Source organism: Aythya marila, assembly GCF_965140915.1.
Source record: "Aythya marila genome assembly, chromosome: 7".
In the NCBI taxonomy this organism is placed as follows: Eukaryota; Metazoa; Chordata; class Aves; order Anseriformes; family Anatidae; genus Aythya; species Aythya marila.
This window is the reverse complement of record NC_139048.1, coordinates 18,280,318-18,352,406: the sequence shown is the minus strand read 5'-3', so window position 1 is coordinate 18,352,406 and position 72,089 is coordinate 18,280,318. Positions and strand designations below refer to the sequence as shown.

Genomic DNA, 72,089 nt, shown 5'->3' with positions numbered 1-72,089 from the left:
ATACTCTGTCCTGTCCACTCACCAAAGACTGCTGTCTTTGAAACAGCTTCTGAGCTGCTTCTGTACACATCTGTAAACCTTTTGGAGGAACCAGATGGGAACTTGGTGGCTGTGGGCCTGCCTCATGTGTAGAACATCACTGGTTGCAGCATCCTCCATAGGAGGGAGCTGGTGGGCAGCTGGAAATGGACACGGTGTGCAACCTCTGACTCCCATCCACCTGCACAGCAATTTTGAGCTCCCAAGGCTCTAAACCCTGTTTGAAAACATCACTTGGGGGCTGCTTGTTGCCAGGGTTGTACCAACTGGAAATCAGTCTTGGGTTCTACTCTGAGAGTGTAAAAAAAAGGCTGGAAATGCAGCATCTCACAAAACGTACTGTTGTGAGTCAGAAAGACTTACTACAATAATAACTATAAATGATATTTGGAAGCAGGAGATTATTATATTCTGGGAGAAATAATCCTAGGAGACCTCAGGACATCTCAGAAGTGATATGGATGTATTATGATTTGCTGACCCATTTTCCACCAGAAAAACAGAAAGCAAAATTTTGCATAATTGTACAGTACCAACTGAAAATAAAATAAGTCAACTACTTTCATTTCACAAGCTAGGCAATTACCAAGCCAACCTGTGTGAAATTCCCAGGGTAATGCGTAAATGTAAATAGGTTCACTCAGGAACAGTGGATTTCTATAGAGTCTTGAGAATTTAGAAATGGTTTTGCATTGCCATAATCTTAAAAGAAAAGTGGGGTTTGTTTATTTTTTTGTTTGTTTTTAACAAGACAAAATCTTCGTAAGAAAATAAGCAGAGAAACTCTGTCAAAACCCAGTGTTAAAACTAAATACCACATTTAGGAAATGTAAAGTTACTCGGGATGGGAAGCAACAAGCACCACGCAGAGTTCAAGAAATGCAAAGTCTTGCACCTGAGAGGGAACAAATGACTCCTTTCACGCTACCTGGAAGACACGGAACAGAACCCATACTGACTTGCAGCTATAGTCACTGGTTTTACACTGCCTGACGATTCTGTCTAACCTGATAGTTCAAAGTTAACCACGCATGATTTCTGTGAGCGGGTTTGAACCAATATACTGGGACTTATGCCATAACACTGCTTTGTGTTATGAGGCCTGGATTTACAGCATCACCAAATCACAGTTTCAGTTAAAGGTCAATCAGTTCTCAGAAACAGGTCATTTTCCCACTTAGACACAAAGCTTTTGTTTTCAACAACTAAAACAGGCTGTGATCTAGCTCTGAATTAGGGCAGTTAATATCTGCATGAATCTATAACTGCACGCATCCTTGTGACAAGAAGTTAGCAGTCCTTCTTGTTCTCTGAATAGCTTCTAGCAATAAAGCCAGTAAGAAGAAAGAAAACATTCAATTAGCTGCTTTAAGGCACAATTGTCTCATTCACAACAGGTCATTTCACACCTGCTAACTACTCTTGAAGGTGAGCTACACTCAACACCAGAAGGGGAGAAATGTCCTAGGTGTGACATATTTTTCTTCAAAGCCATTGAAATGCTTCCCTTGGAAGTGGCAATGTTCTCAAATTAGCCCTGAGCACCCCACCTCACTTACAGATAAGTAGCACCATCCTGGTTCATGAACCAGGAGGAAGGCTGCCTCCGTGCAAACTGGAGTGCAATATACACATGGGTGTGTATAAAAAGGAATCCACATGTGAAGTATTTGCATGTATGTATTTGCAGACGGTGCACATGGGATCTTAAAGCAGCTGGAGCTGGACTGGAGATGGTCTGGAGCGTTCAGTACCTGTGGGAAAGCCCAGGCACCCAGCTCTGCTCCTCTCCTTTCAGGAGACAAGCTCCAGGACTATGAACCATGTACTACTTCTGGAGATCTTTTAAGTAAAACACCTAAATGTCACTTTTCCTACAAGGAGAATGGGCCCATAGTAAACTCCCCAGGTAAAGCAGAGACAACTCAGCACACTCCTAACTGGGTGCCTCATATCATTTTAAAGGCCCGCAGAGCAGAGGCCTAGCAGCTGCTTACAGCACCCCTGTGCTCCAGTTTCCTCAGGCCTGGCACAGTTCAGTTATCTGAAAACAAATCACAAAGGAAACCATTCCTGACCAGTTCCTCCAGGCCAATCCCTTCTGCATCACAGCCACAGGACACCCCCAGCATAGCATACCTCTTCCTTGCTTCAGTGCCAAGAAGCACCTTCCTCTATTCCTCATGACAAGAGCACCACAGAAATCCCACTTGTAGAACCACTTGATCTACAGTGCACCACAGAAATCTGATCTCTTACAGATTTCTGCTCTTTACCATTAGCTCGCCCCCAGAATACACCCAGATCCTGCTTAACATCCCATCGCAGAGGTGATTGGGCTGGGTTTGGTGCCCTCCCCACCCCATACAGTAATGAACGTGACTGTGTGCACCTCACTCACCTGGACCTCTTCAGTTCCAAACCTGGGCCATCCTCTGTCTCATGGCATCAAGTGTAACCCTGCAGCTTTAGCATGCGGTTGCATTTTCTTCCTAGCCATCATCTCAGAAATGGATCTCATAGTCTCTTTCTGCCTCTGAAATCCTGCTTTCCATGTGCCTGGGGGAGTAGAACATAAGTTGTGTTATTTACCAGAGGAGAATCACACTGATGTTGTGCAACTGAGAGGATACAGATGCCCATGGCCTGACAGAGACCTAAGCCAGCAAACCTCAAGCTGTAGAGCCGGATACACGACCAGAATGGCAAAATGGGGACCCTGCTTCCAGCCACCAGCTGAACCAGCGCAGACAGCCCTACGTGTGCTGTCACCGTGGCTTTGGTGAGGCCTGGAGTTGGTGGCAGTGGAGATGCTGCAAGGATCTCACTCCTTCATTGCAGGGCTCTCCTCTGCATCTCTCTGAATTTGGTTGTCTGAGGTGTATCACCCTGCATATAAAACCTGCAGTCATTCTGTTTTGTTTCAGCTCTCTACAAGGTGAGCTTGTCAGGGCCAGATATGCTCCTCATCAGTACTGGTACAGTGTTTATCAGAGAATTTGCTCCCAATCTTGCTGTCTCTTGGTGCTGCTGTGATGGAATGCGAAGTAACAACACAATCTGTGCCACCAGTCCTGCTTCAGACAGTCCATTCTGAAGACTAGCTACACTCCCTTCAAACCCCTAGCTGTTGCTTTTTGGCACACCACCTAAACATGCCATGTTCTGCTTGTTACATTTCTTTTCTGGAATTCTTATTTATTTCTGTTGACCAATATCAAGAAAATGCATCCTTATTCATAAATAAATAAATAAATAAATAAATAAATAAATAAATAAATAAATATTTTTTTTAAAAAAGCAGCAGAATACTTATGCTTAATTGTTATTCTAATTACCAGTTCCGGTGCAGTGTAAATTTTTTCCCCTGGCATTATTATGAACCTCATTTCCTTACAAAGTCCAGGATAAACAATTCCAATATATTTTGTTTTAATTATCAGGGTTTAATGGGGCATAATGAGACTATGTTGAGTGGCGCAGAAAAAAATAATAATTTAATGTGTGCAAAACTACTGAGCTCTCCTAGCTTGACTGTGCATATTTAACCTATTGTGGTGCAGCACTGTGTTAACTAATATTCAGTGTGGCCATCATTTCCTTATTAATTTTACCTGTGTTTCAATGGAAAATTTGCCTTTTTTTTTTTTTCCTGGCATCTAAAACACAAAGAAACCCATTAAGATATCCTGGAAAAAAATGGATAATTCTCTGAGATGGCCAGTGAAAGATGCAGCTGCTATGCAGCTTATGGTTCTATAAACATTTGTCACGTTACGGAATGCCGAAGCTGTCCCAGCCAGTCTGTTCCAAATACAGCCGTTCTCCCACTGTTATTTTGCAGTGAAAACTGCTGGCCTTAGTTCCCAGGGTCTCTACTAAAATGAGCGAAGATTACATCAGCTGAAGTCACCATTCAGAAACGCCTTTGTCTAGACTCTCACTACAGGTGTATTTTCCCACTCCCAAGGTGTAGTTCTTAAAAACTTAAAATGCCACAGATACTTTTGTGGTTAAAGGGAAGTAATGCAAAAGATCAACCTAAAAAAACAAACCAGTAAATCGAGCTTATTACCCTTTTCTCTTTCCAAGGTGCCTTTGCCAGTGACACTGAATCCAATGCCTAGAAGTGGCTAATGCAGCAGGTACCACCAGCCTGATATCAGACTTTTATTCCACTTTACTAGGCTGACTATAATTTAAAAACAAATGAACCAATAAACAAATCTTAACTAGGAAGATTCTGGCTATTTCTCTAGGAATTCTGAACATACAATATGGTCAGCGTGGGAATGGCAATGAGAGGTTGCTCTGCAGAAAGCATAAACACGTTTGTTCGGTCATGCTAGGCACACACAGCCCATTTGAAACCTTCAGATCCAGTGGACTCCCTGTACCTACACCATACAGCTCACACAGGCACAGCACAGTTCATCCCATAGTCTGCTGGAGGGAAACACAGAAATCCCATCATCACAGCTTATTTCCCTTGCCTTGCGGGAATCAAGCCTTTTATCCCCAACAGAAATGAGCTTCCTGAATGCTTCACTGCCTGTTCTATTCTGGGCTGAGCACATTCGCCTTAACTGCTGTTCTCAGAGCAGTTCTGCTCTAGGTTACTCTCAGAGCTGTTCTGACATCAGTATCTAAGCTCTGCTGGTCACTTACAACAGCCTCTGCGATCTTTTATTAACAGCAGTAACTAGGCAGGAGAAAACCCTTCTCTCCACACTGACTCATGCATGCCATCCTTTCTAAATTCTTGTCTCGCTCAGGGCTCCCTATCCCACTCATTCCAGGCTATAGTTCTGGTAAGTACATGCCTAGTCTACACATACTGGGTACAGCCTTCACATACATATATTATAATCTGTGAATTTATTTCATCTTAGCTTTCTAACTTACTGAAATGTTAATAAAGGCATCACAAGGTATCACAACATACCCACAAATAAGGTCTTACAGACCAAGAAAATTGAAAGCATCTGAAGGTATGAAGGTCAAGACCTGCTTAAGGCACACCGCATGTGAAGAACCCTGAAGAGCTTTAATCTCTGCACCTAACTAAAGTGAAAATTACAAGAAGCTCCAACACAAATTTCTCTTCAGAAATAACTACTGGATCCTGCCTGAAGCAAAATGCTTCCATTCTGCTTATTCGTTCTGCTCCTGACATGGAGACCGAAGTCTTCATTCAGTGTCCATTGAGGCCGCTGAGAACATCCTCTCTTCTGGCAAAGTATTTGATTCATAACTTTGGGAAGGTGGTTCAAATACAGCATAGACACACACACACAAATGCAATGTTACACTGCATAATTTTATTTGAAAATTAATGTTTTGTATTACAGATTAAGTTAATATACACCAAGTATTTTTTTTAATAAAATAATTTTCTTAATTACAGACATCAGTATTTACAGAAAGAAAAAACACTTACATAAATATTTTTTATGTTATTATTTTTTTAACATGTACCACATTGGAGTAAAAATATTCTCCATGAAGTTTCTATCCAAGTTCTGTGAGATGTTGGCCTCCATCAAGGATTAATAGAGACAAGAAGCTTGAACAGGCATAAGTTACAACTCAATGAGTTGACTGAAGAACTGCAACAGGCTGCTTGTTTGCCTGCATTAAGTAGTAGCAAGACTTGAAGATCTCAGGGAACCCCTTCTAAGCCTGTGTCCTATGCTCTAAGGAAGAATGGAAGGGAATCAGCTGAGTATGTTCCATCAAACTTGCCTTTGGCACAGGACCAGGGCAGCACCCAGCATGTTCTCAGACCTCCAAAGTTTGGTCTTTTTTTTTTTTTTCCATCCAACTGAACTAGGGCAGTTCCAGCCCAAGCTTAGGACCCCATTGTACAGCCACTCACTGTACAACGCACACTCAAGGGCAGCCTCTGCTGCCAGAGAGCCTAACAGCCACAGCAAACCATGGTGGAAGAATTTTGACTCAGAATGGGACTGGCCGACCCTCCATCATACAGAGCTGCAGCACTGAGTCAGAAGCCAAGTTTGCTGATGCCCAGATATATACTGACCTGTTTCCCTTGGATTACCTAGCACTAGCAAGTCCCAGAAGGATTTACAAGGAGGTCCCTGCAGTTGGCAGAACTGCAGATGGAAAAGGGGGAAGAAGTGCATTACCATCTGTAGTTTATACATTACTCAGAAAAGGCCTCTGAGGTTAGCTCTGGGCAAACACTTATCCTCAAAGTTCTGTGCAGGAACATACATCTCCACTGGATCATGAACAGCCAAAGCTAAATACGGTTGTGTTACTAAGAGACTTGCACCTCCACAGTGGATTGAGGCAGGCTAACATACCTACTACTTCTTAGGATATTCAGGGCCTCAACATATAGAACAGGATCTTAACTTGAATACTCTCTTAATGTGTTTGGACTCTTTCACATAGCAATTTTTTGTTTCTAATAGTTCCCTCTGGTTTACAGGCACAGAGCTTTCCCTGCAGGTCAGCATACTCACTGGAAGCTGATAGCTCTTGGAAAGCCAGTATTAAACTCCTTTCTGCACTGCCACGGAGAGAGAAGGAGGGTTTGAAGCACTTGTGAGCTTCCGGCTCTCACGACCCATAATCTGAAACACCATTTACCTTGGTATCTTCAGTGGCAAATGGGACACTGAATCCAAGTGCATGCCAAATATGTAACAAAAAAAGTTCTGTTAATGACAACCACACCTTGTCGCCACCATGTCTTTGTAATTTTTAAGGACCACATTCTCTTTGTCATCAAAGTAGAGGAGATTGAGGGATTTCAGTTCATCCGGAACACAGCAAGGTGTGCTGACATCTTGAGACAGTTTAAGTGTATGGACTATGGACTGCACAGTGGCATGGTTTGTTGCATTTTGACTTTCCCCCAAAGGGAAAAGACAAGATCCTCTGCAGTAAAATGCATTGTATCCACTTGGGTAAATAATCCATCCTGACCAGCCAATAGCATGGAAGTCAACGTAGAGTTCCCTTCGATGACATGCTGTTACATGGCTTTTGGTGGAAGACACTGCTGCAGCCCGAGGTCCCCTGCTCCTGCTTGCATTGCTGTTTCCAATGATCTGAGATTCATGAGGCACACCTAACAAAGCGTCATCTTTGGCAGGGTTCAGCTCTGGTTCAGAAAGGAAGTTGTGTGTTAATCTTTTTCACAGTAAGTTCATTTATTGTTTAAGCACAGCATTCTGCAAGAAAATCTATTTCAGAAATTTACATCAAGGTCTTCAGAGCAGATTTTAAAATGATACCAATTGTGAAAGCACTGGAAGATGTGTGTATTCAATTGCCACTTCAGACACATTTCAGAAACTGCCGAATCTTTGTTCCTTTTGTGGCCTAAAAGGCCTCAATTCAACAGAAACATAAAAGCTTACTGAAGTTTATATTCTCTAAACTCCACAGGCCCCTTTCAGGGCTATCTGTGGTCAGAATGGCATTAATGGCCTTTGTATGGCTACTCCTACATCACACGTGGTTAGAAGTGATAACAAAGGGTGGAGATCACAGGTGTTTTCTCTCTCTGGTGTTCTCCCAGTAACTACCCACACACTTGCAAAACACTGCTTTTCTGTAAGGCAGTATTTTTGAAAATCTTTTTTCTTCCAATTTCAGATCTGAAAAAATAAAACTAGGCTTACAGAACTCTGCTAGAGAATGTAGCTCCATGACAACTGGTTTGCTTTCTTAAGGTATCTTCTGAGAACCCCTGATAAATATTCATGGTGACCTCAAGACCCATAAACACAGGCTGAAAACCACTGACATATAGGCTGCTAGAACAAATCTTTGTAGATGCACTGATCACAAACAACAGGTAGGTTTACAGAGTTTTCTCACTGAAAAATAGTAATCGGTTTTTCGATTCTGGCATAGTAGCACATACAACAGAGGGTGATATTGATTACATTGGGATTTAGAATTGCACTACAATAATTTCCTGTTGAAAACAAAAAAGAACAGGCCAGCCTATTTCTTTTTGGTATCTGTTTCACCATCTAGTTCTTAATGTTGACACAAGTCCTACCTACTTTCTTTTTGATGAGCAAATGTGATGATTTACCAAACAGACCCTCCAAACCCAAAACAGAATAGTTTTTTTCCTCCTCCTTCCAGCTTTTGCTCCTCGCATTTATCTCAGACTATAAAACACAGCCTTAGATGGTTTTACTAGAAGACCAGCGGGAGAGGTAAGACTAGTGTTTTGTAATTGAAGGGATGAGGGTGTTGTCTTTGATGAAAAAAAGCCCTTAGTCACAATGCTAATTAGTCAATGAAGTTAAATAGGTGCTTAAAAACCAAGCCAAGGACAGAAAGGTTTAAATTGCTTACCTAACAACCTCTTCTATCCTTGAAAACTGCACTTAATAACTGTCTAACAGTTGCTTTACCAGCATTTTCACAGTTTTCCAGGTCAATGAGTTTTTTCAGCCTAAGCTAAAAACTACAATTTTCGTGCAAACTTCACCACAAAGGTAAAATAAATAATGATTATAAAAGAGCAAGAACTCCCACTTCTCTACAAACAAAATAAACCAAGCTCCCTCTAGGCTTTGAGTATTTCCTGAAAACACAACTTCTTTGAGTAGAGTTGACTTAAAAGTTATGTCAGGTGAACTACAAGCAAGAACTATCAAAGCAAACTCTGATCAGTGATAAACTTCCACCAGGCTCAACCCTGAGCATAAATACTGAGATGTGGTATACATGAGGCAACAGAAGGTAACAGTCGATAACAGCTCATATACTGAAACAGAGTGAACTTACTTGTGGAAGAGGGTACAAAGCTGGAGGACCTTCGTTTATTACTGTTGGTGAAGAGGACAAGGAGAGCATTTCTGCTCTCCTGCAAATTGCCCTGGCTCTTTGCAAATGTAACCAGGTTGTGCTCAATTTTATTGCTGAATGTATGCGTTGCAGTTATCAAAAAGCCATGGTTGGAGTTTCTGTTTCCGACCCACTTGGAAACCTGGTAATGAAAACAAAATGAGAAAATATTGTTTCAATAATCTTACTACCGCATTATGATTAAGGATCATTTGTATTAAGAAAAGGGAACAGGCTATGGGAGTTTAAGAACATATATTATCATGTAAGTGAGGTAACTGTATAGTAAAGGCTGAATCGAGTTAAATATTTAAACCAATAATTCAGCATTTAAAAATACCATATACATTCTCCATAGCTGCATTTATATGAAAATAATTAATTTTAGGGAAATTTACTACTGAATAGATGAGTCTAGGAGTTAAAATTAACATTGAAATAAATCCTCTGACTTTAGCCAGAACCTTATTTTCCCTAGTAATCTTAATAACAGAATAATATGAACTCTCCAGACTTTTCATACAATTAAAACTCATTTAAATCTTAACACAAACATGGCATTTGAAGAAATCAAGCAAATTAACTTCATCTAATTCATCTAAATGTTACAGTTACAGCCTAATAGATAAGGCCAGGCCATTCTCAAGAAAAGCTATTACGAAGTAAGATGCAACTCAAATGAATCATCCTAGCATGCTGTTCAGTCTGATTATAAAGCTTAGGCAACTAAAACCATGGTCAGAGTACAGAATTAAACCTGAGAAACTGTTTTAAACCTTGTTTGTGTTTTTTGCTATGGAAAAGCATTTAAATATTGATATAGCTTAAGGATATATATAAATCTTCAAACTAGCAATTACTGAATTCTTCAGAAAAAGTTAAAACAAAAACATAAAAGCATGGTAAATTCCAGAAATACAATGTTAAAGTACACTGCACTTCTGCTCTACAATAATTTGACAAGGATTAAAAAAAAAAAAAAAAGAAAAGAAAAGAAATTAAAACCTACTCTTACCCCACAATCAATGCCATCTCTGACAGCCTAAGGACTAAGATGCTTTAATCACACTGACACGTGTTTGGCCTGATGTCCCTCCTATTGACCAGGTTTGGGTTACTCAATTCTCATCATGTCTGTGGTGCTAGCAGCAAATGAACACTTCTTTAATCCAGGCAGCACCACATGTGCTTTTGAGTGTAGACAGAAAGAAAGCATCCCCCCTGCTGCTGTCCTTCAGTTTGAATTGAGCACAGAACCCAGCACTGAAGGCAATGCTGGAGTTATGAGCTGACTGCTGCTGTAGCAGATGATTTAGAACTAAAAATGGATGACAGAAATCTCTGCTTACTGTCTGCGTGACGTTGAATACTTCCCAGCCTTCTGTGTACAGAGACAATAATCTTGATGCAATGAGATGTTTTTTTTGTGGCTGACTTCCACCCTCCAAGAGTTCATACAATTCCACCTTGAAAAGAACAATAAAATATTACAATAAGAGGTGACAGTAGTTGTTTTTACAGCAAATCAAGAAGGATCAAGATTACACGTTTTTTGTCACACCATACCAAAAAGTTCTCGTTAGACAATTCAACAGAAAAACAAGTATCAGTGGATGCACATACTTTGAGGTGTGTACAGAGGCAGGACACTGGACTGTTTAAAGCAATTACTGGAATGTTTGACACTACAGAAGAAGAACCTGATTATCCCATTTCTCTTTTGAACATCTGATACTGTAAAATCTTCCCTTACTCTGCACCTTGGCCCTCAGGTTTGCAGAACGTCTGAATTTGCCCTTTGCCAAAGGTACAGATACACTCACTGTCAGAGTCCTCTATAAAACCCTATCTTCCCATGAGTCTTATACTGCTCTGAGTAGTAGCAGTATTATAAAAGGCAAGCAGTCAAATTTCCATGTGAATTTCAAAATACCTAATCCCAGAAAAGCATGGTGTGGTTTGAGATAGGTCTGACAACGGCATCTTTAGGGATAGCTGACTGCCACAGGGACAAAAGGCCAGAACAGCGCCAAGCCAAACCCCTGTAGCTACTTCTTCACATGCTTGAGGCAAAGAGAAAGCATCAATGTGGACTGAAGACAATAATCTAATAAAAATAAATTAGGTTTATGCACTAAGTGGTTTCGCTCGCCGTCCCTTTCTCGTTTTCTTCCAGTACCATTAACGACAAAAACCCATGTGAACGCATAACCGGCTGGTCGCCTCCACACTTACTTTGCAGAAGTGCTGCCCCTCGGACCTGGCCACCCGCTTCCTCTTCAGCTTGAACACTCGGAACTCGGCCTTCAGCATCTGCTCGCCCCTCTCGATGGCGCTGATGTCGAAGTAGAAGCGCTGCTGGTGCAGCCGCACCTCGCTAGACCCTTCCCAGGGCGCCCCTCGGGCCACGGCCCCGCCGCCCCCCGGTGCCCCCGGCCCCCCTCGGTCCTCGAAACTCCGCACCACGTCGCCCTCCAGCAGGCCGGGGGCGCGGGTGATGCCGTTGGCGTCGGCCACCTTGTTGAAGAGATCCACCATGAACTGCGGCGGCTTCTTGCGGGGCAGCACGTCGGGGGGCAGCTCCTCGATGTCGAAGACCTCCCGCAGCCGCTGCAGCGCCGCCGCCAGCACCTCGTCCCGCGGGCCGGCGCCCAGGGGCAGGGCGCTCGCCGTCGCCAAGCCCAGCAGCCAGGCCAAGCCCAGCCACGGCCGAGGGCCCGCCATGGCCGGCGGACGGGCCCCACGCCTCGCCCGGGCCGTCGAGGCCCCGAACGGCTCCGCGGGGCACGGCCCCGGGGGCGGTAGCGGCGGAGGGCCGCCCGCCCGCAGCGCTGCTTCCCCCCCGCCCTCGGCACGGGCAGCCCGAGCCCGCCCAGCGCCCGCCCCGGGGCGATTTTACCTCGCTGAGGGCTCGCCCTGCGCTGCCGGTCCTGGTTGAGCCGCCAGGGCCATTGCTCCCCTTCCAGGCAGAAAGGAGAAGAAGGGCATGGGGCAGGTGGAGAGGCCCGGCCTCCCCTGCTTAGGCTACGTGGGACGGGAGTGCTGGCACTGAGCAAGCATCTGGGCCCACGGGGGAAGGAGGTGTCAAAGAGGCCGTAGCTGCGCTAATTGGGCTCCCCACCCACTCCCGAATTACCCAGTTAAAATAATAATAATAAAAGAGTTACAGCCTGGACTGTTCAAACAGCTCTGCTACGCTCGGCTTTTGGTGCTCTGAAGCTCCTGAGCCACTTCGTGGTGTGGCTCTTAAGCTCCGGCCTCCTTCCTGCTGTCACTCCTTCCAGTCTCCAGCTATTGCTGCATCCAAATGTTTGGAAAAAAAAAATGGATAGTTATTGTTGCTATGCTTTATTTATTTATTTATTTATTTATTTTCTACCAGGAGACCAGCTTGCTGGTCCAGTTCACCACATGAAGTGCAGAGGGCTGACAGCAGAAAATGAGAAGCTGCAGTGGGTTAATCAGACCAGTTTAAAGAGTGCTGTTGCTGCACGAAAAGCTACGGCCAACTTCCATCCTCAGAACTCTCCAGTTGTCTTCTGTGGTCTGTAGGTATCTCGGCTCATGGGTAACAGCAGGGGTGGTTGAAATTGCAGCTACTTGCCTGAGAGCACGGAAAAAAGACTAGAAATCATCACTAGACCGTTTTTCAGTCATCCTAATAGTTGAGCTTCCACTCCACTGCTTCTTTACATGCTCATCCTCACAAACCCTACCCTGCCCTTGGGCCTCTTCATTTACTCCTAGTATCCTCCCTAGGCATGTACCTCCATTTCTACTCCCGTGGTGCTGCTTCTAGACATTAATGCCTGGAAACGCATAGCTAGGGTTCCCAAACAACCTTAACTCTGCCCTAGAGGCAAAGATTTATGAAAAAATTCTCTCTGTTTAATATAAGCTGGGACCACAAACAATGAAATGCCTCAATCATAGTAGTGCAACTGCAGAAATTCCAGCCTACTGTTAGCCAAAGATAACCCACTGAGTGCTGTGTTCTTTTATTTTCACATTTCTGATTAGGCAAACAACATAATGAAAGCCTCGCTCCCTATTCTTTCGTAAGACTGTGTGACTCACCACTTATGTAAGCCTTATAGAGGAGTTGGTCATAGCTCCACTGATGATACTACATACTAGTTTGCAATTAGTGCAAGGCTTCAACCTCCCTATACTGTATCATAAAAATAGTACGTTCTCTCAGCTTACATGTTGTGAGCAGTGTGGCTCTGGGAGCCTGGGAAAAGTGGGGAATCTGTGGGGAACTATGATAGATAGTTGATGACAAAATTATAGGTGGATTCTCTAAAGATTTCAGCATTGGCATTGTTTTGCCTTCTCCCTCTCTCAAGTGACTGGATAAACAGCTTGGAGGGTCTGCAGAGTTCAAAATTGTCTGACTTTCAGGCACAGTTTATGGGTAAGAGCAGTGGGATTTGTTATGTGGCCTGTTGTTTCATCTTTGATGACATTACAATTAATATGGGACGTCAGTACTGAAACAGCATGGTTATCCTGTGTATTGTTAGTGGGCAGAGCAAAGTTTTCTCAGAAGTCTTCATTGCATATTTCAGAGCCTTAGCAAGTTTGGATTTAAATGCAAGTCCAACCCTGCCATCCAGAAATGAAGAACTCAGCTCTGAATATACTCCCTCCTCCCACTCAAGCTACCAGTATTTAATTTTCATAACTAGTGGATAGAACAGCTTGAAAGTTGTATTTTTCTCAGCACAGCTGCCTGACACTTCTCTGTCCACGTTCTTTAGTTCCTGGTTTAGTGACTCACAATAATCTCTTCTTTCTGGATAAAAAGGGTAATTTTCCATTCCCTGAGCATAGCGTAATGCACTGCAGTCCTCCTTGTGGCTTTTGCAGGCAGGGAGCAGGAACGCCAAGGTGTTTTACTTGCTTCATAGCAGCTGCTTTAGACCCATTTTGAAAAGAAAAGGGGAATGACCTTTGTGTGAATGGGTTTAGACTCCCCTTTACTTCTGATCTTAGCGGAGGAGCAAAACCAGGACCACCAACCAAAGTTTAGGATTACTAAGGAAAACTTCATCTTCTCAGTGTCAGCTAAGGAACGGAACTGTACCACATCAGCGATACCGTGTGAAGTAGGAGCGCTGACGTCACCTCAGAGCCTAGAATAGCAGTCCCTTGAGGAATGGATAGATGGAGAGAGCCACTGAGTCAGTAAGTGTGCATTCAGCATTTAGCTTGAATGTTGGAACGGGGAAATTATAAATGGACCTAAGTAGCAGAGAGGTTTTGCCATGTATCTAATATATAAATACCTCTCCCAAGGGGGAGAAAAGCTCCCAAGTGCGGACTTGCCAGCACATCCTGACTCCAAGGCATGTGTCCTACTCAAGCCCTCCAAAAACTGTACTGTCAGCATTTTGTATGATAGTTTTGTGTAAACTGCAGTTGCTGAATTCATGATCCAGACAATAAGATGCCATATTACCTTTGTTATTCCAGCTAGGACTTCTTTGTACTCTGTGACCATTTCCTGAAGCATTTCCAAAGCACGTGAAAAATGTCTTGCCTTCCCCTAAAGACTGCATCAATCAGATGAAGCCAATGCAGCAGGCAGTAAAATATCTCATCCAAAGTCACTTGGCAGTTTATAGCGGTAGAATCCAGATCTCCTGCTCCTACAAAACCAGATTACGCCACATTTTAAACCATCTTAGTGACTATGCTACCAAACTTTATTCCTTCCTAGATTTTCCTGATGGTTGAAGTAATTTCTTGGCGGGAGTAAGCCAAGTTTGGATAAAGTTTCTACAGGGTCTCTTAACACCTCATCTTTTCACCATCATTACATATCATCTGAGAAAGCACAGCTTCAATCAGCATGAGAAACTGCATCATGCTAGATGTTGGAGCAAAGTGTTACCATTTTGAAAAAATGTAAGTTGCTGTTTTCTGAAAGACTTGTGAAATTAATTGCACAAATGCTGTTTCCTGTGACAGCTTTCCCTGAAGGACACAACGTGTAACAATAACTTTCACACTGCTTTTTCTACTTGTATGATGCCTGCCTGGACATTTTTTTTTCTCCACTGAGAAAGTGTGATTTATTTTTTTTAAAGATACCAATAAAAAGATCTCATATAAAAGGATCTCAGTGTGTAGTATTTTAAAATACATTGGAAAATTCCCTACCTCTCCACCAATGCTGTTACTAGGATTCCTTTCTTGTTTTCAGTTTTACAACAGTATAATGGTTTACTGAACAGATCTTATGTCTGCGCAATCTTAGCAAATGCCAAACATTCTCCCTCCTAAAGTTTTATTTTTTTACCTTACATACTAATAATGGGGAATTATTGATCCTGGCAGTATTCATTCACCATCAGAGTTAACAGGTAAATAACACACACACACACACACCCTGCTTCAACTGCAGACGAACATCAGTATGACCAAGAGTACTTCCTACTTAGCTTTAACTATGCTGCAATTACCAAGAATAGGAAACCAAGACATGAAAGTGCCTTCAAATGGCTACCAAAATCAATGCCATCACCTATCTTTTTTTTTTTTTTTTTTTTTTTTGAAAAACATCAAACACTGCAAACTGTATCTGGAGTTCAGCCAAAAATGGAGTCTCTGTGATTATTCTTCCTGAAAACAAACAAACAAAAAAACTTGTGCAACAGGCTCTCTTTCCAGGAACACAACTCACCTGTAATTGTCCTTTCCATGCAGCAGTATCCATGAGCACACAGAAATTAGAGAAAAATTAACAATGATCGTTTCAATCATGTATCCACTTTACTTGCGAGGATAACATCTATTAGCTGTAGTAGACTCAGTCCTCTACATGGTGTAGCCTTCCAAGAAGAGGCTGAGAGAGCACTAAGTTAAGTATTTAAAAATACTCTCCTTCATTTTTAATTACCATTTTTATCCTCCTATGCATTTGGCATCTCGCTAACATTTCTGTTGGCAATTTTGCTAACTAATTTCTGTTGGCAAAAATTGCTAACATTTCTGTGGGGCATTTTTGTACATAAGTCAACCACCTATAATCTTCAGTAGAATCACCAGGTCAGAATTTAATTCTTACACCAAGAATTCTTACACCAAGAAAGAACGGTCAACCCACTCAACTGTTCAGCAAAAGGATGAAAAAATGAGAATAAATGCTTGAAAGAAAGGTAAGCAAAACATCATAAAAAAACACTAGAGCTCACCTACCTTACAAATACTTTTGGCTTAAAATACGAAGGAGAATAATTAAAGGTTTAACTTTTGTTGTTGAGATACCGATGTGGAATATTTTATCCAGGAAATTGTGTACACAGTCCCCACAACTGCTTATGGAACAATCCAAGTTTTTGCTATTTAGCTTTCTAGCTTTTTATTTATTTTTCCCCTGCTGAGCTGTGTGGGTAGTAAGTCACATTATCTACATTGGCATGACATGTCATGCATGCAAATGCATGACAATTTTGGAGTACCATGGTGCATAGCGGCTTTTAGTGTCTTTACAGGAAATAAATTTTCAGTAGTTCCTCGTAGCGTAGCTTTTTTTGTTCGTTTGTTTGTTTCTGAAGATTATGCTGTTGCATGCTGAAATGGCTTTCCTTAAAAAGATTTAATGATTTCAACTTCATTCCTAAATTAATGTCTGTATTTTGATCTTTATCTCGTTTTTGTTGAGGTAAGAAAAATTGTAACACAAAGTAAAAACTACTGAGTGCAGCATTGAATAAGTGGAAACTGAAAAGGTTGAAATACAAGCTTTTGAAAATATTCCATATTTATAAACTATTTGATGGTAAATGCATTGACTACATCATCATTAGTCAGGACCTGCTTCAGATCTTCTTTAAAGGTATGAAGGGAATTCATGTTACGCAGGTAAATTAAAGAAATAACAACAAAAGAGATAAAACATCTATTCTGGAATAAAAGGAGGATTATTCAAAATAACTCTTCTACTGTAAATGTGTCTCAGCTATTGCAGAACAACTTTCACCTAAAAATCAGTCTGTAGACCTTTAATCTTACACTTTTTTTTTTTTTAAGGAATCACTTAAAAATACACATATTGAGTATTATAACAATATTAATTCATTCTTTTAAATATCAACTAGTACTGGAAAAATCTAGTTGCTAGGATGCATAATTTGAAGTTGTATGAAAAATGGAATTGTACTTAAAGATAATTAGAATCATTTAGTCACAGAGCCACACTGCAGGAAAAGATGTCTCCCCCACTCCATCCTCCCCACATACACACGAAGACTTCTGGAACAGATTTTTGCTTTTGCTTTTTTTTAATAAGTCCATAAAAGCCAAAGGATTTATAAAAGCACATGCAAGTCCATTTACATCAACAGATCAGTAACAAGTTCCAAACTCTCCTTAGTACAGAAACTGTCTTTAAGACTGAAAGTAGTAAATAAAACAGGACACCAGAACTGACAACTAAGGTGACAACAGCAGCTTTGTCAGCAGAATTCCTGGATTGTTCCTGGGACATGGATAAGGATGCGTGTGTGTGTGGAGGAATGTTACACAAATCCAACTGGAATCCCCCAACTGTAGCTTTGGAGAGAACAGCAAGAATGGGTTGGTTTTACTCTTTTACTAATCCATTTTAAGTCATGGATCTCAAAGATATACAATTTTCTAAGCATTTTCTGTTTTGTGATTGCAACCTAGATTCTTGGTTTCATCTTTCCCTGAAAGAAATAATATAAATAAATATAAATGGAAACAGAAAAAGATGTCAGGAAAAGGTGCAAGTCCTACTTTCAAATACCATGAGGAAAAAAAGCAGACTCTTCTACCATCTGTCCTCTCCAATCCCAATCTATGAAAAGATAACCAACAGTGAAACAGTGAGGGGCCACTTTTTTTTTTTTTTTTTTTTTTTTACAAATATTCACAGAACCTTTAACACAGAGTAAAAAGAAGAAAAGCCATTGAAGTATCTTAAAGACCGCCTTTCTTTAGTACAAAAGAACCCAATTTGTACTCCTGCTTCACCGTTCACTTTTCAATATTTGTACTTGAAATAAACAAGATAATTTCATACTGTACAAAATAAAATAAAGGTTACTCAGGTTTGCCTTTTCTCAATAGTTTAGGGACAGGAAGGACATTAGGCACATTTAACTGTTGCTAGTTTAAATCATACAGTAGTTTAATGTTGCTGCAAAAATAAGACCATTTTGCTCTCATATTTTTTTTTTTCCCCTCAAGATTTTTTCACCTAGCACACCAGCACTCTGAAGACAGACCCAGCATAGTCCTTGGGTTTGCCACAAGTAATCCACTTTTTTCTTCCTTGGAAAAAAACAGGCACTGACTTAGAGCTTGTCTGACTGGCAGGAAGACCAAGATTTTTCCCTATCTACAGAAAGGTATGACCTGTGACTTCTGTGTACACTACTATTATGACTCTGTCTAACCACAAGTGATTATGTGCAGCAAAATATAGTGAAATCATTCCCTCTCTGACCAAATAACATTTCACAATCTTGTACTTCGATAAAGACTAAGTGCTAACAGAGAATTTGAAAATTTTCAGTGTCAATTACAATGAGACCTGCAAACATTTCATGGCATCTCAATTATTAGTCCACAACCCCTGACAAACACAATAGTTACTGTTACCCCACTGGTAAGAATTATTGTACTGAGCAACTGTTAACTGTGTACAGGACTGTGACCAAATCAATGACTATGGGATAAATGAGTTTTCCATAATCTAATCAGTTTTCCATAATTAGCAACTTTCAGTGATCTCAATATCTTTCTAGACTTTCAATTTTTGTGATTAAACCTCTGTGGCAAAAAAAAAAATATTTTCCAAGTTAATTAGTGATATAAGTTACACACATTAGTTAGATGCTGGCAACAATGAAAGCAGCAACATTAAGAGCAAATTTTCACTAGGAATGAAAGCTTCTTAGTGATTTAGATAACTTTGTCAGTACAAGTGAATCTCTCATGCTGACCACTATTTATTTATTTAATTTGGATGGTACAGTATGTGCCTAATGACTACTCAAGTAATATATAGAAAATTGAGAAAGCAGTTCTTGGAATTTCACAGAAATCAAATAAAAGTCTTATAGCCCATGGCAACATCCATGGTTTTTATTGCAGTAAAATATCAGTAGGTGTTCTTCATCCTATTTATATTAAGATTTCTTTTAAAGAAAAGGTGCTGATATTTTGTATCATTTCACCTATGAGGTAGGTGGCACTTTCATATAAACAGCTTAAATCAGAAATGAAGCCAGCTTTAAGCCTGCAACGAATGCTGGTTCGCTGTCTGTTCAAGTCAACTATTAAATCACAAACATGAAAGAATTCCTCATCTCAAGAGACAAACACCAAGTCTCTGAAAGCAGAGTGTTGGCCAAGCGCAGACAGGTGCCTTTCTCTTGACAGAGGTCAGCGGAATTCTGGCTTCAGTCTCCAGACACCCTCACCGTTAGGGCTTCTATGGAAGGTGCAGAGATTGCGGAGAAGTTCTCTAAAGACGCAAGACTGTGCTGCAGGCAGTTTGGAGTCAAATTCCTGCAGTATTTCCTGAGTACTAGCCTCACCATCCACACGGGCCTGGAATGCTATGAAGTTCCGCACATCCACCAGCAATTCATCGTATTCTGTTGAAACTGCAGCTGGAGTGGGTGCTTGATGAAGATTCTCATCTCCCTCACTCTCTGTCCTCTGTGGTAAAATAAGGTGGTTTCTTGCCCTCATCTTAGCTAATAAGGATGAAGACTCTAATGCACTGGATGATGATTCTCCTGTTTCTGATTTGCCATCGAAGTGTGCACTGGAACTACTACTCTTTACATTTTCTTTCTTTATTGTATCCGCATCCTGCAAATAAAAATACAGACTATGGATTTTGAGATACACTGAATCTGTTGAGCAAAAATCTGCCTGCAATTTAGACTTAAACAACACCTGAGCACACAGAAACTACACATCCGAAATACACAACAAAGAGTATGTTCTCATCTCAGAGCATGCTGCAGTTTGCTGTACTTGATTAGACTTTATCAAGATGCTATATTAAAAAATGAAAAATCACATTCTTGAGAGACTAAAAATTCTAGAACTACATAATCATGTGACAAATAGGTATGTGGCACACACCTACATTATGAATCAGATTTGTTTCATGAATCAGAACTTCACATATATCAGCTATCAGAAGAGGAATACTAGCTTGAGTCTCTTACCTTATTCTTTCTCCCAGGTGATACACAAGTAGAACGCGAAGAAAGCAGCATAAGGTTTCTTTTTTGACCAAACCGACTCCTAAACATGCAAAAGAATTAACTCCATAAACATCTCTCTAAAAATGATTCAGATTCTTTTGCCAAAGACACCGATTGGGTTTGCATTATAGGGTTCTTAAGAGTGTTATGCCAACCTTTCTCCCCTCTTACCATGCAAGAGGAATGTTTTCTTTGTACTTTAGAATGGACATCCTAGCTTTGTAATATGTCATTCTGTTTTTATTAAACATAAAAATGAAACTCCACGTTGATGCATGGTACTACAAATACAAGGTGCAAAAAAAAAATATATTTTTTTAAATCTACAGCATTCTAAGGAACTCTTCTATTTTTGGATAAGCAGCATAAGAAGTGAACTTACTTTGTTCCTGCTGGTGCACCTGAAAGACCACTTGTGCCTGTCCAGGTTGGCACACCAGAAGCAGCTCCTAAACATCGCTGTCGAGAGACTTTTAAAGCTCTCAGGGCATCCTGGGCCACTCTGTTTGCTTCTGCTTCTACCAGCACATAATCTGCACTGGAAGCTTCTATAATGGCATCATGCTTCATAACACTGTGCACTCCTAGCAAACAGAGCACACAAAAAAAGGTGAAGGAGGACACCTGTTAATTTACACATTAATTTGTAAAATTAAATATTTACCATTTAAGTGAAAGCCACAATCACTTTTTTTTTTTTTTTTTCATTTTCAGATCGATTATATTCAGCACTTCAGTATAGTCATTTCTAGTAAGAGATCCCCCCTTCTATCAGTTGAGCAATCAATTTGACAGCAAACCACTTCTGGTGTGCTGATGAGGTCATTATTCACAAAAGACTTAGCAATTATGTGGGTAAATTGATCATTTCTATTGTTATGGACAGTACAGACAAAAGTGAAACTCTTGTCTAAATGAAGGTTGGTTATACGCTTATTTCCAGAAGAACCACTGTATTACTTTCACATCCAAAAGTTTCTGGAAGGCTGGCTGTTTGTGCCAAGGTAATTAGTACATTTATAACCTAAGCATTTCAACAATGAACATTTTAACATGTCACTACAGTAACAGAACAGATACAGTACATTTTGTATTGTAACTCTAACAATCACAGTAACAGAATGACTCCCTTCCTCACTTGTATAGGCTTTGTATACCTCTGTTTAAATAGTCTGGCACTGTTGAACAGTTACCTGATTTTTTGAAGAGTTTCTCTAAGACATAATCATCATTTTTCTTTGGATCTTCTTCCTTCTCTTCGCTGTCCTCCTTTCTGTAGCGCTTTTGTTTCACTAGATGAGGAATACGCTCCCCTTCAAACTTGGCATCTTTGTGATGTTTCTTCTTAGACTTATCTTTGTGGCTCTCATGTGACAGCACATCCACCTTATGCTTGGTTTTTGAGGTACATTTATAATGATTATTGTCCAATTGCCCATCTTCAGTTTTAGCAACCTGCTTTTCCCAAGAGCCAGCTGCACTATATGCAAGGGTAAAATCTCCCTCGACATTTACATTAGCTGCTCCATGTATTTCATCAGTAACCACGACGTTTAGAGAGTTGGCATTCTCTGAAGACCCCGTATCACCTGGCAATGACTGGGACATACATTTGTCATCTGTTTCCAAGCTTTCCTCCTTGTTTTTATTCAATGAATTTATATTAGTAGCAGCCTGTGCATTATCTTTTGCATAGCTATTTTGGTTAAAGGTTTCCAAATTTCCTTTGGTTTCCTCACTTGTTTCTATTGCTTTAGAAGAATTTGTCATGTGGCTGGTTGAGTAGGAATTGGATGACTTGCTGTACTTTGGTGAGCTGCTTCTTCCAAGATGGAGACCACCTTTCGAAGTGTCACCATCAGATGGCTTTTCATGTTTCCGTTTCAGTTGGTGTTTTGGGACTTGAACATCTGAACCAGTACCTGAGGGATGAATAAAATAGATATTAATTTATCAAATACTTCAAACATTTTTTTTTCCTATTTAAGAGATTAGAAAAGAGTGTACCTGCAAAAATTGCACTTGTTTCTGTCCCCTGAGACACATCTGGGCTGCTCAGAGTAAAAAGCTCATAAAGATCATTGGATTTGAAAAAGCGCCTCTGCTTAGGGTCTTTCAGCACTCTGTTTGTTAAAAACTGTTTGAAGATTTGTCTAAAAAAAGAAAAAAAGTACTCTGTACATGAAACAATGTCTAGCTATGTTTAAGTACTGAATATAGTACTTAAAAAGAAAACTGTATAAGCACTAATGTTACCCTGCAGAATGATTAAGCAGTGGGAAGATTATGTTAGTTTCCAAAAGACAATCTTGAGTTAGTAACTTTCAAACAACCAACTAAATTGTTAAACACGGGGATTTACTGTTTCACAACAATCCCATAACACAACAGGTAACCACCATCTTGAAATGTCCTGTGAGGCATCCATTAACTAAGCAATAAATAACTTCACAGCTAGAATTTTTTTTTGTCCATTAAAATTGAAAAGCTTGCATATATCACAATAAAGCTATCCAAAAGCTCTTTCAGTGAAAAACAATTTCTTGTTAAAATGACATTTTCATAGTTCAGTTGGTTGAAGGGATCAAGAGCAGCAGTGTAGTTCACAGTCTGATGGTGAGGACTGGATGACAACCAGTGAAAAGAGAAAGCAGAATTGGGGTTGCGAGGAAGAGAAAATACAGCCCATTTATAGAGGACTGAACAAAACAAATTCTGAGGGGAATTAAGCTGCAAAAAGTCTGCTAGTATTGGTAGATCTACTTTTATGCCATGTTTATACCATGTAACTTTTGATTACAGTGAGCATTGTTTTCCTCTACAAACAAAAACAAACAAACAAAACAAAAACAAAAACAAAACAAAACAAAAAACAAACAAAAAAAATGCATCCCCAAGAAGGGATGGGAATCACTTCTCAGAAAACGTTTGTTTTAGTTCTACTGGTCTTAAACAGGGAAGCTATTTTAAAATCCAACTGGTAAAAACTATGTTCAAACATAGGTACCAGGTACTGTAGTGCACCCATCTTTTTAGTTTTCCAGAATTAATTGAGCTTCATCGGTTCCTGCAAGGGAGATCACATATTTGCGAGCAGGGAAACAAGGCAAGGGGAAAAGACAACTTGCTTAAAGCATGAAGTCCACTGACTGGTCTGGAAATTAATTTTATTTCTGACGGCTGTCCTGACCCTTAGAACCCACTTCCTAGATGTGGTCAGTGTTGCTCAAACACATGTATGCCAGAGGGATGCAAGCCAACCAACAGCGGATGCTTTGTGTCAATGTGGTAAAGCAGAGAAAAAAAATGAACTCAATAAGTGCCAGTACTTCATTATTTAGAGCTTTCCATTCATCTGCATTTTCAAAGAGGATACTCCTGTTCTAGCCAGAGGACTCCCATGTATGTTGTTCATTTGGAATTCATATGAGTGAAGCTAACTACCGAGAAAGCTGAACGGGAGAGCAAACAAAAAGATTTAATTGATTCAGAAATGCAAGCACTTTAAGGCTTTAGCCATATTTTGGAATAAATAACAAATACGATTGGCAGTTCTGGGGGTTTAATTCTTGCATTTTGGAACAATTTGGGAATAAAATCAAATTGGCTTGAAGAACAGCAAACACACATGCATACTGCATACATTCTTACGTATCGTATGGATAACAAAAAACTTGTTGATTTCAAATTACACCTCAGACTCATCAATTCTCATGTTCTGAATAAGCAGCTCATTTTTCTAGTCTATGCCTCATACTCTAATTTACAGTGAATTCTAAATGGGTGGGACACATCTGCTAGAACAGATTTACAAGGGGTCTCGGAGCCAGAGAGGCAGTATCAGTGTGTGTGTAATATTTAAAGCCTATTTATCAGATGAAATTTTAAAGTTTTCCATGACTATCATGACCAAAGTTGGGGGTTACATTCCATGTGAGCACATACACAGGTGTTTAACTGTTACACAACTTCAGATTAGCTGCAAACATTTTCTTGAGCACAGGGCTGTATTCAAGGAATCATTTTGACTGACCTGTGGTATATCTTCTCTTCAATAGTACCTGCAGTGAGAAGCCTGTACACGGTCACTTGTTTCTTTTGACCTATTCTCCAAGCACGCTCCCGAGCCTGAAACCCAAAAGGTTTGGTTACCAGACATTAGCCTCCTAGACAAGTATTTGACACCCAGGATACCACTGTTTCAAACCTAGATTGGACATTTAACAAATAGTTCAAAAAGTTAATAGTTATGGTATTTCTACAGCATTAAAACAACTAATTCAGAAGGAGAGGAAAACAATTTAGAAAGCTTATCTATGTAGAAAGACAAGAATACGATTGTACCAAGAGTTCTATTTTGGAATCTCAAAGAATAAATTAGTATCTTAAAATTAGAACTCACGTCTGAGTTCTAAGTATATATCCCAGATAGATACGTTACACAGGCTTGTTCCAAAAGAGATCTACTTATATATATTTCCTTTGAATTTTGCTCCTTTTTCTCAACTGAAAGCTTTTATTGAACAAACATCTTGAATCAACCACTAAAACAGACCGCTCCAGGTCAGACTGCACACTTGCAGATCTCAGAGTTATGCAGGATTTCTACCAGAAATCTTTTTTTAACTCTCAAACATGTAAGCTCTGCATACTGTTAAGGGATCTGATAATGTAGAGTCTCATAGCATCATCAAATAAACAACAATTCCGTTAAGGTGTTGGCTTAAAAGCAGCTTCTCCTAAGGACACAGCTACATATCATTATTTATTGACAAACCCAATTTAAGCAATATTATTTGTTCTCCTTTTCTTACCCTACATCGCCACCAGAAACAGTCATGCCTGTTCAACAGCAGTTATACTCTTCCTTGAGAAACATCTAGTCTGTTTATTTATTTGGAAAAAAAAAATACAAAAACCTCCAGTCCATTTCAACTGTTTGTTTTGCTAAATTCTGATTATATGAATCGACAGTACTGAAGAGTGGTAAGATCTAGCAGCATAAAGGGGATGTGGTGGGAACCGCTTAAATCGGCTTTGCCACAAGAGCAATCATAATGTAGAGCTGTCCCCTAACTGACCATTGCTGGCAGCAGCAACTTAGGGAGCAGCAACATACTGCTTTAACACTATAGATGTCATATCATCTTCACTTTTATTTCAACTCAGCTGGTAAATGGAATGCAATGGACCAAACTCACCTGTGTGTCTGTACTGGGATTCCAGTCAGGATCATAAATAATAACCCGGTCAGCACCAGTTAGGTTGACTCCAATACCACCAACACGGGTTGTCAGAAGAAAAATAAATATGGATTTGTCCTATAATGCAAGATAGAAATTACTAAAAGAATTACCAAAGCACAAGATCATTTTCATTATTTCCTGGATTCTTTTATTATTATTATTTGCAAAAATCCAAAGGGAGACAAGAAGAAGAGTAAGTTTCCTCATTTATTTAATATCTCTTTTGACAAGTAAAAGTAGTTTGATCTAGATTTAATTTACTGTTGCCCAACAAAAATTCTTTTTCCTTCCTTCAACCCTTTTTCTTCTTCCTTTTTTCTTAGCAGAAAACACAACTTGTATGAAAAAAAAGATGACGCTTTTCCCCTTACACTAAGAAAGTGGTTTAATTTGACTGAACTCCCCAGTTTTGTGTCTCAAACTTGAAGTAGTAATGTTTTTTGATCCTAGTGGGTCCCTTGCAACTCAAAATATTATGAGTCTAAAAACAGACCAAAAAGGAGTGCCAAGAATTCAAGGTAAGCCTAGATATTATGCACACTAATTAGCGTATAGGATGCAACATCTCACCTCATTATATCTTGTTATAAGGGGCTGTCTGGAAGCTATTGTTGTGGTGCCATCCATCCTGAGGTAAGAATAGCTTTTGTCTCTCACAAAGGCTTCAAGGATCTGCAACATCTGTTGTGATAGGAAAAAAGAAAAAGTTAATGAAATCCAGATGTGAAGACTGCAACTCTGATTAAGTCATGAGAATTTCCGGTACTGATCACAGTGCCAATCAAATAAACAAGAAAAATAACCAACAACTTGTGAATATAAAGTGAGCAGAAAATTCATCAACATATGCAATTGGGGTAAACAAAAGAATAGTTATTTCATTGCTGAATAAAAGACTGGAATGTTTGTATTTGGTGTGGGAAACCATGAGCTGTGGTCTCAAGATAATTTAACCAGGTAAGTGGTGCAGCATTCCAGGGAATCCACAGAACCAAGACAAAATCATGAAAATACAGGGAAAATGAATGAAGGTTATGCTGGCCCAAAACATGCAATTCCCAGGATTAGATGTAACAGACTACCAGTTCTATCCTGAAATTGTGCAGAAGGGACAATAAATACATCACCGCTGCTTCAGTCTGGTATTCTACATGTATGGGTACAACTGACTGAAGCTTTGGCCCAATATATTCAATTTGGGCAACACTTGCCACAACATTGTCATTCCAGTAAAGCTTATGAGCTTTGGAACTGGTCTCCAGTTATTCCAAAGACATTACATTTTTTTTTCCCCAATAACATAATATTAATTTTATTAGAAGGACACCATAAAAGAACAAGTCTGTTTTTAATTACAAGCCGTATTGGAAGAAACACACACTTTTTCAGTTTTACTAACAACTAAAGTAAAAACAATTAGGTCCTCTTACTTGTCTTGACTGAGTGAAAAACAACACTCTATGACCTTGCTTGTGCCATATTTTCAGCAAAGACTCTACCACTATCATTTTTCCAGAGCGTTTCCAAAATCCAAACTGATCTGCTTCCTCCACTTCAGCATCTGGTACGCCCTTCAAAATCCTGGGACCACCAGAGAAGAGGTCAGGGTGGTTGCAAATCTTCCTCAAAGCTACTAGTCCTGGGAAAACCTAAAGAATACAGGAAAAAAAAATCCTTGACAAATACTTGTCGCTATGTGAGTTGTGGCTAAGAACAAGAAAAAAAATAATGTATTCATCTAATCATCATCAAGAAGAGTGTTTTTAATAGTGGTTTGCTCTTTAGAGAGACCAATGGATGCCAACACTTGTATCACAGAACTTCTTGGGAAAAAGCAGTACAAGAGAAGGTCAATGAAAATACATAACAGCGAACCTATTCTGATGACAAGGTTAAGTGTATTCTGCAACAATTTCCACATTAGCAGAAGCAGTCCCTAGCTATAGCTCATGGTCAGACTACTCCTATTCAAAAAAAAAAAAAAAATCTATCAAGTTTGTTCTATTAAAGTAACGTATTAAAGTTCTTACTAGGAAGCATGCCCACCAGAATGCATGGTAACAAAGAACAGATATGTGAACACATTTAAACAAACACATGATGCTGGAAACCATCACTTTTGATGCCATATTAGAAGAGTTCTATTCAGTTATTTATTCAAAAATATTACAAGTGTTATTAACTCATCTGATATAATGAGCACTCATAAAAAAAAAAGGTTTGAAAGAATCAATCTTCCATCACTAAAAATTGGATACGCCAGCACACAATCTACGGTCTACCTGGACAACAATGGGGTTTTGTTTTTTCAGCTGGGATTCACAGGTGTCATCACAAAACATCCAACAATAACACTGACATTCACTGTAAAAAATTTTCAAATCTCTAGCAAATATGAGAGCCTATTTTGTAACACCTTAGCAAATTTCTGCAGATAGTCTTGTACAAGCTGCCTCTTAAAGGCATTATTATATATAAGGAGCTCAAGCTCCTTAAAATAATTTTCATTGTGATAACTAAAATTGCTATCCACTCAACGAAACTTGTCCCCTGTACCATTGCAAGATCTGGAAAAAAAGTCAAAACAAGGGTCAGGTCAATATCTGCTTTGTTTAGCACTGCAATATACATGGCTGTAATGACCATGCAACTAGCTAAAGTCACTGAGGGTGAGGGGAGAAAAGACTTCACAGTTCACAAGATAAGGAAATGTAGTAAATAATGCATTATAACAACAACAACAACAAAAATAATATCCTTATTACAAAAAAATAAATCTGTGCCCTACAGCTAAAATGGGAGTGAAAAGCGTCCACTGCACGTGTACAAATGTCAAATGGGCCAAATGTATGAAATGTAAGAATAACAAGGAATAGCAGACCTTTTACACAGGCAACAGCAGGCATTTGAAACTATATTTCTATTACTGCTGTCATCCTTGCCACGGCAATTTCAACACCTACGTTGTGAGGATTGAGTCAAACAATGTTGAAGTGACTACAAAGACAATAACAAGGATGCTTGTTATTTGCTCTAGTATATACTAAGACTGAAATCATCAACTGTTGCATCAAGAAGTTCCCATACCTGATGTGTACTTTCAGGGCAAATTACTCTTCCTTTGCTTTGCATTTGCAATTGGATGAAAGCATGCATACAGTTATCTACTGCAGGTCATCTAATAAGCCATTAATTTGTTCCCAGGACCACAAACATATCCTGAAGCCCATTCCATTCCTACTTTTATCTGGTCACGTCATTGCATAGGAACCACTTACTCTATGTATTCCATGAAACAGTTCTAGGAAAAAAAGCAAATATCCACAAAAGCAGAACTGAGATGAATATGTTTTCCTTTCTGTTCAGAATCCAGCTAAAAGAATGTGGAGGTCAATCCATGACTTAATCCATCAACCTCTACCTGTCATTAACCTTAATTAATACCAACCTGCATGTCTCCACTGAGAATCTGGTAGACTTCTTTAGAGTCAATGAAATTTTGATAGACTTGACGCTGCTCATCTGTCAAACGACAAAAGAGGACCTACCAAAAACAAACAAACAAACAGCTCAAGCCCAACTTGTAAACTTCAGACTGAACAAATTTTAAAGTTTTACAACGTGGAACATGCTACAAATAAACCTTACAGACACATCTAACACACTGAAATACTGAATTAAAAGATATTGTAGAGACCACTAGAAATAAACATTTGTTAGAATTTTTAGAGAATGAACATAAACACTGAGATGGGTTTCATCATATTTTCTGTGCCATTTCCCAGTTGTTTTTTCCTCTCAAATTTTAGTTTTGGAGGAGCTGCCATTTTTCAGTTTTAATGAGGTAACTGTGCAGTGTTGACATTCCCTCAAAGCTACTTTTATAGGAAACACTTCTCACGGTGCCTTACAAATTTGTCCCTTACAAATTGCAAATTCTCAGAACCTCCTGTGAAAACAACAGGTTACTAAACATAACCTGTACTATCATTAGCATTTGAGTGTGAGCATATAATGATTTTTCAGGTGGTTTGATGAATTAAAATGGAAAAAAAATTATGTATTTACATCCTGAAAGGCACCCAATATTATGCTTTACGTCAAACTTACATAATGCCCTGTGACTGACAAGAACAAAAATATAATTTGTTTGATCTGCTTATGATTGCATTCTTAACAGTAGCCCAGATTTAAAAAGTACACGGAAATTCAAAATTTGATTATCTACAGTTAAAATAGCATTTCAACTGTTATTAGGACAAATTATTGACAAATGTTCGTGAGAGACTGGATTTGGGGGAGGAAGAGGGCTCAGATCTAGTAGTAATGATAAGCAAACCTGTTCATTTTTATCTGGAAGCGAAAGGCTCATTTTAACATCAGCCTTCATTCTTCTCAGCAAGTAGGGGTTTATGGTGTCCCGTAACACACATGCACATTTGTATGCAGTTTTTACCTGAAAAAGGAAGAAAAAACAAAAACTGTACTTTGATTCTTGATATCAATTTTAGCAAAAAGCAAAATTCAATAATTAGTAATAGGAAAGTCCTCATAAAATGAGATGCTTTATGATTTATGTGGACCTACAGTTATTTACTCAATACAACATGAATTACAATAAATTCATGATAGCAACAATAACACAGAATAACTCTTCCTCAGATACCACTCATTTATCTTTAGTGAGTTAGTGGAATTTGAGACCAGAAATAAGATTTCTTTTAAAAACCAATCTGAGTATAAATTTGCACAGAACCAAAAACCCACATGAATAACCTCTAATACAAATCAAAGATCAAAAAAAGGCCTGAAGCAATGGTGGTTACTAGACAATAAGTGAAGATTAGTGTCCACTTGAGACTATTAAAAAAAAAAAATCGGTAAAAGAAAATCCCCATGATCACAGAAACTAAAGGTCACTCTGGTCTCAAATGGAGCATATGGTTCTATAATGGGTAATGGATGTGTGAGATGGGTATTAACTGTACGTAATGGCTAAAAATACCTTCATTTCTCTTAAAGCAAAACAAAGAATACAATAAATTATTGATATGTAAAAAAAACAAATTAGCTGTCCAATTTTAAATTACAAAGCTTCGGACAAGGGAGGCATTTAAGCTCCAAGAAAAAACTTTAGAAACGTATACGTGCAAAACATTAAAAATAATATTTAATAGAAAGCAAATTTGTTAGCATTTATATGCAACTTTAGTCTACAGATTACTATATGATTTATCTGTTAGGCAGCTTGAAATGTGTTTACAAAGTTGTAGAGAACTGTAAATGCAAATATTAATAGGCATATTTATTCAGAAGATATTGCAAATAAATTTAGTTTTCAAATTAGTCTATATACTTTCAGACTTCTGATACCTATTTTTGTCTTAAAAAGTGAAAATAGCTTTCTGTTTTAAGCATTCCTCAATAGCATCTGAAACAATTTGCTGAAGCTTGAAATCAAAGAGGAAAGTTCTATTTAAATGTATCAAAATATGAGATTACTCCTCCAACTTGCATAACTTTACTTTTTATCAGAGAATACTTATGTCTTTTCAACTTTCTTGACAAGAAACAATTGTGTATATGCTACGCCTCTCTATAGAAGAAATTGTCTCATTTAGTTGAATATTTTTTTCACATACGCATAAGTAAAACATATACATGTGACTACTGAAAAAGCGTCTAGATTGTAAATCATGAGGTACATTTAAAAGTCAGTTTCTTAACAAAATAACATTTTTTCTACTGAACTGATATATTTGATGCACTTACCTGCACAGGAGAGGCATTGGAGTATCCTCCCATGGTTATTGGAACAGAAAATTGCTCCATGAACACAGGTAGCGTTCCCAGTTTCCCTGGGAATATAAAGTCAAAGAGGGACCACAGCTCCTTTAGGTTATTTTGCATAGGAGAGCCAGACAAGATGATGCGATGGGGTGTGCGGAACTAGTAATTAAAACAAAGCAAAATTAAAACAAAAACAGAAGTAAGTCATTTTCATGGCTTATGGTATAACGTGATTCCTGCTTCTGAGGATTTTCAATTCTACCACCAATGAATTATCATTTTATAATATATGGCCCCATGCTACTAAAATAAACAACTTTATGTAATATATTGCCCAAAAACTGTTAGTAGAAAATAAAGATTAGCATTAATTCAACATTTGTTCCTAATGGTAAATTCCTACTCCACTTAACATTTCTGATGCTTTTCTTTATAAATCTACTGATGTAAACTCATTTAAAATATTAAGTAAATTAAATAGTCAAATATAGAAAATTGTGATTTATGCTTTATTCCTTCTTAATGGTCAAATGTGTACTTTTATGATAACTTAATAAGGCTATTAGATCTGGGTCCTCCTCCCCGCCACACTGAAAATCTTTCACCTGTTTTTGATAAAGTACCTGCTTGCACGCAAGTGTTACTGCAGCATTTGGATTTCGGATTTTGTGACCCTCATCCAAAATCACATAATGCCAGTCATAGCTGTGGATGTTATCCTGCATCAGTCGAATGTATGAATAAGAGGTAATTAAAATTCCATGGCATGAAGCAATTTCGCGAATTAGTTTCACCTAAAAGCAAGAAGTGCATGCTGTCAGTAACAGAGCAAGACTGAAAATTCAGACTTGCAGAAGTACAGGTTTACTGTCCAAGATACGTTTAAAAAGTTTTGAAAGAGCAGATAAATTATTTTATAAAGAAAATCATTGAATTTCACTAAAATAGACTGATCACAGGACTCTCCACTTATCTATAAAAGAATGAAGCACCTGAATATTGTAGTGTAAAAGATCAGAATTTGACCTGAAGCCTGGTAAGAAGGAATCAGTATTTTTTTTTTCCCAAAGGCAGCATCTGAAACTCAAACATGAAATGTGATCAAAGTAACTTCAAGTTCTCCCATACTCACATCACAAATCTACCTTTGTGTACTGCATACAAGATATAATAGAAGGTTAGAAATAAATAAAGTGAAAAACAAAAACAATCACAAAAAATGATTTGGTTAATCCTAAATTCTGTCCTACACTCTTCATTAATAGGATTAACCATTTCTTATTCAACCACCAAATTGCATGCTTCTCTTGTAAGCTATATCCTTTCCCCTTGTCTTTAACTAGCCTTTTTAGCTGTAGATTACCTAGGGCAGGAACAGTCTAGATCACCTTCCTTGAATACTTTCACAGCATCTACAGTATTTGAGAACTGCATCTTTCCTGCATTTGTCCTCCACATATAAATCTAATAGAAGAGTGATATTATCATCTGCTATTCAGGAAGGGAAAGAGCATGGACCAATTTTTATTTATTTATTTGGATGTATTTGGTTATTTGGATCAAGGTGCTTAACTGTTACAGAAATCAACTGGAATTAGGTGCTTAAGCATCTTTGCATATCAGGACATAAATGAGGTCACTGAAGCTTACATAGGGAAGGGAAAACAAAACCAAATTTCTTTTTTCCCAGAGGGGCATCCTAACTATGAAGATAATCTTTCTTTCTGCTATATTGTGTTTACATAGCAAGCAGGAAAATAGGACTGTCATTAGCTGCAACTGCATTGCCAAAAAAAAAAAAGCGTCAATCTCATATGTGTGAAAGATATATAAACTGGTAACCACCAATTCTAAATTTTTGTTTTAGATTACTCACAAAATAGCCAAGCTGCAACCAGAATTAATCCCTGCTTTTAGTCAGAGGATGTCAAAGCTACCTTAAAATCTGTGGAAGCCCAAGCCCATTCTGTATTTACAGTTGCATGAACTTCATACCCTATTTTACACATTAATTCACTGCTAGAGTACAATGACTAGTTATTCAGTAGTTTTCCAGGAGCTGCACGTATTAGTCCATGACATAGGACCTGAGCAAAATGTGGCAAAAACAATGGGAGTTTTATCACAGTTTTAATGTACACCATATCAGCATGCAGGGGCAAAAGCAGATGATGATGAGCTGGGGGGCAATTCTGTATTAAACAAGTACAGTGAGTGTAACAAAAAAAAAGTACTGATAATAATTTTTTTAAAAGTAGAACCACTGCAAAATTTGCTAAAGAAAGAGAAAAATGAAAAAGAATCACATTCCTAAAATATTTGCATATTCAAAAACATCAAGAATACTTATTAGAAATGTGTTAAATAAAAAAAAAAAAAAAAAAAAGTATTTCTGAAGGAATCATATTGTGTTAAGAGTCCATGATCTTGTAAAATTTCTTACCATGACTTCTTGCTTAGGAGACGTAATCCAAGATTCAAAATGTTTTTCTGCATTTAACTGTGCAAAAGCTTTTACTTTCTGATTATCATCTCCCAGTAAAAACATGACACATCATCTAATGTCAATGCTGTGATTCTCAAGAGGATATGCAATCTTTACAACAAAATGTATGACAGACATAGCAGGAGTTCTAGGCAGGTGTGAACATCCAAACCTTAATTCGAGCTGATGCATTGCCCACAGTCTGTGACAGTGTCCTGGAGCCCTGGCAATGGCCTATCATAGAATATTGTAGGCATCTCTACCCAAACACTTAAGACAAATCATCTCCGGCGATTTCAAATTAAAAGCTTGTAAAATATGTAACCTCTCCTAGTTTTTGCAATTAATAGGGTATGTCTGCAATTAGCCTGACTTACAGAATGCTACACTGTTGTCATTAAAAGATGTTTTGTGAAAGTGCTGCTGTTATTATGGAGGCTCAAGAGACCAATCCCTCCTAGAGGGCAAGCAGTGGACTAGCAGAAAACAACAGCCATAAATCACGCTGTCAGGTAGCAGAAAGAACAGAAGTGAAACGCAGGCACATGAAGGCCATTCACTGTAAACACACCACAGCAGAATCCTAGTCAGGATTTACTGAACCTGTAATTAATTAAAGTTTCCTTCAAGCTAAATTTTTAATAAACAAGGATTTCTGCTGACAATGAAGAAATACAACACCACAATTTTAACAACTCACACTACAACACCTATTAACTATCATTTTATTGTACTAGAGACTTTGTTAGAGGTTGCTTTAGCTTTAGTTGCAGTTATTTAACTGTAGATCTTTTAAAATATGATAATGGACATGCTGTTTTAATACTGTGGCACTTCAGAATTTGCACTATTTTATCATGTAGTCTTTAATTCACAATTACCATTTGTTTAGATTCAGAAATTTTATTTTATTATTATTTTTCTCTCTTGGGAATACACTTCAATGAAATATTTCAGGGCATACACTGTTAAACTAAAAAAAATAAAAATAAGTTCAGATTAGAGACAAATCCTAATGACAAAGGAAAACAGCTGTTGTTGAGCTTTGAAATTCCGAACTCTGGTCTTTAAAAAAAAGACCTACTACTCCTAATGAACACAGGAACATGCAAATGAATGGAATAAGGTTGATCGTACAGTTTTGTTCAGCACAGTAGTTTAGGCCTTTGCAATTCACAGACAGTATTTTCACCTAACATTGTAGTGATTACATTGATTGTGTTGCAGTCTTCACTGGGACACACGCAACATACAAAGGCTAAAAGATTTTCAGCAAGTACCATTTCTTAAAGCTAAAATATTTCAGTGATGTTTTCCACGGATAGGCCTTTAAGCAAACCTTTTCTTCCTGTTGATTACCTTGCTGTAGATACAAACCCACAATTGTTAATGCATAGAGAAATAATATTTATCTTTTTAGCAGCTAAAGTAGTCCTTTAAAAAAAAATAGTTAAGGGAACGTGTACTCGTTATGCATTACAATGATAATATTCTTAAATAGAAACATGCATGCAAGACTGGATTTGAAGAACTTAACTAGTGATAGCCGTGAAATTCTCTAATCTTTCAGATGCCTTTAAGGCACGTATGAACTCACCAAGATGATACCTACCTGGTCACTTACACAACTATATATAGTTTGTGAATCAAAAATGCATTGTTCAGCAGCCTTTTCACTATCTCATAACCAACCATTAAGTCCAGAGATCCATAAATTCAACCTATAAAACCTCTTCGCTATTTCCCTGCCCCCTCCAAAACAATCTAAATGGCACCACCAAGAAGCTTCAAAAGAACACATTACAATGTTTAATAATGTAAATGTTGCAATGAAAAGAGCTAGAGCACTTACTACATATTTAAGAAGAATGTTATTTGTTATGGCATGATAAAAAGTTTATCCAAGTTTGATCTGTAACACAGAAAGAGTCTTTGGCTAAAATAAAGGTTCTATAAAATAAAGGTTCTATATCCAGTCATGCCAAGAACTGTAATCTTGTTGTTGAGTTTATTTTCTTTGCATGTAAATTATGTACTCTACTGTGAGGGCAGAAGGCTTAAAATCTACAGTGTACAAAGTCAGCTTCAAATAGATGGCTTCAAGGAGGTGCAAGCATCATGAAGTGACAAGTGCTTTTGAGGGTTGCATTTTGTTCAGCATTTGGCTAGAATAAATAAGTAGTTAAGGCTTTACAGACTGAATCTGATTACCACCAGAAAGAATAATTGACCTCAAAGACACTTGTTCTCAAGAAATTAAAAATTCAGCCTAGATCTTTGCAATGCAGCACATCCCGCATTTTATATAAAACCAATATAACTGAAGTTCATGTTGTCTTCATGTAAATCCAAGAAGTTGGATTTATTTCTTTATTTTCTCACATTCTTAGAGGCATCAGAGCACTTGGTATTTACAAGTCACTTTTAAGCTACATCAGGTTTGAGTGTATTAACTGCGAGAGGTTAATAGTATAAAATAGCACCAAAGGACTCTGCCACAATTGCTGTACCATACTCAAACTGAAAGCTGACTTCATGATGGAGGACTACTACTTCAGTTTGATTCTTCTCTCCACTTTAAACTTACACACATTAATCATCACAGAAGAACCAAACAATCTGTGCCCACAAGCAGGAAAAAAAATAAATAAAATAAAGTGTTACATTTCTTCAAGATGGCCTCAAGCTATCTCTGAAGACTACTAGGATGGGTAAGTATTTGCAGCTCGGAGGCTGTGAGTCTGTTCTCAGGTGACAAGTGACAGGATATGACGAAATGGTCTCAAGTTGCACCAGGGAGGTTTAGACTGAATATTAGGAAGAATTTCTTCATGGAGAGGGTGGTCAAGCATCAGAACAAGCTGCCCAGGGAATTATCCCTGGAGGACACTAAGGGACATGATTTAGTGATGGGACTCAGTAGATCAGGCTGATGGTTGGATTTGATGATCTTGAAGGTCCTTTCCAACACAGATGATTTAATGATCCTATTTTTTTTTTTTTAATTTACTTTATTCATAAGCTTGCTCTCTTTTGATTAAAAAGTAACTGTGAATAAATGTGCAAAGAGGTGATGACCACATTAGCAGTGACTCTTCTTTAAAGCATCCTGTTGCAGTTGTCAAAAGATGAAGAATTAGAGCAGGATAAGAGAATGGAACCTAACTAAAGTGACCATATGGTATCCAAACTCTTTAAGTTACTGAGTAGTTATTTGTGGGTGGCATTGGGGAGGTAAAGTTATGAAAACCTGACTATTCCCACAGATGGAAAAAATAGATTCAATTTGTCAAGTTCATTAACTGACAGATACCCCCAAAATTCATGCACACTATTTTATTTAGGAAGAAGTGCAAGCATGTTATTGAGGTCAACGGACTTTTAGGGCTTGAAGACATACCAAGTTAATTGAACATCAGGAAGCTATTAGCACATTAGAGTGTGCTATTCCTTTTTTGCCATGTGCTGTAACTGCATCGATTACCTCACGATATGTTTAATCAAGTGCAATTAAGCACCATATCATATTAATGCTATTACAAGAAATTCAATAAACATTTAAAGAGAAATTAAAAAAAAAAAAAAGTTTTGCTGAATCCTGCAAATCCTGTTAAGTACCTGAAATATGAGGCCAAGAGAAAAAAATAAAAAACTTTCCTTGTTTTTCTACAAGCAAGGTAACAAGGGTTGAAAATCCTGACTTGTCCGAAGTTTCAACTCCAGAAATTGAATAAGAACATGTATATAAAGACATTGGCCAATAAAATTAAAAGCCAGAAAAGGCACTGCTTGAGGAAAATAAAACCAACAAAGTAACATTATCATGAAAGGAGACCAGGTGATATGAACTGACATATTGGTCAACTGAAGAGAAATTAGTTTGCCTGTACAAACAAAAATTATTAAATATTTATCAATATCACGAACATGCAAGGAAAGAATTCACCAGTACTTGAAGCATATATGTATGCTAATAGGTTCCTACATTGATCAGCTGCAGCAAAAGCAGCTAATAATACTGCAAACTGCTTTGTAATTGTAATGTGGACATTAGGAATAGATGGATCATGCCTTTGAGTGACAGTGAGACCTAGTGAAGAGAAACTTCATGGAAATTTATAGAGAAGCTTTGCAAACTAATCAATAGTATAGAGGGCTCTCCACAATGAATTCAGAGAATTGAGGATACATAGCATCTTTCTGGTGTAAGTATCTAAACTACAGGTTACATCCAATTATTTTATTTATTTACAGAATAAATGGGCTTAATTTTTCACTGTACTGTAACGGCGGCTAGCAGAAACTACATACTTCTAAATAACCCGTAGGCAAGCACAGCCTTATGGAAATTGAGATAAAGCAGTAAAGTTCTCATTAAATTCAAGTAGTCTTCTGAAGCTTTTCTGTTCTTTCAGAGAAGCTCTCTCAGTTATCAACTCTCAGATATGTCTACCTTCAGCAGAAAAGCTTAAAAACTTCTCACACCAAATCATGTATGGGCATTACTAGTACATGAGCACCACTGTAAAAGTAGATTAGGTATCATACTGTGTTGGCTATTATAAATGGATAGACTTTTAAAGGAAAATAACATGTTAAAACAATTATGAACTTCAATTCCATAAAAAGCTGAGCTGTCTAACCCTGCAGGGGCCCCATAGCAAGCTTGAACTACTTGCAATCTGGTTTACAAGCAGCCTAGTCATGGCAGAATGGATTTCAGCACAATCAAAATGCTCTGAACAACAAACCTGTTACGTTTAACTTGTTCAAGTAACGTTGTTCTGTATTATAATGTAATTGTACTCCAGGAATGACAATTCCCATTTTGTCCTGTTTCCTAACAAATCTATACAAGGCAGTGAATTTTGTAACTTTTTAAAACAATCAGAGGAAGATCACAAGCTTGCATAGAAACATTCAGGAACAGAAGATACTCTTTTTTTTTTTTTTTTGGCTAGCATGTAAAAATACAAGCTTCTGGAATTACAAAATGCGTGTCAATTATTACCTTTTTGTTGGTGTAAGAACCAGTTTCATGGAGAATGGCGACCCTAAATGGAGGCCACCAAGTGTGGAATTCTTTTACCCACTGATGCATCACAGTAGCTGGACAAACAATCACTGTTGGACCCAATCCCTGGTACCTAAAAGCACACAAACAAAAACCAAACCTTCAACATGAAATAAATACCCTATATTAAAATAATCTGACATATTTGATTATTCAAGTAGAATACAAGAGCTATCGAAATTAACTGGCACTCTTTTTCTATAATTTTTTTTTAGAGGTAGGTAACAATTTAAAAGCTAAAACAGCTTATCTATTGAATGTCGTGAGCTAATGGATAAAGCTATCAAGATAAACACAGAAATAGAAAAGCTCCAAACAGTAAGGCATAAGGGAACATCCTGCATCCTGTGGTGATACAAATCAGGTTTGAGTGACTACCATTTCTTTAAGAGAAAAAGAAATTATTAACAACCCTTTTATTACTTCTACACCACAAAAAAAAAGTCTTGCAAATGGAGTTGCACAGGTCTTTTGCTTCATGGTGATACTATACTATACTATTATCATCACAATTTACAGATAGCGAGATAATACAGGGACTCTAAAGAAACAGAGTATAATATCCAAATAAGTTGAGGTCAGAGCTGGGCTAAAACCATCTAATCCATTTCCTGTTCATAATCAGACATTTGTTTCTGAGATTCACTGAGGAAATGTGTGAAATAAGGTCTTCCTGTATATAAATTTCAGAGCCGCTTTTTAACCATAAAAGAGGACAAAATCTTTTGCACAACAGCCAAACAAGAAATATTACGATCAGGAACAAATACCAACAACCATGCAGGAAGTATACTACAGCAGAAACAAAAATATTAGCTTGGTTATTTGTCAAAAAAACAGTTTACAAAAGGAAATTTATACGCCTTTATTTTGAAGGATATTTCTGCAGAAAATTTCATGAATAAAAAATATAGCTGTGTATTTTGAATGTTCCAAAATGGCTCTATTGTCATAATAGCCAGGTGCTACCAAATATAACAATCTTTGCACTTCTGCACAGTAATGACAGTATGCCTGTCTTCATTTTACAGAATGAGAGCTGAGGCTGAGAGAGACTACAGGAAAGGCTGCAGTGCTAGATTCATACAGCAGTACACTAGCTCCCTCTACACATCAAGGCAATGAGGTATCAAGTCCCTTGGGCATGTTAACAACACAACGATGCCTGCTTCTCAACCACACTAACCAGAAGGTCTTCTGCTTACTAGACTACACAACTGTCAGACAGAAGCTAACCAGTTAGTGTTAGTACCTTCCTAGTTCAGAGCGCAGATGTGGAAACTACTTGAACATGCAAAGACCAAATTGTTTAGACACACAGGCAAAATGAGAATAAAAAGTTTCATAGTAATAATAATTAAAGCTTGTTTTCTCCCATGGAGTTACTCTGGTGGTGGACTTGCTAATTAGATGTGCCAGAAAAAACAGAATGCATGCTCTGATCTGCAGAAAGAACATTGCAATGTAGGTGTTTAATTATATTTCGGCCTCTTCAGATTCACTGTAGTCTCACTGCACTATCCTAGTGACTCTAACTGTGTAACCATGTCAAAAGGTGTTCCTGAAGGAATTCCATCAACTCAGTGGGTCTCCAACTAGGGCTGGTAATATACTCACACAAAGTCATCTGTAGAGCAGCATCCTTAAAACAGGTCATATCAAAGTAAATCAACTGGCCTGAGTGATGTAGTACAGCATGGCAGTTTGGTATAGAAAAGCTACAGTTGAAAGCAACTGGAGAATACAATTCTTCCAGAAGACAGCAATGCTTTCTCTTTAAAGCATTATTTTACAATTAATGCACATACTGAACATAAGCTAAATGTCCCTCTATATATTGTTAAAATTTTTGTTCAGTACAGTACTGCAACATTTGTTTAATTGCATGTCATAATTCACATCAGATATAGAGCCACCAAAACTAGAAAACTCAAGTGTTATTCACGCATGCACTTGTAAATCCAAGAATGCCAACAAGTATCCTTTCCGGTAATTTCACCTATAAAGAAAGAATTTCAAAGCATTGTTCAATAATAAAGAAAGAATGATAGCTTTTGTAAGCCAGTCACTCGAATATAGTTTTGAATAGCAACAAAGATGGAAATTCCTCTGTGTAAGTTACAGTTTTTATTACTACTACTATTTTTTGGCATAGATAATTCCCTGCCGATCAGAAACTCCAACTTTCATCGCAAATCAGCTTGCTGCTTCCTGTAAAGCATTCACCTGGTGTCTTGCCAGAACAAATATTTTAATGTAAAATTTAATAAATGGAACCAAAGGTATTACATCTAATTTAAAATTCCATATTGTGTAAACTATTGATATTAATGTAATTGAGTTTGTAAACAATCCATTTGTGGAAGCTAACCTTAGACACTGTATTGACCCAAAATATCTAGTGCGGCTCATCTGCAAAATGAAGCATCAATGCCTGGAATTCATTAAAAGTGTTACATGTTTAATTTTTCCTGCCCTACAGCTCCATTGTCTCGTAAAATTTTTCCTTTGATGTCCCCCACTAAAAGAATTAAAGGAATATTGTAATTGAAATGTCATTAATAATTCACAGGACCCTCCTCCACCAGCAATACATCTGATGAAATATTAATTGAGCTCCACAGACTGACAGTCTGCAGAGGAGCACTTGCCTGTAATTTGAACCACGAGTCCTGATCTTGCTGTAGCTCAGACCTGCCAAGAAGGCAATTATCTGGATGGTCTTGCCCAATCCCATCTCATCTCCCAGAATTCCTCCTGCCTGCTGGCAGTGCAATTCCCAGAGCCACCTAACACCTGTCTGCTGGTACCTAAAAACAAGGAAAAGAAGATGGCAAATGTTTGATAATACAGATCGTAACAGAAAGTACTCATGAATTAATCATTTGGCAAGGTTCTTCTACTAGTTACAGTAACATGCTGGATGTATGTTTTACATGAGTGCTGTATTTACTAGGTCATACATTTTTGATGGGCTCAAACATTACATGTGACTTTCATTCTTTATGCAATGCTAAAACATTTCTAATTAAACTGATAGTCATGGTAATTAGAGGGTATTTTATTTCATGTATATTTTAAGTGTTAAAAGTAACTTGGAAAGCTACTCTTAACAAGGCATAATTATCTTTTCAGAAGAGAAGACATGCATGGGTCTCATGAATTACATTATTTGGAACATACACCTTGAACTGAAGGAAAAGCTTGACTTACAAGGGCTACAGTCTTCACTCTCCACTCTGAAAACTGATCACATCTGTCACACTATGCTTTCTGTTTACGTAAATTCATTGAATAACATTTAATCTCTTTTAATGAATAAATAAGTCAAGAAGGCAAAACGTTTAGGAAGGCAAAACAATAGAAGCTATACCAGTGAATAGGATGCAGCAGAGTGTTATCATGTAAGAGTATCAGGGTAGTTTCTATTCCCAGTTGCCCACTACAAATTGTACAAGCAACAATGTTAAATACATTCCAGTTAAAAGCAGTAGATTAGAAAACAACATTTACAACAGCAAGCTAAAAAGGCGGAGGTAGGATGCTGGAGAGAGAATTTTAAAACATGCTTTTTTACAATGATATGAAATAGTGACAGCAACAGAAGAAATATAACCTTTTGGAAAAGGGAGGGGGGTTAAATTGAAAACAACAAAAAAGTGAATCAACAGCATATTTAAATAATTTCAAAGAAAATCCCTGTTTTCAGCATTTCTCTGTCTTGTAATTTAGAAGACCAAGGTTACCAGTATTATTTTCTTGATGGCATACATTGCTGGAATGCCAAGCACAGCAAAGAGCAAAACCTAATTTTTTTTTGTAAAATAGGAATCGTTCATTTTCGGGGCATTCTCTTGTATGCATATTTTAGATGTTTTTCTTTCAACAAAGAACGTTTAGGAGTACTGACAGCTAATGACACTAGTATCTACAAAGCCCTATTAAAATCAATTTATGTTGTGATCTGTATGGATTTAGATGACTGCTGAAAGGAAATAAACAAACAGCCTGAGTAGTTAGAAAAAGATGATCAAAGAACACATCTAATGGTTCAGACATCATTCTATCTGCTGATATCTCAAATGCATTATACCAAGAAGCCCTTAAAAACCCTTTTATTAGGGATGAATTCACCTAAATGAATGCAGGAATCTAAATTAAACAACTACAAAATCGCTTTCAGGATTGGCCGTAACCGGGTAAAGATGCTACTTGTTACAATATTTTATGAAGGTCAGAACATTTTCTGATGGAAATATTGAAAAAAAAATCTAGAAAAAAAAGAATCTTAATTTGAGTCAGAAACTACTCCAGACTAATTTTCAGCATATATCTTCAGAGGACAACTACTCAGTAATTTCCTGATGTTATTTCATATTATTTCTTAGGATTACATCTAGTGCTTAAAAGCTAGCTTCATTTATAAGCATTTTTTTTCCATCTTCTCTTTCTCCCCTTTCTTCTCAAAAAGAAAGACAATACAGTTTATAAATTCTGGGCGAAATTCTGCTCCAAGGATATCTAAAAATAGAGAAGACGCAAGCACTTTCACCAAACATCCAGATGAACAAAACGTAAAGAGCAAATTAATAGCTATTACTAACCGTAATAGGTTTAAACAGGCAAAATAATAGATTAAAATTTACTAGGAAAACCTTTGGACCCTGAAGATTAAAAATAGCAAAAGCTTTTTTATTTATTTTTTTTGAAGGATAGAAAGATAATAGCAAAAAAAAATCATGCAACTTTCTGCAACGAAATGAAATTCTCACGTCATTCTGGGTCACAAAGTGCTTCCCTTTCTTAAGTCAATCTCATGCACTAAGACAAACAAACCAGCTAGGCTTGTTTGTTAGGCTTTCCAAACAAACCTGAAGAGTAATTTAAGACTTTTTTGTCTTCTTCTTCTAACCTTTCGTACTTCAATAGCTCTCAATATTACTCATCATTAAGGAAATACAGTATCCATCTATGGTGTCTTTCTATTCCCTACACAGGAACAATGCTCTGTACAAGATTTCAAGTGTCTACTTAAACGTGAAACTTTAATTGCATAGATTTTTATTTTCTGTTTACTGGATACAATACTAAACTGCATTCATGAAGCTACATAGACGATTTCAACTCCCAGAACCTCCCCTACACAAGAATGCTGTATGCCAAGGCCAGACATGAGTATCTTAGAAGATGTACCAAACAAAACCAGGAACATATTTTTAAATAATGTCCTGTAAATACATTTCTAAAGCTCTGTGTTTTTAATTTTTTTTTATTTTATTTTTTTCCAGAGACAGAACATTACTTTAAATGACTATGAAAGTACACAGAGATAAATATTAATATTAGCTTGTGAGGAACACATAAAGGTGATTTGCTATGCCAATTCTTTGTAAAAACATCTAAGCATGAAAAAATTGTAGCAATTGAAAAGGTTAAGAAAAACTTTAAAAGTTTCTCCCAAATAATTTTTTACGGTCATACAGAGAGATAATCAATTCTCTTTAATCTTATGCTTTCATTAGACTTTTTTTTTTTTCCACTGAAAAAATACAGTTGAATAAAAATGTTGCCCAATCTTCTAGATAGTCATGTTTGCACTGAATTTCACATCAGCAATTACCCTCTGATGCACCCCTCAAAATTTACCACTGTAGCTAACAGTGTTTATTTGCATTGCTGCTGAGACAAAATGGCATTGCAGTCATGTAAGGGAAATCATGTACTGAAAGCATCTAAGAAAGAAAGCTTGTTTCTTGTTTACACAGGCTTATCTCAGGCTAAGTGCAGACAGTGTAAGGCAATGCTTTTAAGTCAGTCTTGCTCACTGTGTTTAGTTCTGCTCCATAGTAGCACCACTGGTACTAGCTAAGTACATCTTGATGAATGTTCCTCAAAGCAGAGAGAAGTGTATTAGAAAAAACAAACCGCCAAAAAAAAACAAACCACCACCACAACAAACTTAAGGATCTGCTGTTTCTACTGTGATATAACTTCTTTGGAATTCCATTCAAATATGCAGAAAGAGCACTTGCAGAATAGTGCTATACACCTCCTCCATGGGTCAATATACTTCCATGTTTTCTACTAAACTTGTTCAGAACTCCAAAGTTTAATGCCTATTGACTATGGGCCTTCCTATGCTGGAGATTTCAGCATTTAAGTTACAAGTCAGACAAATCATTCAACTCAATTGATCTTTCTAACCACTTAGGAAGTTTTGCCAACTGACTCATGCTTGCAGGGATACCCTTCATTAGCGAGGCTGATATCTCTAAGATTAATTTCTAGTTGTCTGCCTTATTTCGATTCCCTTTGGGTTGCTTAGACCACACATCCGTTCTCAGGATGATTACTCCTGCAGTACCTTCACATAAACAACTGGAAACCACATATTGGCTGTGTATGGTCCTGGCAACCAAGTCATTAATTCAATTCCATTTCAGAGCTAGTGCTTTCCTTCTGAAGAATTGCAGGACAACACTAATAATTTCTCTGAGGTTAAGACTAAGTGTTCCTGTTGGAAGGGGCTCCATGCATGCCTGTTAGAAACCATAGCTTTCTACTGGACTAATTATAAGACTTTAGAGTTAGCTTTTGAAAGAGGAAATGGTTTTCCTTCTGTGTGAAATGTTGCCTACAAAAATGAATACAAGTCAATGATGCTTGAAAGTCAGGGAAAGATTATGGATGAAATTCACTTGTCAGCTGCTAACTTGTTTGGGCTGCCTTTTGTATACAGCTTTTTGAGATCAAGATGAGTTGCTTGAAAGCATCATTGGACACCACAGCCATGTTTTAAACGTCTTATAATAAGATTATAGAACTACTCATAGGAAAATTTGACTATATTTTTTGCTAGCAGAAAATTTCGATCACCCTCTACCCAATCACAGAAACACCTATATTCCTTGCTTTCATTTATCACAATTTGCCAACAATGCATCTTCAAAGTAAAGTGATTCTCCTATCACTCTGCACACAAAATTAAAAGAAAGCACTTGCCAATAAAAAGTTAACAACAAGAGATGAGGAGAGCTTCTCAATCCTTAGTTTAGCTAATAAACACAACGCTCACAAGTCACTTGTTAACTCTATTTTCATACAGCTGCATTTTGTGCTTACAATAAATAACCTCTGAGGTTTGCTCCTGCAGCTTTTTTAATAGAAACAGTTGTAGCAGAAGTTGCAGCAAAAGGTATCTGGAAATCAGCATCACTTTTACTACTAATATCATTACCAAGAGCATAGAGCAACTTAATATTAAAATAAAGTATACAATACATACTTAAAAAGCTTTTTGAAAAGAAATCCTGGAACTTTGAAACCCTCTTCAAATTCAGTGTCACTTTCATCAGAACCTTCCTCAGCCACCTGATGTTCTTTGTCCTTCAGGCGTTCTTTTTGCCACCTCCTAGAGTTACATAAGGAATAGAAAAAAAAAAAAAAAGTGAATATTACATGGAATTTTGCATCAAGTAGAAAACAACAAATTAAATATATATATACACACACTCTCAGACGTGTTGAGCTGAAGTAGTAATAAATTGGAGGAGAGAGTTATGCAACTCAAAATATTTTACATGAAAATGTTCATGCAATCCTGATTAGTTAAAAGCTTTCAGTTTTAAAGCTAGTTACAATTATCTACAGACAGAAATACTAAATACAATATAATCAATAGTTAGCACCATTAAAAGAAACTGGCTACCTTAAATTCCTAATTTAAACAAAAATCAAAATCAACAACAAAACAAAAAAGCAATAAAGCTGAAGTACTTTGAAGTTATTTTTCTCAATTTAAACATTTAAAATACTTTCTTTCACCTAGAGAAATCTTTAGCAGCATATAATTGTATACAGAGGACTCAGCTGGAAACATCACAGTCCTAGGGATGATGTGCTCTAAAAGCTGTTAAGTAGTCACTGAGTATTTTGACATTTTGAAATTACAGAGTGATTTATGGTATGCAGCCTGACGGTTGTATTTGGACTCTAGGCAGGCTACAGAATTGCCTTCCCGCCCTGTGCCCCCTTTTAGAAAGAGTACCAAAGGATTTTCAATGTCCAAGATGCATTTGTTTCAGCGACCCCCAAAAAACCTGTAATAGCAAAGTGCATGCTTACTGCCAGCTGGGAGGAAATGACTGCAGTACCAAAACAAGTAAATAACAAACCATCAACAGCACTTCACAGACTTGGATTTTGCTGGAATTCTCCCGCAAAAGTGCATTCACTGCAGACATGACAAACACATTGTATAACCTGACAAAATCCCTACAGAAAGTGTTAAGTTATAGAACAGATGGTGAATGTCCTTGTGCTGCTGCTCTGCAAACAGATTTCATCTAATAAAAAGATAGTTGCATCTGTAAAGATGGAATGATTTGTGTACCTCCTTTCAGATACCCTAAATATATGGACCAGTAAAATTTCTTCTTACTGAAACCCTCTCCCAAGTGAACAACCTCATCCTCCCCAGACCAGCCAGAATACTTTCAAATCAAGTGTGCACTCCAATTTAAGCCATCATTATTTGAATACTTTTCCCATAGTTATAATTAATTCACACAAAGGTGCTAACCTGAATGAGGCTGAAGAAGAAAGAGAAGCCCTGACAGTCTAAAAGCATCTCAAACATAAAATATAAAGATCAAAATTGTTCAGGTTCCAAAGAACTATAAATAGCACTGATGGGATGAGAAGAAGCAAGTGGAAAATGTAGGCTGAAAACCTAATATAAGCCTCCTAGCACTGAAATCTACAGTATTGAGCTATAAACTGCCTCCTGAGTGAGAAGCTAGAAAGCTCATCTGTCCAGTCTTAACTCCACATTGAAGAAACCCCGGAGAATACACTCTAGAACAGTCCTGCAATAAGTAGATGGAGGAGGGCTTAGTGGGATGCAGCAGTTTTCAAGTACACCTCCAGTTTCTGAATGTCAAACATCACAGCTGAGTGCACAGTCCCATTTCCCTCCTGGTAACAACTTCCCTCTCCGTTTTACCTGTTACAAAAACAGCCTAGGCTTCTGCTGTTGGCTGGACAGCTGTAGCAGCAGAAAGATGTCAGGGTAAATGAATTATCAGAGTTCTTAAAGTAAAATTCATCTTTTGGGAAAAAGGATTTATGAGCTTCTTAACAAAGTGAGGAGATTTACTACCCCCCCCCCCCTTTTTTTTTTTTTTTTAAGTTATGAATCCTGATTTTTCTATGAAATACATGCAAAAAAGAAGCACATATTTTTAGGGAGAGAAAAAAATGTATACAATCTTCAAAGCTGAATACTTGAAAGGACATAAACTGCAACAATGGAGATGTAAAGAGTATTTTAATTCCAGCCTTGCTACACACAATGCAATGCACTTTAAGCTTATGGGCTAAGTGAGCATTTTCAAAGCTATTGGTCCACTTTTACCTATGTCAGGAAAAAGAAACAATCATAAAGCCGTCAGTTAATTTCTGTCCCACAGCTGGCAGTATCATCAGCTGCAGAAACAAAATTTAAACATACTGTCATTATCTTAATTTATATCCTGACCTAAACACCCAAAAGGACGGAGACAGAAGCTACTCTTAGAATTTCTCAAAAAACTGCCCGTAAAACTGCTACTATCTCTTGATATTTTGCACTTCAAACTTGGCAAAATAATCCAAAAGACACTATGAAACATCCCACACATTGCCCTAAGTCTTTAAGACTTCACCCATGCTACCCACTGTATCATGTTAAGAGCAGACACTATTGGCACAATGACACGTACAGTACTGTGACACCCTCCAGCTGATATGAGAAATGCCTTCTCCACGAGAGAAAAACCCTCCCAGTTAAAACAGTTTAAGATAAAATCTGATCAGTGACTGAAAGAAAAAACGAAATGAAAATGAAGGACTAGTGTTCCCCTTGTATTTTATTTATTTATTTTAACAATAGGCAGATCCGGGGGCAAGGAAAACAGTGGTGCCTGTCTTCCTATGGACATTATTCTGCATTTTCCAGTTTTAAATAAGGTGAAAACTGTAAAAGGGGCTCATCTTCCCGTTAGGTCATTCATAGTCATCTCCCGCAGGACCTGTGAGCTCATAGTAAGACAAGCTCAAGCTGTGTTTTCCCTAGGGGCAGCATTAGTAAGTTTCTCTCTCTTTCTGACCACTTACTTTGGCAAAACTTGCAGGTGCTTCACTTAAAGGCTTCTGTGCCCCTGTCAAATCTGTTTTATAAACCTTGGATTAGGAACAGGGAAGAAATTCAACACTGGATACACAAACAGCAATCACATACTTTCTCATGGGATAAAGGTAGTTATGGCAGCTTTCTAAACCAGCTTTTTACCAATATCTTGAGAAAATACTTACAGCTGACTTTTATGGAAGCAGTTCCAAACGTGGTGCTGTTTTATTAAGTGAAAGTGAACAACACCATCTCCAAATACATGAAAGTTACAGTAACTGCAAAAAAAATTACACTGAAGAATTAACTAGGAAAACACAATACTGGACAAGTTCAGAGAGCCAGCTTTACAGCAATGTGCTTTGATCTCTTACATTCAGTCACCTTCAGAAGTAAAAATTGTGATGGAGAGAAAAAGCAGCATATGCAGGGAAAAATATGAGGAGCTGTTGACAGTTTCCTGATTAAAGACTGAGTTGCAAATATTTATCTGTAAGCTCTCAGGCTGTTATTTCATTACATGAAATCACGTACCCAGTGAAGTAGTAAAAAAAAAACCAACAACTTACTAAGAGTATAAAAAATAATTTTTCACCACAAATACTTTTACATAACTAGCCTAGCATAGGAACAAAAACCTCTCTCTTAGACTAGCAGTCTGCTAGTCCTTGACTTAGGAAAATAGCATTTATGCTCACAGGCTAACTCATCCAAAAAGGCTGATACATTCTAGAGGCACAGCATAAAAACACATTTATTTTTGTCCAGTACTATGAAGTTGTTATCAATTATTTTCTGAGCTCCAGAAACAACTGAGATGTGTCAGAACTGGGTTACTTTATCTGACTGGGTTAAGATAAGACTCAAAAGAAGAAAGAAGACACCTATTTATCACACTAAAACGAAAACAATTTCAAATCACAAAACTTCTGACGTGACAGCTAGGTTAAGAATCCATATTAAATTCAAATTGAATACAACTGACAAGTGAAGCAGTATTTTGCACAAGAGCCTGCCTCTTAATTCTGAATGTCAGAATCGCCACCAGCCAACGCTAGAGCTTCAGTCTCCCCAGGGAAGAAGCAGATTGCCCTCTAGTGTATGTTAGAAAAAATGATCCACAACCAACCAAGAAGAAACTTCAGGTTAAAAAAAAAGCTCAAATCCGTTCAGGAATTGCACCAACATTTTCTGCACTAATTTTGACCAATGTAAAGATATCTCTTGAAATCATTAGATATCTAGAAAATAAGTATATCTAGAATTTGAACTAATAAATTCTGAACCTAGTTTTCCTTTTTTATACACATTGTATTTGTTACTTTACTGAAATGTATAATTACACAAACTGTAGAATTAAAGGCTCTGCTATTGCATCTCTTTAAAGGTCCGGAGGTTTTTGATATTTTCTCCTAAGTTTAAAGAGAAAGCAGCATTTTATTTATTTATTTATTTATTTTACCACCACTATAATAAACTGCAGTTTGAAGAAATTATTCAGTTTCTGAAAAGCTGTGAACTTGATGCAAGATACTGTATTAAGCTATTTTACAGTAACATTTCACTATTTTCTTTAGGAAAGTGAAAATATTCTAAATGGCTGAAGCAATGGGAGGACAGTATTTGCTATACCAGTTGGCTAGTCTGCTCCCGTACCCTTCCCCTGAAGTCAAACTTTCGAGGGAGGAACAGCAGTAGCTCATAATTTGACTTAATATATTGATGAAATTAAAAATATCCTTATGAATCTCAGTTAAATTTCATTAACGTGTCTAACAATCAGGAAACACAGGTTTTATTGTATCACCAAAGTCTCTTGAGAACAGAAGCATGACCCTTGAGAAATTTACTTTTATGCTGTCCATGGGTCACTAACGTAAGTATAATTTCATCCTGCAAGTACAGTATCAAAGCCATATATCATACAATTAAACCTTCCTTACTATAAGATTGCATTCAGATACTAAGCTGATTTCCCACTTATTGCAATACCCTAGAAAGAAATTCTGCATCCAAAACAGTAATGAACACAATTAGATTTTTTTTTTCTTTTTAAAATACAGTCAGGAACCAAGCTGAGTGTTTAATATAGTTTGCATTTTTGAAGCACAATATGTTTTCTATTTTAGACAGCTAAGAACCCCTTACAGATTATTCTAATTTGCTAAATTGAAGCATTCAGCATTACTTTTCTGATCTAACTTTTTATGGTCTGTATGGGTGGATTTAATTGGTACGTCCTAACCGATGAAATAAATGCAGTTAGTACCACAAGTCTCTGCAAGTAAATTAAGACTGATGTAGACAATTACACACTTGAGCTTAGAATGAAAGGTGTACTCAGTGAGTGAGCCAAAATATATCTTCATTTGTGTCTTGGATTTGTCATTTTAAAGAGCAGTTAGGATGCTCTAAGAAAATGTCTTCCACAAAAGGTAATATTTAATCCTTTTTAAATTTATAACTCTGAAACAATGAGAGATTCAGCGACACGGATATTTCAAAGACAGCTAACATACAAAAAGTGATCTGACTTGAGAACAACACAACTTATTTTTTAGCTAATTTTATTTTTGTTTGATATTTATCAACTGTTTTGTGCATTGATAGCCACAACTTCCAGCAACTCAGCTGCTTGGATGTCACTTGGGAGACATGGAAAGAAGCAGCATTTCTAGCCTTGCCTCGCAGCACTTGACAGCACTTGAATGAAGAGCTATTCAGATAACATTACTTCAAAAACTATACAAAATACACAGGAAAACATAGATATGGCACTTATCTTCCCCCCAACGTGAGATATAACGCCTTCCCTGAAGCAGTAGGCATATACATACTGGCAGCTGCTATGGGAACAGTGACCTTAGGATCGCTATTATATTTTGTTTGTTTCCAAGCTATTGCCTCATGTAGATATTGCATTAGCAATGTCAACAGTGTAACATGTTAATCACATATTAGGACCTAAAATTATTTGATTACATTTATGCTTTACATTTTAATACAGCAAAGGAGAATGTTGATTAATACACAAAAAAACCTGCATAGTTTGCACCTTCCACAGCTGTAAAACCTTGAAAGAAAGAATAATACAAAGAATAGTCTGACAAATCCAGTGTCATTCTACAATGGGGTTACAGCATTGGTGGAAAGCAGAAGAGCAACTGGCATCATCTGCTGGGAGTTGTGCAAAGCATTTTACACTCTCCCCTAGATGATATCCTTGCCTCTAAATTGGAGAGACGTGGATTTGATGGATGGACCACTCGGTGGGTAAGGAATTGGCTGGATGGTCGCACTCAAAGAGTTGTGGCCAACAGCTCAACTGTCAGGTGGAGATCAGAAACAAGTGGTGCTCTTCAGGGGGTCAATATCAGGACTGGTGCTATTTAACATCTTTGCTGGTGACATGGAGAGTGAGATTGAGATTGAGTGCACCCTCAGCAAGTCTGCTGATGACAGCAAGCTGTGTGGTGCGGTCAACACACCACAGGAGGGTGAGGGAAGGGATTCTCCCCCTCTGCTCTGCCCTCGTGAGACCCCACTTGGAGTCTTCAGCTCTGGGGCCCCCAGCACAATGACAGAGATGTATTAGAACAAGTCCAGGAGGGCCACTAGGATGATCAGGGGGCTGGAGCACCTCTCTTGTGAAGACAGGCTGAGAGATTTGGGGTTGTTCAGCCTGGGGAAGAGAAGGCTCCAGGGAGACCTTACACCAGCCTTCCGTTGCGTAACGGGAGCTACAGGAAAGCTGGGGAGGGACTCTTTGTCAGGGGGTGTGGTGGTAGGACAGGGAATAACGGCTTGAAACTAAAAGAGAGATTTAGACTAGATGTAAGGAAGAAACTCTTCACTCAAAGAGTGGTGAGGTACCAGACCAGGTTGTCCAGAGAAACTGTGGATATGTTTAAGGCGAAGAAGTGTTTGTAATGTGTAAAGAAGTATTTGCTTACCAGTAATGGTAAGCAAACAAAGGCAAGACCTATGCAAGCGAAGAGAACTGAAATTATTAAGTATGTGTACTGAAAAGCTAGCCTTTCCACCTTGCACTGATCACATCTTGCTTTGAGCAGCAACTAGGCTGACTGCTGCAAGTTGCCTTTAGGAGGCAAGCAAAGAACGGGGCGCTTTCCTACCCGCCCTGTTTCCTGCAGATGCACCAGCTCCTCTTCTGGAAGCAGTCTGTTCTGGAGAAGCTGAGCAGTCCCGCAGTTAGCTAATTATCATGCTTTAACAACATCGCCATATTTTCCCCTTGACACAGACCAATCTCTTCAAGTCCCATCCCTGAAAAGTTTTAATGTTAAGGAAACTCATTTTCAATCTTTAGGAGTGTAGGACTTTATTCAGCGCCAAGCACAAGACTAGATGTTCAGAGGACTAAAGTAATCCTAAAGGACTTTGCCTTGCCTACCTCAGGGGTAAAATATACCATAATCTCACCCATTCATTTGCATTCAAAAGTAAAACTGATGTGAAATAAGATATAAATGTAAGCAAATGACAGAATTTCTATAGCATTCTTAATATGTTTCTTAATTCACCACACTTTATTTTCTCATGGCATTTCCCATAATGAAGATTACCTGGGGGTGTCAGCATAAAAACGTCAATGTGGACAGCTGCAGCTTAACAGCCACAATAACTGTAGCTATGAAATTTTTAAGAGATGTAGTGTTTTGGTGGCAATTACAGTTATTGATATTTCTAAAATTCATTTAGGCTTTTATTGTAACTTTAGTAACCAAAAGAAATGTAGTCTACAATATGACTTTGCTAAGGATAAATTGTCACAATCTTAATGTTATTAAAAAACGTGTTTGAATGAATTTAAACTGAGAGTCATATTAAAACTTTCAATCAAAATAAATTACTCTTGATGAAAACACTGAATTAAAAATGATTTAATACTGGTCTAATTCAAATGTGAAGAACACACTTTTATTCAATAAAATAGTACATATTTTACCAACTAAATACAATTAATTTTTTGAATGCATCCAATAAAAACATGTTTCTTTTTGACCCTATGGACACTGCTCAGATTAGCCTCCTGTTGAAATTTTCTATTCAAGAGCAATAACACTACGCTTTAACTTTGAAAAGCAGCATCCTGGGATTGCCAGCCTAACGCCTCATGTCAGCTTCTGATCTGTTTTAGTAATCTCAGATATGAAAGTCAAGTTGGGTTCTTCTTACTGACAGTTCTATTACCAGGAACAATTCTGAAACAGTGCAAGTACTTCTACCAGAATATACCTCTTTCTCCACAGCAGCTCAGGCTCTCACAATGAGAAAAGATAGGTATTTATACCCCTTCTTCTGATAGAGCTTCATTTAACTCTGTAAGGTTTTATATTGCTGTAAAATTTAAGTCTCCCAACCGTTATACATGCTATGCCTTTCCACTGCATTAGCCACCCTTCACCAACAACCTTAGTATTGATTGTTCCTTTCACTCTAGGACAGCTGTTTTCAACTTGGAATCTATGCTTTTCTGAAGGGCTATAAACTACTTGAAGAACATTCACAAAAAGTAATGAATTCAAAGCAAGCATGCTATCAACAAGCTGACATTCATTATATGAAGCTCAACAGTTACAGCAGAAAAGAGATAACATGCCAGCAGTTACAGAACACTAAAATGGTTTTATTTGTTTTAGTTGATCTTGATCTTTTGGCTCCCAGTGTGTAAAAACTATTCCTTAACTTTACTGGCATGTCTAGTTAGCATTTTAAGAGTTTAACAAACTACATATCACTTCGTTAACCCTTAAAGATATTTTCCAGGCAGCAGTGAAAATGGAAACATTGCAGTCTTATTGTTAGGAGCTCAACAGCTATGCTATCCATAGAGAAGACATCTCAACTGCACACCATAGCTACAGAGAAACCATCGACACCCAGGCGATATAAATTTCATAAACTACAGATAAGCACCTGGTGTTTCAACTGCCATTTTCAGAAATAACTTGTGTTCCTGACACTTTAGCTACACTTAACCACCTAATTATACTAGTCTATTTAATAGAAGATGCTGACTTACCTTATAAATCTTACACAGTTTACAACCTGAGGTTATTGTAGCAAGAGAAAACTACTACTACTATTTCCACTACCTCTTTAGATAAGGACATCACGATCCTCATTAAGGGCAAAAAGAGGAAAAAAATCACTGTCAAACAGGGCAGCTCTTCTTAGATTTGAGTCATAGCAATATGAACATCCAGTCTTTATTACTTATCTAAACTATGCAAGAAATATCACTTGCTAATCAAACAATACAGATGATGTCCTTTCTAGTATGAATTTTCACAAGTTTAAATTCAAGATCCATTTTATACTGATGCTCAAATAAACCTGTTAGCCAGATACACTATACATATTTGCCTCATATTTCAATAAGTGAATGGATTCTACAAAAATAGTACATAACTATGATTTGTTTGAGGAATTTCTTCTTGACTAGCCATTAACTAGGGCTGAAAAAAAACCCACCTCATCCCAAACCAAACCAAAGATTTCTTTCACGCTGTAGAAGTGCTCTCCCTCTGAAAGGTCAGTCTGCATGTAATTTTGCCTATCAAACAGAACAAATCATCTATATTTGAAAAGTAGATATAAAGATCTGCAGACAAAAGCACCACTTAAGTAAACAGTAACACTGCCAAGTAAATGTTGCTTTGTATATACACTTTGTTGTTGGCAGATTCACAGTTCTGCAAATAGCAAACAAATTGAATACTGAAATAACTTATTTTTGAAGGAGCCTATAGCAATCAGAAAAATTAAATAGCAAAGCCATTATAATTAAGAGATAAGCCTAATTCCTTTTTGGAAGGCTATGATTCTTCTGACCGTCTCCTTTTCCTTCCTCCAATTCCTACCTGTGTATTATAAACTGCCTTTCACATATGCAATATCATTTGTTAATATTACTAATAAAATGTCTAGAACTAACCTTAATCTCTGTTTATAATAGTCTTCATCTCCATCATCTCTCCATCTCTTTACTTTGCGCTTCCCTACTGTAGGCTCTTCTTCCTCAGAGCTTGGAAAGTAGTCAGCATCCTCTTCAGCTTCTTTAGAATCTCTCTTCACCAAATGTTTTCCCTTTCTTGAAAAATTCTTGAGTTCATAATCAGAATCATTATTAGCATGAGAAGGTACCCATTCTTCCTCCTCTTCGACTTCTTCTGGATCAAAGAGCTCCTCATCAGGTACATACTCAGAGTCTCCACTATCGTCCTCCTGTTCTCGCTTCAGCTTCTTGGTCTCAGGATATTTTTCTTTTGGAATCCCTGATTTTGGCTGAATCTGAAGGGCATGCCTCTGAAGTTTCTTCAAGTGTTTTTTTAACCGCTTATCTGTTTTTGACAGGGATTCACCCTTTTTTTCCTTTGTAGTAGATGTGGGAGCTATGCATTGAATATTTTTGGCTTGAGCTTTCTTCTTTGCTCCTTTGTGAAGGGATAACTTCTTTCTCTCAGATGACAACTTAGCTTGGTCTGCTAAATACTTCTCAAAATCAGACGCTTCATTTAGCATTAATCGTCGTGCCTTCCTCTCTGGCTTCTGAGGTATTTTAGTTCCAAAAGGGGTCATCTGGCCAGTACGAATAAGTTCCTCCCACTCTGTTTCCTGAACGGGCATAAGCATACTGCCAAGAGACGATGGACCAGGTTCTGAAACAAAAAAGTCAGAACATTCATCATACCTTTCACGTGTCCTGAATAACTCAAACACAGGAACAACATTTTTTTCAAACTTTAAATCCATTCAGTTTTATACACAGCTCCAAAGTAACATATAATATAAGAAGTTCAAAAAAAAACCAAAAACAAAACACCAAAAAAAAACAGAAAACAATAAAACAGAAAGCCAAAGGACTTTTTTTAAACTTCAAACTACTTCCAAAAATTCTTATAGGAAAGATTACACCCACTATCAAAATGCTAATACCGTTGGAACTACCCACAGCAGCAGCAAAACCAACCATAAATGAGTAACCCTCAACACCACATGAACTCTAATGTGCCCCTCCTATGCTTTCAATTCAACATATCCTGTTCACTGCAAGAAACCACAGATTGCATATGGAGCAACACTGTCCATTTCTATTTTTATTACTGACTTTTCAGTCCTACTCATGACCTTGAAATTTGACATTTCCATTAACCATACCAGGACAGAGACACAAATATTAAGGCACACACAAAAGATTGTCTTCCCACATGCTTAAAAAACAAACAAACCAACAACACACTATCTTCCTACTCTACAATACTAATACACTAACATTAGGATTACGACTTTAAAAGTCAGATTGGCTACACATTGCATTGCCATAGAAGAATGCTTCAGTTAAACTGCACACACAGTTACTATACTTATTAACACAGTTAACTGAAGTTACAACTGGTATCTGAAACCATAGAGGAAAGAAATCTCTTGAATTCAAGAAGCTGAAGGGAAATTCCAGCCTGAAATGTGTTAATGGTCTAAAATTTCAAAGTAGCTATACCAGAATCAACAGCATGCTACTGTCTCATTAAAAACACCATATTTATCACCAAAGCATATTTAATGAGTAACAATAATGCATCAGGCATGAAAGCCCTTCTTTTCCAGCCCCTCAGTTTCTTGAATCCCTGGAACTGCTGAACCTCACTTCTTCTGTCATAGACTCCATTCACTTTCTAACTACATTTCATCACACTGGGTGCCTGAGTCTTACTGCATGAGCCTGCTACAAGAAAAAAGGCTTAAAGATGATTTTCTGCTATGAAAACTTTACTGAGGTTTTCACACCCAGTAAGTTTTGTTGAGCCAGGAGAGAAAAAAAAAAAAGCTCTGTGAAATCTGGAATCCACATCTGCAGTGGACACACAGCAGACAGGTGTTACACCTCTGCAACAGGACAGCCAAAGTGGGGTAAATGCACAGGGCAACAACATTGTATGGGCCCAAGCTTGCGCTGCAGAATACTGCAAATAGTGATGGTGGGCAAGATACAGCCAAGCTGTAGTTACAAAATCCCAGCTCAGTTTGCAGTAGGCAGTGAGAAAGTAAACAGTGAAAATGGTTTGCATATGAAACACTGAGAGAACAAATATATTGTTCTGGAAGAAGTTCTTTCTTTCCTTTTATTCTTAAATGTAATACAGCCTGAAAAAGGAAAAAAAAAAAAAAAAAAAAAAAAAAAAGAAACACTTCCTCCATCCATTTCTAATGCTATTTCCCAACAATAAGAAAAAACAATTTTGTTAATGCTGATTGATAGCATACAGCATATAAAATGTAATTCAATCATGATGTTAGTCATCTTTATCAAATTAGCTGTGAAAAAAATGTTAAGATTTCCAATTTATTAAGCCCAATACTCTAATGTGCATCAGCCATCCCTACTGAGCTGAACATGGATTAACATCCATTTTTTAAAACTTCCCATATGAATATGCCAAGATCTGCAATTCTGCAGGTGCAGAGAATAAGCATTCTTTAGTCATCCTTTGAAAACAAACTACTGAAGTTTATTTCCTTATTGGCAAGGATCTTGCAAATTACCATCAAACAACAAAAGGCATTACATCAAAGTAAGAGAACTTCCAGCTTTCTCCCATACCTTCATCATCCTCAAATTCAATCTCACTTATTTTATCAAGAATCTCTGTTCCACCAAGAATTGCTTGGAGACGTTTTTGTTTTGCATTGATCTTCTTCAGCTGCTGCTCCTTGAATGAAAATTAGATACATCATTTAATTTTTAATCTCATTCATAGACTTCCTATCCTTTTAAGCAATACTTAAGTTAGAATATTTGCAGTATTTTCCAACAGAAAGTCATATTCAAATGTTCGAAGTATTCAATTTTAAAATAGGAAGTGCAAAAAATTGTCACCATGTATCTGTAGGGCATTGACTCATAGAACACAAACAATTTTGTGTGTAACTTACCTTAAAATACACATGCAGTATGATCAGATTATTTAAACACACAGGTTTCACATGTTTGTTATGCATTTTTATGTCCATCTTTCAAAGTGACTTTCAAAGTCACTTTATAACTATGCAAAGGAAGCCTGTTAATTGCACTTGTGCGATATGTAGAGAATACCAAAGAAATTGTTCATGATTTGCAAGACTGGATTACTGGGTAATATGCCACTAAAATCAGCTATAAAATTTAATAAGATTTATTTATCATCCCAGAAGTTTTAGAACGTTTGCTTAGAAAGAAACAGAAAATGTAAATCCATCAGTCAATATACATTTCTATACAGTTAATTCATGAATGATCACAGCTAATTTACCAGCAAAACCCACAAAGTTAAATACTTTTGAAAAATAAGTGAAAAATTCAACATTACAGATGTCTTAACAAACATAGCTCATTACCACTAAGAAAATGATTCATACCTAGCTCTTCTGCTACACCTTTTATCTGACTGCAATATCCTCAACTGGGTGTTTACCAGTAATGTTGCAATTCCTTGGTATTGCTAACTTTCATTTATAAACAAGAAATTCCAAACAGTAATAAAAAGACATAGGCAATGCAACTTTCCACATGTGTAATTCCACTCCACTCTCCAAATATTTCCTCACCTACCTAGGGACATAATTGAGTAAAAAAAAAAAAGGGGGGGGGGGGGAGTTCACAGCACAAAAAGGGTTTTTTTTTTGTCAATAAAGATTCAGTAGCACATCTATGTCCTTATGTAGCACTTTTTAAACCACAAACTGTAAGTGTATCCAGGTATGCTACATTGTACTACCTCCTTTGTATGCACCATTATCCTTACTACCAAAGTATTGTAAACCTCTCCCTGTATGACATCTCTAAGGAAAAGGTTATGACAGTCATTAATTTCCCATTTGTCTCATTAATGGCATAATTTAGTCATCTTTACCTAGCCTTTTTTTTTTTTTTTTTTTAAAGTTACTACAAAAGGAAAAGTACTGAAAGTCACTTCTGCAGGAAAAAAGTTGTCTAAGACCAGCTTCAAATACAGTGCCTCCCTTCAAACACGCTGCAGCTTAACCAGACTCTTGAGGTTACTGGAACCACTTTTACAGATTTTAGTTTTCATACAGGGATTGATAGTTACCGTACAAAGGCCATTAGAGATGGCTAACAATGGATTTCCAAAGAGATACGAACTTCAACTAACACTTGCATAAATTACTCAAGTAATAAGAAAACAAGAAAATACAGTGTACAATTACTTGATAACACTTCAGAGGTGAAGCGCAGTTCTTCCTGCTACTTCCAAGTACTCAGTTCTAGTCCAGTACCACTATTCAGTACTTACTCTCTTTAATGGACAAGTTGTGAGCACAACATTATCCAAGTTGTTGAAATGATCAAAAGAATAATAAAATATATAAAAAAACAAACTGAATGGAGTCAGTGGCAAATGACCTGAGAGTGGCAAGAAGTGTCTGAAAGCTTTTCAGTCACGTGGCCATTAGAGAAATTATTAGGGTGCATTTCCATGAGACAGTGAGCAGGTCTAAGAGCTATATTCCTGACCAGGACAAGCTTCCCTTTTCTCAAGTCTCCTTCCTATTCACGGATGTATACTGCTTATATTACACTGATGTCTGCTAGGTTGCTCTACAGGCTCCTTTGACTTACTATTCGGCAGGAAAAAGCTAGAGCAGCTTCTGCCAAGTTGGTGAGTTAGAATAGCTCATAGAGGGGAATGATGTGTATTGGTACAGGAGAGACACAGACAGTGACAGAGGACTTAGGGAAAGGAAGATGGGAGACAAAGACCACAGGAGCAGAGATTTAGATCAACTACATCGTGTTCTAACAATGCATTGCTATTTCTCTAAATACTACTGGGAAGGATTAATTAAAATTAATGCAAATCAGACTGTCCTGGTTGTAGTTAAGACAGAGTTAATTTTCTTCCTAGTAGCTGGTAGAGTGCTATGTTTTGAATTAGGATGAGAAGAGTGCTGATAACATGCTGATGTTTTAATTGTTCCAGAGCAGTGCTTACACCAAGCCAAGGACGTTTCAGCTTCTCACTCTGTTCCGCCAATGGGCAGGCTGGGGGTGCAGCAAGAGCTGGGAAGGGACAGACCCAGGACAGGTGACCCAAACTGGCCAAAGGGGTATTCCATCCCATCTGACATCATGCTAAACAATATACATGTATAGGGGGGGGCTAGCTGGGGTGGGGGGCCGGCTGCTTGGGGCCAGGCTGGGCATCGGTCAGCGGGTGGTGAGCAATTGCATTGTGCGTCACTTGTTTCGTACACATTATTAGTAGCAGTACTATTACTATCATTATTATTATTGTTATTATTTTCCTGTCTTAATAAACTGTCTTTATATAATGCCCAGGCTTCACTTTCCCATTTCTCTCCCCCATCCCAGAGAGGGAGGGGAGAGGGTGACCGAACAGCTGTGTGGTGTTTAGCTGCCAGCTGGGTTAAACCACAACACAGACTTCCAAGCAAACCCTGGAACATCAGCTTTACAGCTTGGTCTGAAATTTACAATCACTCCCTGCACCACCCCCCCAAAAACAAACAAACAAAAAAACCCCAACAACTTCTCTACAACCTCTATTTCACATCTTTAGTTATTTACATTTTTTGGTAGAATATTAAACCATGTACAAAGGGAAGAAACAGCGATTTTAGATGGACTCTGAATTATACAATTAAAAAAGAATTATATCACATAAGCCAAAACTTCAGCCAAAGTAAAAGGTAAGTATTGTCAGCAGGAAATTAATGCAATCTAATCACCTTGTTATATTTTTGCCGTTTCACAGAATCTAGTTTTCTGTTTATATCTTTGTTGTTGGCAGCTTGAGGTGAAAGTTGATCAATAATTTTATTTATTTGTTTCAGAGATGATGTGCATGATCTGAAAAACAAGATTGTAATGTACTATTCAGCTCTACTAAAGAAAAATAGAACATTCTCAATTCAAACAATTCCAGAATGCTTAACGTAAGATTTAAAAAAGACTAGAGGTAGGTTTCTAAATAAGCATCTTATAGTTAAACATCAGTAGAAACATGGAACACTATAAGAACTTAAACATCATTAAATATTCATAAACAAAGTTTTGCTTATACTAAGATTTCAAAAGAAAAGACAAACCACTGCAATATTTAGTATTCAGAATTACAAATATGATAATGCTCACAAGGAAGTGACAGTGGTTGATTTCATCATTAAAGATAAACAAATTACAATGCAGTAAAGCACAGGTTGCAGGGACAAGTGCCAGGGATGGAAGTGGTGCAGAACCAGCTAAGATCAAGTGTAGTATCTACTCTTCAGGAAGTTCTCAATGAGAGTACTTCATATTAAATGAATTTTTGAATTCTGTAGTTGGATTTGGAGCTCGTTTCCTCCACTCCATGCATTGTCCTGATACTGTGAATGTAGCACTGAAAGACATGGTTTAGTGATGGGATTCAGTAGGTCAGGTTATGATTGAACTTGATGACCATGAATGTCTTCTCCAACCTACATGCTTCTATGATACCATAAAATAATCTACATGGAAAATACTATGCTTTCATTTTGGAAACCTGTTTTAACAGTTCCATGCTGTTATATAGGAAGACAATTTATTTTACATATACAGTTTCAGGAAGACAAACTAGCTCAAGGAATTAACAGCACATGTACATTAAACTTTTTTTTTTTTTTTATGCATAACCATTTTCCATATTTCTCCATACAACAGGAAATTCTGGTTGAACCACATACTAAAATCTAGTATAATCTGTTACTGCTGCTGAATTTGTTTGCAAGAATGAGGTACCACCCCCACTGTCAGAAGCAATAAATCTGTGCTTGTTGATTGAAACAGCAGAATATTTAACAAAGATATACAAATAAGCATCTCAAAGAGTTATGAAAAACATCATAGAAAACTTAAGAACACCTGTAAAGCAGCCATGATTCCCCTGGTATACAAAAAAGTGAACTATATAGCTTTCTTAATTGTTAGATCGCTTACCTCTCTTCAGTTATAATCTGGACTGGTGTGTTCTGCCAGCTATCAGTGCTGTCTGCACACCTTCAGCCTTCCATTCCCCTTCAACACTTCTGAACCATACCATTCCCTTCCTCATTCCTCTTGTTTGTTGCTTTTAGGTACAGCATCCTTTTGCAGATGGTGTCTGACCTATTGGCCTTTGCTTCCTTGGCCCAAAGGTCTCTTGCCACTTACTGCTACTATACTCTTCCACAAAGCTTTATTTAACAGGACTGTGGGATTTAACTCTAACTTCAACCACTTTTTTTCTTCTTCTTCATCTACTTACACGATGAGATTCACACAAATTTTGCCTCTACTATGAAATCATTACCAACTACTCAAAAAAATGCTCAGCGTTAGAGGACTCTATCATGCTCTACTCACATTTTTACTTCTGTTGGTCCCTCTATTCAACAGATCAGCTGTATCTCTGCCTTAGAAAAGTGCAAGTCTAGAAGTTGATTTTGAGGAAAAGCAGAGGTTCTGCAGGTCTGTGCAAACCATTTGCATCCTCATGTAAATCTAATTTCAAGACTGTACATGGACTTTGAAAATAAAGGCATAAGAAAAAAACTTCGGTGACACTTTTTAAAGAAAATCAGGACAATATCGAGTAACGGTGCTGTGCATTGCTCTTTCAATAACTGGATAAGCTAATTAGATTTGTGGCTCCTAGTTAAGCGTTTGATTATTTGAAGGTGTCCTTAAGTACTTCCTGCAAACAATTGTGATAAGGTTGTCATAGATGCAGTACACTGACGTTATGAATTCATCCAAGTTACGGAAAATAACTGTAGCAAGTTACAGAAAACAACCAGAAGCAAGTAACTACTTGAAGCATGCAGGATTGAAGAAGTGGTACTTTTCTGAATATAACTTTGAATAACAGACTATAACGCAGCCCTTCACTGGCCAGGAAACAGATATGTATATTGGCAAGGTAGGCAACAAAGCAGAAAAAGGAGATGCGCTCTATGTCTTATGCCCCTACTGCCTTGATGCATGACTGAATGAGTCAAATAAGCGCATGCTTCATTGTTCTGATGTGATTTTTTTTCCAAAAGGTGGATAACTCAGAAAAGTACATGTGATCTAGTGCTTTGAAAACCTTTTTATGTTCCAATTTTAAAAACATGAAACATTGAGCCTCATTTGATTACCAGTAACAGAAAAGAAGTTTAAGTAAGGACACAAAGCTTACCTTAAGTCATCCAGCACCAACTGATACTCCTTCTCAGCATCAGCTATTTTTGTTGCTTTGTTAGCTTCATTAATTGCATTATCTACTTGCTGAAGAACTCCTTGCTCCAATACATCCTGGTCATAGACATCAACTCCTAAACCTTTGAGTTCAGCAGCCTGTGCGCTACAAGAAACGGACTGAATCTGCTGCCTGTTGATATGTAACAGGGGTTGTCCTCTCCTGGGCACCTCCAAAGGACCTGCCATAGATGTGGATGGCTGGCTGGGAGACTCATGAACTCCAGAACTATTACCCAGCTCACTGTTGCACATGCCATTTTCTTGTTCAGTTCCCGATTCTTCAGCATTATGGAGGTGATTATTGCTTACAGTAGTACCAGTGTCTTGTTCTTGAATACTGTCTGCTTGGTGGTTGTCTTCTGTTGGCATCCTCTGTTCAAAGGCATCAAAGAATGATAAGAACCACATTGTCATAAGAACATTCGCACACTTTCTCACAAAGGTTGTGACCAAACAGAAGCAAAACAATATGCATATTACAACACGGGACAGTCCTGAAAAATGCTGGTACTAAGACAAAAAGATTGCCTGCAACTACTACTCCCTTACCAGGGAGTGATGGGAGTCTTGCCTGAATGGTCACGCTCCAGCGGACTACCACATAACACGTGCAACATAACGTACCCCAGAAACAAAAACACAGGTGGTCAAAACAGAGTAAGACAGGGTAGTTTAAAAAACCACCAACCAACCAACCAACCAACAAACAAACAACAACAACCCCGCTGATGTTTACTGAGTCCATGAAACAGCCTAACATGAGTTATCAGGGGGATGGAATGGCAACACTGTCAAGTCGGCTCTTGGAGGGACACAGAAACTACTTGAACACCCGAGCCGGGCACCTGCCAGCCCAGCCCCGCTGACAGCCGCCGCAGGCTGCAGCCCGCACAGGCACGGGGCACCTCGGCACCGGCACCGGGCGCTGCCGCTGCTCGGAGCCCTCCAGCCTGCGCCAGGACGCGCTTGTGCTCACCTCCGGGCGGGCGCAGGCTGCACTCACCTGCGTGCAGACTTCACCCATGCAGCCGGCCTGCCGCGGCCACCCCCCGCTCCTTCCTACCGGCTCCCGGGGGCACGCAGCGGCCCGGCCCCGCCACCCCCGCCGGGCTCCCCGCTACCGCCGGGCGCAGCGCTCACCTCCCCCGCTGCCGCCGCTCCGCCACCACCGCCCGCCCCCCGCCGCGCCGCCGTTCTGCCGTCACTTCCTCGGCCGCCTGCGCCTGCGCTGTGGTTCTGGGGAGCTGCTGTAGGGGGAGATGTCCTTCATCTTCCTCGTGCCCTTCCATTTTCTCCCTGGCTCTCTGGCAGTGACAAAAGCAGAAAATAAGAACCTTTTGGGAGGCTCATGGAGCTTTCTGTCCATTCTTTCCCCTTCCTTCAGACGCCCCACTGCAGTGCCATGAAGGTCCTGCACCAGCTCCTCCTCTTTTGGCCAGCAGAACCGATTTATTTATTCATATATATATTTATTTTGCTCTCGGCCTTGAGCCAACTGAGAAAGGACAAATATGTAGTAGATCTGGATATTTATTTATTCACTTTTGTAAAAACATACTGAAGCAGTTAGAGCTGAACTCAGCTTCAGGGAACAATTTGCCATTCAGATTCACCACAGAGTTCCTTTCTTCGCCTGCCTGTTACTTGCCCTGCTCCGTGTGTACTTACCGTCGTCGCTTTGCAGTGACTTGAAATGATGCAGATGTTTAAAGAAATACTATTTTGTAAATTGTTCAGGGCATGGGTAAAAGTAAGTCATAACGCCTTATCCTTCCCACACTTAACTTCAACAAAATGCTACACACCAACAGAGAAAGAAAGCTTGTCCAGTACTGGAAATGCATTTATAGTGCACCTTTGATCCAAACAAATCCTGGTTCTTACCGATTGGTTACCTTGCATGTAGAAGACTGTTAAGACTGAAATGTCACAGTAGTTACAGGAGCAGCAAAAGTCATGTTTGTGCACGATGACATAATGTTGTTTAATCATGAATGCTTAAGGACATAGGTTAGGATGCACAGGGAGAGAAGATTTCATTCATTAGACTTTGGGTTTTGTCTTCTTTACACTATTTCTTTAGGTATTTGTACACATCGATAAGGTCAACCTTGAGCCTTCTCTTCTCACGGCTAAGCAGTCCCAGTTCTCAGCCTTTCTGCACAGGAGATACTCCAGTCCTTCAGCCATCTCCTCCACGGCCCTTCACTGGACTCTCTCCACGATGTCTCTTGTACTGGGAAAGTCCTAGTCTCTCTAGGCAATTGTTGTCTGACATTTTCTCAGCCATGTTTCCACAGTGCATTGATGGAGCTGTTGATAAATGAAGTGCCAAGTGATTCAAGAATTTCAAATATCCTTGAAACATTCTTGACAAATTTGTTGCATATCTAACACACCCACAGAGTCCCTACATGTTAACTCCAAGAGTAGGAGTTCTGTTGCTTTTTCTCATAAATCACTAGCACTGACAGCTGCATAAAAAATATTTCATCTGAGTTTTCCACGTGCCCGCTCTCTATGAAATTAAACCATTTCTTTTTGTAGCCACTGATGTCAAGCTTGAATGAATAACTCTCAAAGTTGTTGTTGGCCCGGCTTTATCCTGAACAAAGATTACAAGTCCTTGACCGACGATGTTCCTTTCCCATCCTTCTATTCTCTTATTCCATCCTGTCCCCAATCTCCAGAATTCTCAAGGAAACACAGAACTAGTTGTTTAAGGTCTATAATGCCAAGACCTGAAAGGTCAGCAGGAAAACAATAATAATAATAATAAAGTGCTTAATTTAAATACTCCTTTATTTCTGAAAATATGCTGAAATATGCTATTACTGCAAAAATTATTTACTTAGCATTTAAAGACTTGAATGAGGAGGCTTATTTTTAACCTTTGTTGCTGTGTTCTAAATACAAGGAATGATGTTTTGTAATTGCTGAAACAACTGAAAATGTGGAGTGCAAAGTCTTCCAGCAGAGTGAGAAAGGCAGCAACTGGGGGACATTTAAGGACAGAGCAACATCAAACTGTTGTCAAAACTAAACTACATTATGGAGGGGTAGGCTCAGTTCTCCAGAAACTGATTAATGAGGGGGGAAAGACAAGTTGTTGTGGAAGAATAAAATAAGAGTGTTGTATTATTTGCCAGGAGAGGAGTTTTCAAATGAAGAGCTGCTTCTTTCTTAAGCTTGAGAGGAAAATGAGTAAAGATTTTGTTATATATTAACGGATTGCTGATGTTGTTAGTATTAAGTCCAGAAGCGGGAGGCTATAATCCAACATTAAATATTATGGCTTTGAGGCAGGTACTTGCAGAACAAAACAGTTATGCTGTTGTGGGAAAGGAATTTGCAGGTGGCTTTGCACTGTTTCACATGTCCCTGAATTAGAGATAATGAGGAAACAAGCGGTAGAAAGAAAAACTTGAGCAAGATCGAGATAAACTAAATTGGCTACAGTGTTAAAGATGAGCTTTGGGCAGTGGCCAATTGCTGGCTGGCTCCAGGTGCCTGTCTGAGGGTCTCTAACCAACTGTATGACAGATTTGGGCACATGGACAGTGCATGGGGCTATGGGGAAAGTATATGTAGTAGTAAAAAAGGGCAATAAATGTCTCCTGTTCAAGAGCCGTCAGGAGTCTGTGTCTTGCATCCCTGCATGCTGTTGTCCTGACTAGGACTCCAAACATCCCTGGTAGAGCTTGCTCATGAAGAACACTATTATGCTCTGTAAGTGAGGGGATATATGGTCTTTGTGAGAGTGCTCTGAAACCATGGTATAAAAATGTAGCAGGCCTTTCAGGCAGAGACTGATCACTGTCATCAGTCTGTGAAGTGCCATATACACTGGCAATGACATTAATGATAAGCATATTAATAAACCTGTTGTGCAACTAGTCTTTTGTAAACTAAGTCATGCTCCCTAGTGGTGTGTATATAGTCTGTTTGACTGAAGTCTGCCATAACCAAGCCTCCCAGCAGCTGAAAATCAATGTGGTTCCATTAAAGTCATGGAAAGGATAGATTCCTATAGACCTTTGAAGTTCATTCTGTGGTGGTTCATCCCTGGTGCATTTACAACACTATGCCATTCTTTTTCTTACCTTAACACATAGTTCTGCCTAAGCAGGTGAGATCTATAGTTTTAATGTGTTCCCAACCCAACCTCAGCTATTTCCTGGAGCTGTCCTCTAAAAAAGTTTTTTTTAAAAATACAGTATCTGTATTATATAAAAGAATGGCTTTGAAGTTATATTTCCTATGTAGTCATTTTCACAGAGAAAATTATCCTCTGATGAGCCAGAAGTTCAGTTCTGCTGTCAGCTATATACATGCATGGTTTCTAATCCTTTCACATAGTCGCTGGTGGAGTCCCATGCATTCATGTTTCTCAGTATTTTACTATAGGATTCCATTGTATCTACCTTTTTTTTTTTTTTTTTACATGTAGATGACTAGCTACTCTGCTAAATCACTGGTATTGTGTTTTGTTTTTTTTTTTTTTTTGGGCTGGACAAGTTCTTCTTGTTTGGTTAGTTTTTAAATATTGTTAATGTAGTCCAAATCTTCACCCCTCTAGCATGAAAGCATTAATGATGACACTTAATCCTTGCTGGAGCTGGTTCTGGCAGCTTTTGATATACAGTAATTATGCTTTTTTACTGGAACTAGTATGGCTAGCAAATTAGACTGTGTGGACCTCCTCCCTCTCTGTCAGCTTTGCAGGATTACTGGCTGGAAAGGATCCTGGCAGAGTTTGTCAAGCAAGAGCTCAGTGCTCAGCTGTCACTTATGGTGGTCTGTGAGGACAAGCAACCAGGCTTCTAAGGAAGCACAAATAGAATAATAACTTGGAAAGGAAGAAATATTTTTTCTGTGATTCTGAACTGGGTAATGAAAAAACAGGTTCGGTAGTCTATTGTCAGTGATGAGATGGAAAGGGGCGGTGGTTTAATTTTTATTATTTTTATTCAGTTTCCTATTGTAGAATGTTATCCTGAGAATCATGGCATGGCAATACTATAAGAAACATAGAATCATAGAATATTAAAATAGTTTTAGTTGAAAGGGACCTTAAAAACCTTGTAGTTCCAATCCCCCTGCCATGGGCAGGAACACCTCCCACCAGACCAGGTTGCTCAAAGCCCCATCCAACCTGGCCTTAAACACCTCCAGGGATGGGGCATCCACAGCTTCTCTGGGCAACCTGTGCCACTGTCTCACCACCCACTGAGTAAAGAATTTCTTCCTTATATCTAATATAAACTTAGACTTTTTTAGTTTGAAACCATTATCCCTTGTCCTATCACTACACTCCCCGATAAAGTATCCCTTCCTGGATTTCCTGTAGGTCCCTTTTAATTACTGGAAGGCCTCTATGAGGTTTCACCAGAGCCTTCTCTTTTCTAGGCTAAATAATCCCAACTTTCTCAGCCTTTCTTCATAGGAGAGATGCTCCAGCCCTTTGATCATCTTTGTGACCCTCCTCTGGACTCACTCCAACAGGTCCATGTCCTTCTTGTGCTGGGGGCCCAAGAGCTGAATGCAGGGCTCCAGGTGGGGTCTCATAAGAGCAGAGCAGAGGGGGAGAATCCCCTCCCTCACCCTGCTGGCCCTGCTGGCCATTCAGCCCAGGATACGGCTGGCTTTTTGGGCTGCAAGTGTTTGTTGCTGTTTCGTGCTGAGCTTCTGATCCACTAGTACCCCCAAGCCCTCCTTCACAGGGCTGCTTTCCATCTACTTGCCACCCAGCCTGTATACACATCCCAGAAATGTACCCAACATACCCAGTAATAACCTGCCGTGTATAAACCCCTGGTTGCTAGCAGGAGATGGTTCTATCAGGTTCCAAAGTGGTCTGGTTATGCTGTTAAGGGTGTGCCCTGCTGACACTTGGCCAAATCATCATTCTTGATTTTTTAATTAGGCCTTTCCTTCACAGATTTCAGTATGTATTTTGCTAAACTGAAGGCTAAGGAAGGACTTTGGGACGGGACATATTTATTTTGTTCTGAGGAAATCCTGTACATGAACTACCATAAATTGCAAAGGAACCACCACACAGAAAGGCTTGACTGACCAGCCAATAAAAATTTAATCTGAACCTCTATATTTTCAGAATTTTGTGACCCCAGCATTTGAACATTTTCTTTGAGCTGTCATCACACAACTGTATACATGCATTAAGGTGATCTGAGATGGCTGAGCCTCAGGCATGTGACTGCTGCTCCTATTTATGGAGCAGTCCCAGTGGTGGCAGTGCTTTGCTAAATATTTAAAGACCTTCCTTGTCCCAGAGTGCTTAGGCCTAAGATTTTAATTTATTGATAGATTCATAGAGCCTAAGGCCAGATGGGACCATTAGATCATTTTTTCTGACCTCTTCTATGACACACAGCAAAAATTCTCACTCAGTAATTCCTACATCAAGCCTGTGTCTTGGAGTGGAGGTAGCACACATGGCTTAGCAAGACATGACATTTTGATTTCAATGCACTGAACAACATAAAATCCACTACATGTTTTGGTAAGTTGTTCTAGGGACTAATTCCACTTGATATGAAAAACACACATCAAGTAGCCTGAAACATAGGAGATTTAAAAAAGAAAAAAAAAAAAAAAAAAAAAAAAAAAGTGTGTTTAAATGAAAGGCTGGCCTTTTAAAAAATAGTAGAGGGAAAAACTCAAATGGAATTTTGAAGGAAATCTCAAATGCAACTCTGTAAAATATTGACACTGAATTTCAGGGGGACGAACTTTCCCTTACTTGCTTAGAGATCTTCAATGGCACAGACACCCATGGTTCCAGCTGGAACTTCTCTGAGCAGTTATTTGTGCTGTGCGTGTTCCTAGAAATGCTGCCACTGCAGCTGAGATGATCACCTGGGAACACTTGTCCTTCCAGAGACTACTTTTAAAAGCTGGCAATCCCAACACTCTGCTAAAGGGTTCAGTTAGGCAGGTATGGAGTATCCTAGCACACAAAGGCAGCACTGTTCTTTTAAACAGATGTCGGTGGCAGATTTTAGTGCATACTGATTTAGCTTCTCTAGTTTTCAGTCCTTGCTTGATGAACTATCAGCTGTGGGTCTGAGCCAACACCTTAGGAGGTTTCTGTTCTAGCGGTGAAAATGCTGTATACTGAGGCCCACTGACACTTTTAAAACAAAATGCTAACACTGTGGAGTTGTGATGGAAATAGATAATAAATGATTCAGGGGCTGCATTACTTCTCAGGAGGACACAGAATTGCTGGCAGCATTGGCAGAAATGGGAATTCCATCCACAGTAATAAAGCATCTGGATCTCTGTACCAGCAAGTTGAGTGGCAAGTATCTCTCAGAGCCACGCCAGTGTAATAAAGCTAATATATCAACTTAAGAGAGCTGCTAAGCCCTTTGAAAATAATTGTGTAGTTGGCAAGCACAGTAGTTTTTGCTTTTTATATTGCAGAGAAATACAACTTTTTATTTTTTTAATTAATTTATTTTTTTCTCCTTCCTCTTCCTACTGTGGTGTATTTAAGAAATGAATTGCAGAAATCTGCTTCTAATGCATTGTTAGTTTGGAAAATTCATGACTGCAAGTGAGAACAAATTCCAGAAGTCAGGGTTTCTCCTACTACTTTACCCTACTTAAATTGCTCATCTGTATTTCCTCCTGGGTATGTTACCAACAAACATTGCTGGACATAAAACAGAAGTTCTCAAGAGTACCAGATTTTTAGGAAAACTCCTTCTTTTTGCTTATCTGGGCTGCATGTTTCTGCAGGGGAAGAGATCAAGTGACTTCCAAGCCAAATCAGTTTGTAGAGGAACATTCCTGAGCTTGCAGCCAGGTCACTGGTTCATGTTTTGTCTTTGCTCTCTATCTTTTATAGCTCTCAGCACTTTT

General features: G+C 38.2%; 2 protein-coding genes across 3 annotated transcripts; both read right to left on the bottom strand.

The window, feature by feature from the left end:
* Window positions 1–6,731: 6,731 nt before the first annotated feature.
* LOC309880127 (bone morphogenetic protein 2-like) lies at window positions 6,732–11,610 on the bottom strand (the record flags this gene model as incomplete). Its single annotated transcript, XM_082764656.1, has 4 exons — window positions 6,732–7,177; window positions 8,827–9,028; window positions 10,236–10,352; window positions 11,122–11,610. The coding sequence occupies 4 exons, from the start codon at window positions 11,608–11,610 to the stop codon at window positions 6,732–6,734; spliced, it is 1,254 nt and encodes a 417-aa protein (XP_082620782.1).
* Window positions 11,611–17,160: 5,550 nt separating this feature from the next.
* Window positions 17,161–65,260, bottom strand: ERCC6 (ERCC excision repair 6, chromatin remodeling factor). 2 transcript variants are annotated; one of them, XM_082765011.1, is made up of 21 exons: window positions 65,200–65,260; window positions 64,135–64,568; window positions 61,682–61,802; window positions 58,536–58,644; window positions 55,872–56,595; window positions 46,028–46,153; window positions 41,394–41,552; window positions 38,680–38,815; window positions 31,807–31,977; window positions 31,166–31,342; window positions 29,733–29,849; window positions 28,842–28,937; window positions 26,824–27,042; window positions 25,964–26,074; window positions 25,349–25,468; window positions 24,181–24,275; window positions 22,155–22,300; window positions 21,341–22,069; window positions 20,530–20,731; window positions 20,109–20,187; window positions 17,161–19,743 (listed from the first exon to the last, which is right to left on the bottom strand). In XM_082765011.1, the coding sequence occupies exons 1-21, from the start codon at window positions 65,218–65,220 to the stop codon at window positions 19,309–19,311; spliced, it is 4,527 nt and encodes a 1,508-aa protein (XP_082621137.1). In that variant the 5' UTR covers window positions 65,221–65,260; the 3' UTR covers window positions 17,161–19,308. The 2 variants fall into 2 exon arrangements, with proteins under 2 accessions (XP_082621137.1, XP_082621136.1); XM_082765010.1 differs by having other exon boundaries at window positions 65,173–65,252.
* Between the last annotated feature and the right edge of the window lie 6,829 nt (window positions 65,261–72,089).

Excerpts from the sequence above, each read along its gene's own strand:
- ERCC6 (XM_082765010.1), bottom strand. The coding sequence starts at position 65,220 with ATGGGTGAAGTCTGCACGCAGGTGAGTGCAGCCTGCGCCCGCCCGGAG. Across the intron at positions 56,596-58,535 it reads TGAATTTGAGGATGATGAAG|AACCTGGTCCATCGTCTCTT; the intron begins GTATGGGAGAAA and ends TTTTTGTTTCAG. Across the intron at positions 31,978-38,679 it reads GTTCTTACACCAACAAAAAG|GTGAAACTAATTCGCGAAAT; the intron begins GTAATAATTGAC and ends TCTTGCTTTTAG.